This window comes from Nomascus leucogenys, chromosome 13, assembly GCF_006542625.1.
Source record: "Nomascus leucogenys isolate Asia chromosome 13, Asia_NLE_v1, whole genome shotgun sequence".
Lineage (NCBI taxonomy): Eukaryota > Metazoa > Chordata > Mammalia > Primates > Hylobatidae > Nomascus > Nomascus leucogenys.
The window spans coordinates 33,259,270-33,330,424 of record NC_044393.1 but is presented as its reverse complement, the minus strand read 5'-3'; the positions used below and the strand labels follow the sequence as shown (position 1 = coordinate 33,330,424).

The 71,155-nt window shown below is 49.4% G+C and overlaps 2 protein-coding genes across 2 annotated transcripts in view; both read left to right on the top strand.

Annotated features, from left to right (window-relative positions):
• SRXN1 (sulfiredoxin 1) overlaps positions 1 to 4,322 on the top strand; it is a 6,769-nt gene extending 2,447 nt beyond the window's left edge. The window contains exon 2 of the mRNA XM_003273458.4: positions 2,027 to 4,322. Within this exon, the coding sequence (XP_003273506.2) occupies positions 2,027 to 2,230 (204 nt within the window). The 3' untranslated portion in view covers positions 2,231 to 4,322. The remainder of the gene's footprint in view (positions 1 to 2,026) is intronic.
• A 40,066-nt stretch (positions 4,323 to 44,388) lies between these two features.
• Positions 44,389 to 50,708, top strand: TCF15 (transcription factor 15). Its single transcript, XM_003273459.4, has 2 exons — positions 44,389 to 44,950; positions 50,031 to 50,708. The coding sequence occupies exons 1-2, from the start codon at positions 44,432 to 44,434 to the stop codon at positions 50,103 to 50,105; spliced, it is 594 nt and encodes a 197-aa protein (XP_003273507.2). The 5' UTR covers positions 44,389 to 44,431; the 3' UTR covers positions 50,106 to 50,708.
• Positions 50,709 to 71,155: the final 20,447 nt, after the last annotated feature.

Sequence of the window (71,155 nt, the reverse complement as noted above, 5' to 3'; positions counted from 1 at the left end):
TCCCTTCTTCCATGTAAGGTAACACATTCAGAAGGATTCAGACGTGGACATCTTTGGGAGCCATCATTCTGGCCATCCACCATCGTGCCTCCAGTACCCAGCACAAGGCCTGCCTGGCACGGCTGCCCCTCCTTAGTGCTCCACTAATGCCCAGTAGGCATCAGCTCACTGACTCTTCATCAGCAGCCCTCTAGGATGTTTTATTCCCAGTTTACAGGTGAGGAATGGTGTTCAGAGGGCTGTGTGCCCCAGCTGCTGTGGAGAGGAGCCGAGATCCAAAGTCAGGTGTGCTGGGTTCCAGAGCTCAGGCTCGTGACTGCTGCACCTTACTGCTGAATAATCATTTGTGGAATCATGAGAGAGAACCTGTGGGCCAGCAGCAGGAGGCCTTCCGGGCTGCTCACACTTAATGGGGTCTCCCCAGAGTGCTCTACCCTGCACCCATCCTGCCCCAGACTTTCCCTATTTAGAGGATGACCCACTCTCCACCTGGCTGTGCGGGCCCCTAACAGGAAGTCAACTTAGATTCTCCCTTTTCTCTTGTCCTTGGATTCACCCCTTCTGCCAGACCCCTCGGACCTGCCCCCTAAATGTGTCCCAAACCTGTCTACCTCTCCCTGTCCCCACCACACCATCATCCAGACCAGCATCTTCTGCTGAATACCTGCAGAGGCCTCCCCACTGTCTTCCAGCCCTGTGCCTTGTCCACCCTGCCAAGTCTGTTCTCCTGTGACAACTTTCTAGAATGTGCATCAGATCACGTCACCCTCCCCTGTTGCAAACACTCCAGGGCCCACCTGCTGCTCTCAGAAACAGACCTGCACCATCTGGCTCCTGCTGGCCTTTCTGACCATTCCTCAAGCCCAGGAGTCCACTCTAGTGAACTCCTTGCTGTGCCTCCTACACGGTGAACGTGCTCTGGTTTCAGGTCCTTTGCGTTTGCTGTTCCCTTTGCATGCAACATTCTTCCCTCAGGTCATAGACAGCAAACATTACTGAGCACTTTCCTTGTGCCAAGCATGGTTTGAAGTGCTTTATATATATTAACTAATTTAACCCCAAAATTCCATGAGATGGATCTGTTATCTCCATTCAATTTGATAGATGGGGCAACTGAGGCACAAAAAGATGAATTGCCCAAGCTCACAGAGCTGTTACGCAGCAGAGCTGGATTTGAACCCAGGCAGTTGGGCTCTTAGTCGAAACTATTCCACTTCTCTCTTTTTTTTTTTTTTTTTTTTTGAGATGGAGTCTCACTCCATCGCCCAGGCTGGAGTGCAATGGTGCGATCTCAGCTCACTGCAACCTCTGCCTCCTGGGTTCAAACGATTCTCCTGCCTCAGCCTCCTGAGTAACTGTGATTACAGGCGTACACCACCATGCCCAGCTAATTTTTGTATTTTTAGTAGAGACAGGGTTGTGCCATTTTGGCCAGGCTGGTCTCAAACTCCTGACCTCAGGTGATCCACCCGCCTCGGCCTCCCAAAGTTCTGGGATTACAGGCATGAGCCACCATGCCCGGCCCCACTTCTCTATCTTTTCAAGTACTCTGCTTCATTCTCACCTCAGAGAGGCCTTGTGGACCCCATCTCTGTCCTGCCACCTGTGTTATTGTCATTATAGCATTTGTCACTCTAATATTTACTTCTTATTCCATCTGCCCCACTAGACTGGAGGCCCTTGAAGGCAGGGCCTGATTCAGTCATATTCCAGCTGTACCGTATTCCCAGGGTCTACAACAGGACCCGATGGGTAGTGTGCATGTGGTGTACTGATACATGTGTGGGAGAAATCCCTGATTTGTAGCATCTGTCCATTTCTCTGGTGTAAATACTCTCCCATGGCTGATTTTCAAGCTACAAGGTGATGTCGACCAGCTCACAAAATTCCTGATAATTAACAGTTGTCTCTCACAGTAGTCCAGTGTGATCACCTTATAAGGAGCTCAGCACAGATGGACAAAGTCTGCTTTACAAACTCTCAAGCCTTGTACCATGTCCATTGACTCTGTGCCTCTTCTCCCCAGGAGGACCCAGACAGCGTGCCCCCCATCGATGTCCTCTGGATCAAAGGGGCCCAGGGAGGTGACTACTTCTACTCCTTCGGGGGCTGCCACCGCTACGCGGCCTACCAGCAGCTGCAGCGAGAGACCATCCCCGCCAAGCTCGTCCAGTCCACTCTCTCAGACCTAAGGGTGTACCTGGGGGCATCCACACCAGACTTGCAGTAGCAGCCTCCTTGGCACCTGCTGCCACCTTCAAGAGCCCGGAAGACACACCTGGCCTCCAGCAGGTTGGGCCGTGCAGAAGGGATAGCAGGGGTGCATTCTCTTTGCACCTGGTGAGAGGGTCTGACTCTGGGCACCCCTCTCACCAGCTACAAGGCCTTGGACTCACTGTACAGTGTGGGAGCCCCAGTTCCCACCTCTGTGACAATAGGATCATGGCCTTACCCTTGAAGCATTACTGAGAAGGTGAAATGAGAACAGAGATGGGCTTGGAGAGCCACGTGCTGCCCGCTCCAAATTCCCAAGGACAAGGATCCCTCTGCATTTTTGTCTACGTAACCTCTTATATGGACTACATTCAGCTGCAAGGAAAGGAAAACCTTGATTGCAGTGGTTTAAACAAACAGAAGATTGTTTTTCCACATAGCATGGATTCTGGAGATGAGTGGCTAATGGTATTGGTTCAACAACTCCACGAAGGTAGGGGTCACATCTTGGATCCTTTTGCCTTAATCTCAGTGCTCGTTACTTCATGGTCCCAAGATGGCTGCTGTATCCCCAAGAATCATGTCTGCGTTCAAGGAAGGAGGGGTGGAGGAAGAGGAAGGGCCAAACTAGCTGGACCTGTCACCTTCTATCAGAAAGTAAAACCTCGTCAGAAGTCTGTGTCCTGCTCTCTCCCTCTGCATATTTTCACTTAGATGCCCTTGGCCTGAGCCAGCTACCATTGCACCTCTAGCTGCAAACAAAGCTAAGACAGCAGGGAACAGAATTGTCATGGCTGAATAGACCAGTCGTGTTCCATCTACTGAGACTGGCACACTGCCTCCTGCAATAAAACTGGGATCCCATTACCAAGAGAGATGCAGAATTGTGTACCAGTTAGCGTTTGCTGTGTAACAAACTATTCCCAAACTTGGCAGCTAGAAACAAACCCTTTATTTTCCCACAATCCTATGGGTTGGCAATTTGGGCTGGGCTCAACAGGGCGGCTCTGCTGTTCCCACCTAGGATCCCTCATGGAGCTAAGGTCAGCTGTTACCTCAGCTGGGCCTCGATGGTCTAGGATAGCCTTACTCACTTGCCTGGCAGGTGACAGGCTGTTGGCTGGAGTTGCTTGGTTCTCCTCCATGTGGCCTCTCCAGCAGGCTAGCTCAGGCTCATTCACGTGATGGCTTCAGGGTTCCAAAGAGAGTGAGAGTAGAAGCTGAAAGACTCCTTGAGTTCTTGGCCTGGAACTGGGACTAGGACAGTGTCACTTCTGCTAAGTTCTTTTGGTCAGAGCAAATCACAAGGCTTTGCCCAGACTCAAGGGATGAGAAACAGACTACATGTCTTGATGAGCGGAACCACAAAGAGCTTGGGGCCATTTTTCACCTATCACAAATAATTTTGGATGGGTATTTATTTGGATAAAGGTATTTCCCTCTTCCCCCTTTCTCTCTGTCTCATGGGGCCTCACTCTGCCAAGTCGGAAGGCACTAAGACATTGTCCTGGCCCTCAAGGTCTAGGGGAAGAGGTGTTGGGGCAGGAAGTGAGTCTCTCCATGGGCTGGACCCACTGTGGTAGGGGTACCTCCTTGTCTGCACTGGTGGTATGGGGTTAGGTCAGGTAGGACATTCCAGACGGGCTTCTGAAAACCAAGAGTCCCTGAGGAAGGGGAACAGAGTAAGGCGGGCCTTGTTCTCACTGCCCTCTAAGGGAACTTGGTCACTTGGCACTTTTAAGCCTCAGTTTCCCCAGTTCAATAATAAGGACAAGAGCTTTTCCCATGCATTCTCTTTCCCCGGGAAAGATGACTGAGGTGACCAGTAACAGAATTGAAAAGGGAGCGTGTCCTCAATGCAGTGTGGCATCCTGGATTGGGTCTTGGAACAAAAACAGGACATTAGTGGGAAAACTGGAAAGCTGAAAAAAATCTGAATTTTAGTTAATATACCAATTTCAGTCTCTTGGTTTTGACAAATGTACCATGGTGATGTAAGATGTTGACCTTGAGGTAGGCTGGGTGAAGGGTATACAGGAGCTCTTTGTACTATCTCTGCAACTTTTCTGTAAGTCTAGTATCATTCCAAAATAAAAGTTTATTTAATTAAAAATAAAGGGTGTACAATTCCTTTAGACCAATGGTTCAGGGTCTCAAGCTTGTTTGCTAAATCCCAGATTGCTGGGCCCACCCCCACTTTCTTTTCCTTTTTTTTTTTTTTTTGGAGACAGGGTCATGCCCTGTCACCCAGGCTGGAGTGCAGTGGCACGATCATGACTCACTGCAGCCTTGACCTCCCGGGCTTAAGTGATCCTCCCACCTCAGCCTCCTGAGTAGCTGGGACTACAGGTGTGCCCTTCTAATTTTTTTTGTAGAGACAGGGTTTTGCCATGTTGTCTGGGCTGGTCTTAAACTCCTGGGCATAAGCGATTCTCCCACCTCAGCCTCCCAAAATGCTGGGATTACAGACGTGGCCACCGCCCCCGGTCCCCCAGAGTTTCTCATTCAGGCGAATTTGGGCGGGGCCTGATAATCTGCTTTTCTAACAAGTTCCCAGATGATGCTGATGCTGCTGTTCAGGGACCACATGCTAAGAGCTACTCATTTAGACTGCGTCAGTTATTTTCAAATATGGTGACTTCCCCACTTCCATCCCCAGTGGAATGAGTCTACTCATTCCCCCCAGCTTGTCTACTCATTAACTGTGTGACCTTGGGCAGTTCTGTCCCTTCCCTGGGGACTTTTTCCAGGCTGTCAAATGGATTGTGTACCCCTAAGGTTTGTAGCGAGGGTGAGGTGCCCCTGTCTTCTGTGAGTAAACAACTCCTGTGCCCGCTGGGCTGGAATAAGAGTGAAGATGGTCGCCCCCTCCTGAAACAGCTTTTCCTTCTTGCAGAGAAGACCCAACCAGGCAGCGTTAAGGGCCCTGCCAGGCACTGGGAAGGAAGTGCAGAACAGATTCGGAGTAGGGGGTTACTTCTTGATCATGTAAGGAAGAGGAGCTGGGTTTTAAAGGGTGTGACCTGCTGGTAGCCGAGAGTTGCGTTTCCCTCTTGTAGCAGCAGGTGGCGCTGCTCTCCTGCCCCCGCGGCAAGGCTGGCTCTCTGGCTTGCAGAGCTACCGCTGTGGGAAGGGGCTGGATGCACGCGCTGGGCTGAGAGAGGCGGAATAGTTAACCCGGGTTCAGCCGGGATTTCAGCCTGGAGTCTGGAGTTCAAGTTCTACTTACCTGCTCTTGTTCTGTAACCTTGCGTACATGTTTACCCATTCCTGCCTATACTGGGGTCGCTGGGCCAGAGAATCTCAGGCTCAGCAAAGGTGGTACCTCCTCCAAGAAGCTTCTGGGCTCCTACTGGCTGGGCTACCATGACCCTACAGTGTCCCTCCCCAAAAAAACCTCTGCCCCCAGGAACTTGGCTCCAGTGAAAAGCAGTATGTGCCTTCACTGCCCTGGAACCCACCCACTTGACTGTGGTAGATTTAAAAGTTTTTTTTTTTTTTTTTCATTTCACAAGGCTTTTTGTTGTTGTTGTTTTAGTAGAGATGGGGTTTCACCACGTTGGCCAGGCTGGCCTTGAACTCTTGGCCTCAGGTGATCTGCCCGCCTTGGCCTCCTGAAGTGCTGGGATTACAGGTGTGAGCCACCATGGCCAGCCATTTCACACGTTTTATATATTTACTTTTTTAAATGTGTTTGTTTGTTTGTGATATGGTTTTGCTCTGTTACCAAAGCTGGCATGCAAAGTCCTGATTATAGCTCACTGCAACCTCAAACTCCTGGCCTCAAGCCATCCTCCTGCCTCAGCCTCCTGAGTAGCTAGGACTACAGGCACCACGACGCCTGGCTAATTTTTTTTTTTTAACGTTTTATAGAGATCAGGTCTTGGTCTGTTGCCTAGGGTGGTTGGTCTCCAACTCCTGGCCTCAAGTGATCCTCCCGCCTTGGCCTCCCAAAGTATTGGTATTACAGGCATGAGCCACTGCATTCAGCCATATTTACCTTTTAAACATTAAAATATTAAAATGTTAAATAATTGAATGTTAGAAATTTAAAATATTAGAGGCAAGTGGAAGCCCACCGCAAAACCTAGTCCTGATTATTCCTTTGCCCTCTTGGGACAGTTACCTTTATGAATTTGGCATCAACCCTTCCAGACTCTTATCTAATTTGATAGTAATGAATGTGTGTTTAAGAATGTTTTCTTTTTTGTGCTGTTTTGCACATTGCTTTTCTCCCTTGGCACTGTGCCCCAGCCTTCCATCCCATTCATGTGTGCCCTTCTCCCAGTCTCCCTCATTCTGGTCTGTGCCCAAATGTCACTTCTTCAGGGGCCTTCCCAACCATAGTGTCTAAAACAGCCCCCTCCCCCATCATTCCGTCCCTTTATCCAGTTTTATTTTCTTCATAGCATTTGTCACACTCTCCCAAATTTTCTTCTGTGTCTGCTTTTTTTTTTTTTTTAAGACAGAATCTTGCTCTATCACCCAGCCCAGAGTGTGCAGTGGCACCATCGTGGCTCACTGCAGCCTCCAACTTCTGGGCTCAAGCAATCCTCCCACTTAGCCTCCTGAGCAGCTGGGATTACAGGTGTGTGTCACCACACCCAGCTAGTTTTTTATTTTTCTTTTGTAGAGATGGGGTCTCACAATGTTGATCAGGCTGATTTTCAACTCCCGGCCTCAAGCAATCCTCCCGTATAGGCCTCCCAAAGTACTGGGATTACAGGTGTGAGCCACCGTGCCTGGCCAAATGTACGTTCTTAAGGCAGGACTTAATCTGTCTTGTTTATCACTGTAGGTTCAGTGCTAATAACGGTGCCTAAAAGATAGTAGTGTTAATCAAAATCTGTCAAATGAATAAATTCCAGGTGAGTCTATCTCATTCTTTTTCACTGCTGCATGGTGTTCCAGGGTGTGAATGTAGCTGTTTGTTAGTCGTGATTGTGTTCATGGAAGCATGGGGGCTTACAGTTATTTGCGGCTGTGAACGGCCCCCACCATCACCCTGCTCTTTCAATTGTATACCCAGGAGTGGAGCTGCCTGGCTGATGCATACGCCTATTTCCGTCTTCTAAGACCCTGGCAAATTGCTCTCCAAAGTGGTTGTTCCAAGTGCCACCCTCTCCGGTGGAGTTTGGGAGCCTATTTTCCTTCCCTGCACTCCAACCAGTACTTCTTAGCCTTGTTTGGGATCATGAACATGGTTGAGAACACAAGAAAGCCATGAGTCCTTTCCCCAAAAATACACACACACATTTTGGGCAGTTTCTGGGCCTCCCTGTATTTTATGATCTCCTTCCCTGGGGGACCCTGTATCAAATGTTTAGAAGCCTCATTATCTCATGGATGGGAACTGTGAGGCACAGGCAGGTGGCAGTGTGAATGAATGAATAAGTGAATTGATGAATGAAAGGGCTGTCGTTTTGTAGGAGGCAAAGGAGAGCCTTCAGACCCTGACCTACCCCCAGTCAGAAAAAAAACCCCATCTATCTGGGTCACTCCAGTTCCGCCCTACCCTGGACCAGAAGGCACCAAGGACAGGCTCCAGTGGGTTCCTGGGCTCAGGCTTGGGCAGCTGCACCTATCAGCCCTGGAGAAGGCAGACCAAGCCTGGCACCCAGGGTCAAGGCAGGCAGTTGGGGAGCCACTGACTTCCCTGGGTTGAAAGAGAGTGAAACATCCATTCCTGGGGTGAAACATCCATCCCGCCTCCCATACAGGCATGCACTATAGGCTACAAAGCACATTTGCCTCCAGCCCCTGCCTTAGCACTTCCATGGTACAGGAAATAGAGACTGCGATTAGGAGAAAGCTGTCATCCTCCGTCGTCATCATCATCATCATTATAGCTCCACTACTTTAATTCTCACAGTAGCCCCCAGAGGTGGACAGGACACAAATGATCTTTCCTGTTGGACAGACGGGTAAACTAAGGCCCGAAGCAGCGCAGCGACCTGCCGCAGAGCCCCCGGCGAGCGCGGGCGCGTTAACCGGCCCCCCACCCGCACCCCACTGGCCCATGCGCGCCGCCCTCCCTCGCGGCCCCTTCCCCGGGCCTGACCCCCGGCTCTGCCTGACAGATGACCTCAGCTGCCGCCAATCCATTGGTTCCAGCTCCCGGGGGGAGCGCAGAACAAAGCGCGCTTTGTGGCCGGGCGGTCCCCTCACCCGGCGCGTCCGCCGCCGGGACCCCCTCCGGAACTCCGAGCGACGCCCCCCGTCCGACAGCCGTGTAATGTCTTCCAGGCCGCGCGGCCCCTTCCAGAGCCCGAGGGCCGCCCTTGCCTCCCCCGGGGGGCTCCCCGGGGCCGTCCAGGGTGCTCCACCCGTGCTGGGCCCCCCAGGCAACCAGATTCGGAGGCATCCCCAGAGGGAGGCTCTGCTGGCTGCCCCCTGTCCCTGCCGAAGCAGCGGGAGGGCAGGGTCCAATGTCTGGGTTTGGATGCCAGGCAGGGGCTGTCACCTGATGATCTTATCCTTTTACCCTCAGCGCCACCGTCTGCAGTGGAAAATGCTGTTATTGCTTGGAGGTGTTGTTACTATTGTTGTCGCTGTTATTGTTATTATTTTGTGGTTGTGAACAGGAGTCATTTTCTTTATTTATTTAACTTTTTTTGAAACAAGGCCTTGCTCTGTGGCCCAGGCTGGAGTGCAGTGGTGTGATCACAGCTCATTGCAGTCTCCAACTCCGGGGCTCAAACCATCCTTCTGCCTCAGCCTCCCAAGGAACTGGGACCACAGGCACGTACCACCGTGCCTGGCTAATTTTGTAAGCTTTTTGCGGAGACAAACAACGTCTTGTTATGTTGCCCAGGCTAGTCTTGAACCCCTGGGCACAAGTGATCCTCCTGCCTCAGCCTCCCAAAGTGCTGGTGTGAGCCACTGCACCCCTCTGGGAATCACTTTAGATTCAGACAGATCTGGGTTTGAATTTGTTTGTGTTACTTACTAACTGTGAGACCTTGGGAAGTTAGTTCACCTGTCAGAACAACAAGAGTACCCAACATTTATTGAGCACCTACTATGTGCCAGACACCGCTCTGTGTTTAAAGGCTTTATTTAGCTCATTTAATCCTCAAGGTAACCTTAGGAGGGAGGAGTTATTCTCCTCATTTTACAGAGGAGGGGACAGAGGCTCCAGCTGTCCTAAAGACAAATTCACCCCTCTGAGCCTCAGTTTTCTCATCTGTAAAAGGCGATAAGCATAGTAACTCCCCGTGGGCCATTCACTCTCATGAGTCTTGCCTCTTTCCCGATGAGGTCACGGAGGCTGTGAGCAGATTCCTGGCTGCCCAGAGACATTCAGCATGGCTCTTCCCCTAAGGCCCTTCATCCTTGGAGTACCCTCCATGAGAGGGCAGCTCCAGTTGGGCTTACCTGGGATGGAGGTATAGGAGGAGGGTCTGCCCTGCAGCTGGAAACCTCTCTCCTAAGGGACAAGCTTGCTGCCCCGGCCTGCCCTTGAGGGTCAGTGGGTAGGGCAGGTAGAGAGAAAAGCTATATCCGGAGAGGGGACTGAGGGACCACAGTGAGGCTGGGCAGGGCTGGGAGTGACTGCCCTCCACCCTTCACACACACCCCTGGACATTCATTCTGCAGATCAGTACCATTCCAGGCACTGGAGCCAACAGAGTACAAAACAGATGCAAACTTCTGTCCTCTTGAAGTCCACTCTGGGAGACAGGCAGTGACACACACAAAATATGTATCAAAGGTAAAATGTGATGTCTGGTAGTGATATGCGTTCTGAGGGAAAAGCAGGGGAGGGAGGAAGAATGAGCTAGGAAATACTCATTCAGGTAAGGTGGATGGGCCTCTCTGAGAGGGGGCATTGACCTGGACAATGAGAGGAAAAATGCCCTGTGGGTGTCAGAGGGATGTGTTCCAGGCAGAGGGAACAGCATATGCATAAGTCCTGAGCTGGGAGCCTGCACAGAATGTTCAAGAAGCAGCAAGGAGGCCAGTGCGGTGGGGGCAGTGGGGGTGGGAGAAGGGCTGTGGCTGGGCAGGTGACGAGGCTGGAGAGGTGAGGGTCATCAGCTTGGGAGGGGCCTCATAGCCAGGTGAGGACTTCGGCTTTTTCTCCAAGTGAGCTGGGAGCCCTGTGAGGCTTTGAGCAGAGGAAGGACATGGTCTGGCTCTGGCTGCCGAGTGGAGCAGGAAGAGAAAGAAGGTGAAGGGGATGCTGCTGTCACCAGAGCCCCAGGTGATGCTTGGTGGGTTGCACATGGGTAGAAAGAAGTGATCCGGATCAGGACATAACTTGAAAAAGGAGCTCTTCCCTGTGCTGAGCTTAGAAACAGGTTTCTGGGCCGGACGCGGTGGCTTATGCCTGTAATCCCACCACTTTGGGAGGTCGAGGAGGGTGGATCACGAGGTCAGGATTTCAAGACCAGCCTGTCCAAGATGGTGAAACCCCGTCTCTACTAAAAATACAAAAATCAGCTGGGAGCAGTGGCAGGCTCCTGTAATCCCAGCTACTTGGGAGGCTGAGGCAGGAGAATTGCTTGAACCCAGGAGGCGAAGGTTGCAGTGAGCCAAGATTGCACCATTGCATTCCAGCTTGGGCAACACAGAGCGAGACTCCGTCTAAAAAATAAAAATAAAAATAAAACCATGCTTCCTAAAGTCCCCTCAATGGCTCAATGGCCACCTGCACAATTTTGGCCATTTCGGACAGGAGGGCTTGCCATTACCTCAGGGACCATGGCCCTTGAATTTCTAAATCTATTTGCTTTTGTTTTAGTTTAAAAAAAAATAAGGAGACTTGAAATAGCCAGGGTAAATGGAAAATTTGGGCCAGATGCAGTGGCTCATGCCTGTAATCCCAGCACTTTGGGAAGCTGAGACGGGTGGATCACCTGAGGTCAGGAGTTCAAGACCAGCCTGGCCAACATGGTGAAACTCTGTCTCTTCTAAAAATACAGAATAAGCCGGGCATGGTGATGAGCGCCTGTAATCCCAGCTGCTTGGGCAGCTGAGGCAGAACTGCTTGAACCCAGGAGGTGGAGGTTTCAGTGAGCTAAGATTGTGCCATTGCCCTCCAGCCTGGAGAGAGTAAGACTCCATCTCAAAAAAAAAAAAAATCCTATCATGTGGCACAAATAAAGGTAGCTGTAAATATAAAAACATAAATATAACCTTGTTACTAACTTCCTCCAGATTGGGCTGGTGTTAGAGATACACATCCCCACCAACCCTGACTCTCCTTGCAGGAATCAGGACTGGAAGAGATTGAAAAAGGATTAATCTTGCTTCTGCATGTCCTCACCCTTTTTCATTGTATTTAACAAATGGAAAATACTTTTGACATGCCAGGCCCTGTTCTCCAATATAAAGTCATTTAATCCTCACAACAAGCCAATGAGACGCGGACGATTATGACCCCCACTTTGCAGATGAGAAAACTGACGCTCAAAGAGGCAAGGTCCTTGGCCCAGAGTCATACGGCAGGGATGAGGCAGAGCCAGGATTCAGCCTAGGAAGGCCCTCTCTGGAGGCCACTCTGGCAACCATCACATGACTGTCTCTTTTCTTTTAAAATAATTTTTTTTTTAGGCAAGTTCTGGCTGTGTCACCTAGGCCGAGGTGGAGTAGTACGATCACAGCTCACTGCAGCCTTGACCTCCTGGGCTCATGTGATCCTCCTGCCTCAGCCCCCTGAGTAGCTAGGACCACAGGTACGTGCCATAATGTCTAGCTTTTTTTTTTTTTTTTTTTGGAGACAGAGTCTCACTCTGTCACCCAGGCTGGAGTGCAGTGGCATGATCTCGGCTCACTGCAACCTCCGCCTTTCAGGTTCAAGCGATTCTCCTGCCTCAGCCTCCTAAGTAGCTGGGATTACAGGCACGCGCCAACATGCCCAGCTTAATTTTTTTGTATTTTTAGTAGAGATGGGGTTTCACCATGTTGGCCAGGCTGGTCTCGAACTCCTGACCTCATGATCCACCCACCTCAGCCTTCCAAAGAGCTAGGATTACAGGCTTGAGCCACTGTACCCAGCCTTAATTTTTTTATTTTTATTTTTATTTCTGTAGAGATGGGGGCGTCTCACTATGTTCCCAGGCTGGTCTTGAACTCCCGGCCTTAAGCAATCCTCCTGCCTCAGCCTCCCAAAGCATTGGGATTACAGATGTGAGCTACCACACCCAGCCTGTTCTCTCTTGAAGTTGTTTCAGTATCACTTAGGGAAGCATGGAACTATTGGAACTAGAAGGGTCTTCAATTTTAACTTAGGAAATATTCATTGTCTACTAAAATATGTCATATCATATCACCTCTTGGTTAAAAGTGTTTGGAGATCAAATTTAGAAAACAATTCCAGACTCTTCACCATCAATACCCAAAATGTCCCCATCCAGTCAGGCTGGCCGCTTCCTAGTTTCCAATTGCTTTGTGACCTCAGGACTCCTGCACTTGCTCTTGCCTCTATCTGGAATGCCCTTTCTCTTGTTCTTCTGGCTTTGTTGCATTCTTCAGGTCCCAGCTCAAATATTACCTTCCTAGAGAGACTCCCCTTGCCTCTCCATACCCCACCATGCTCTTCCCAACAGTCTCACTCTGCGTTTCCTTCATAGCATGGAATCATTGTGTTTGTGTGCCTATGTGCTTGTTCTTTGTCCTGCCGCCCGCTAGGATATAAGCTCTGTGCAAGCAGAACCTGGTGGGCACAGCGGCCAAGCACCTGGGCAGAAGGGCCCAGAGAAGGGCAGCCTGGGGAGGGCAAGTGTTTGGGCTGTCCCCAGACAGGGAAGCGGATGTGTCTGTGGGGCCCCAGAGAGCACAGGGTCTCCAGAAAGATAAACTTAATATGAGAAAATGTCTTTGACACACTCCTAGTGGTTCAGATGTGGAAAGGGCTATGTCATAAGGTAGTGAGTTCCCCATTCTAGGAGCTATGCAAGTTGAGATAGGACAACCTCCCAATGTGCTGGGGCTGTGTAGAATGGATGAGATAGGTATTCATTTGCTTGCTCATTTACCCATTCCTGCATTCATCCATTCTATCTCCTATCTATCCATGTATTTACTGACTACAAAGTTTACTGTGTGGTGGGCAACCTTCATGACTTTGGCCACACCTACATGGTATCCGTATTATTATTTACTTAATAGCCTCAACATGTGGTGGTGGTGGTGGTGGTGGTGGTTCTGAGACAGAGTCTCGCTCTGGGGTGCAGTAGCACAATCTCAGCTCACTGCAACCTCTGTCGCCCAGGTTCAAGAATTCTCATGCCTCAGCCTCCTGAGTAGCTAGGGTTACAGGCATGCACCGCCCTGCCCGGCTAATTTTTTTGTGTTTTTAGTAAAGATAGGGCTTTGCTAAGTTGGCCAGGCTGTTCTTGAACTCCCGACATCAGGTGATCCACCCACCTTGGCCTCCCAAAGTGCTAGGATTGCAGGCGTAAGCCACCATGCCCAGCCTTCAATATGTGTTTTTAAATCAACTTTGAGGTATAATTTACATACAATAAAATGCACCTATTTTAAGTGTTATCGTGCAATGCATTTTGAAAAACGTACACAGCCATGTAACTACCACCATAAGCAAAACACAGAACGTTTCCATCACCCCACAAATGCTCTCGTGCCCCTTTTCAGTCAAGCCCTCTTCCCCGCCCTAGTCCTGATCACTTCATCAGAAAGTGCCAAACACTTCCAACTCCCACTGGCCATGTCCAAACAAAGGAAAAATCAGAATCCCTTGTCACAAATAAAAGGTAACTGACCAAAATGAATAAAATGGAAACTAAACAACATTCTCAAATTCTAGATGGATAGTGTTGCCCATAGAAGCTCTGAACCCAAGACCAGCCTTCTTGGGGTGGGCTTTGGGGGGAGTTGGGGGAGAAAGAGAGATCCACAGGTGCTAGAAACACGTTCCTGGCATCATCAGAGACTCTCTCCTTGGCGTGTGAGAATGACTGGGAGGTAGTGAAAAAGGAACAACTTTTTCACTGTTGATTTATTGTTGTTTAATAACTTGTTGCTGTTCACCCGTATCATCTTTTATCCACTCCCCACTCCCACCCCCATGATGCAAGTTCCACGTTTGGGAAACACGGCAGCTCCTCATGTTCCCTTTCAGTCACCCACTCATCATTCACGCACATGACACGTGTTTATTAGTAGCTACTCTGGGCCAGCACTGGAGCTACAGAGAAAAGCTATGAGTCAGCCTGGAGTGTGGCATCATGCCAGGCACATAGGTGACCCTGAGAAAGTATCTGTTGAATGGATTGTTGTGAAATGAAAAACACAAATACCTGTGTTCTCCCTGATACTCTAGGCTGTTGCTCTAACAAAAGTTGCCTGGAGCAATCAAGAAAGGCTTCCCAGAGGAGGTGGCCCTTGAACAGAAACTTGATAAAGTTCATTCTCCTTCCACTCATTTGACAGATGAGGAAATAGAGGCACAGAAAGGTAAAGTGACTTGCTCAAGGCCACACAGCAAGAAAAGAGAGAAATGAGGGATGGGCAGAACCCAAGACTCGGGACCCCAGCCCACCATTTCTCCCAGGGGCTGGGCCAGGTCTGAGGCCAGCAGACAGGAGGGCAGGCCTGGGGAAGGGGCTCCCAGGTCCTGAGTCTGGAATCCATTTGCTCCAGCCCAGAAATATTTTCCCAAAGAGAAGTGGGAGGCCCTGGCCCTACCCCTCCCAGCACCACCACTCCCCCCACAACCATCTGCTCCCTGTTTATTTATTTATACTTAAGTCTCACCTCCCAACCCTGCCAGGGGCACCAAACACACCGGCATCCCTGCAGAGAGTGGAATTAGGGGGAGAGAGGCACTGTTAGCCCCCATCAGAAGGGAAAACCCAGGTCTGAGAGCTCCTCAGCCCTATTGCCCAGCACAGATCAGTCAGGAGGACTGGGCTCAAATGCCAGCCCTGCTGGTCCCTGGCTGTGTGACCGCTCTGTGCCTCAGTTTCCTCATCTGTAAAATGGGATTGCTAATAACAGCCACCACATGGGGTTGGTAGTGAAGATTCAGTAAAGTGCTTTGGACAGCGTCTGACACAGGCACGCTTAACGAGCAATGCTGTCTTGGTATGAGTTTGAGCAGCACATTGCCCCTCTGGGGTCTATTCCCTCAACTCCGCAGTGGACAGCTTGCTGCACAGTCTAAGGGCCCTTGCAACCAAATGTCTGAGGGTTTGTGAGGGCCACAAGACCTGTTCCTTCCCCAGGACCCTTACCCCGGCCCTGGCTGAGGACAGGTGGATGATGCCAGTGCCCTGCCTCCAGGCACAATTGTCCCTCGGCCATCTCCTAATCTGCAGGAAAGGCAAAGCCACACCTTCTTCAGCCCCACATGAAGCCGGCGATCTTACCTCGGTTCCCTGAGTCACCCCCACCCCAGAAGGCTGGGGCTGGCTTCCATCCACAGTGGCGATGACTAGCACAGTGAATGCAAATCCCGGGAAACTGGGCCCAGCTGCTCATTAATGGTAATTAGCTCAGGGTCTGTCAGCTGCGAAGGAGCTGCAGGGCCCAGGCTGCTACCCCCGGGCTTTGTTCTGGTGCCATCCGCTCCCCACCCTCCACAGACCCAGCCTTCCTCCTCCTCAAGCTGCAGAGGACTGTGTGTGCTCAAAACTGACACTTCCCTCCCAAAATGGACACTCCCCTCCCTCCCAATTTTCCCATCTCTGCCTTCATCCCCTTGCCTGAGCCCCCACTCCCCTTTTGTCCCTATCCCTCTCTCTGAGTCTACAACCCCCATCTGAGTCTCATTCTCTCTGCACCACAGCTCCTCTCTGAGCCCAGTTGCTGCTGGGTCCCTGTCTATTTCACTCTCTGCGCTTACATCACCTCCTTTGAGCGCCCTCTTCCCGGACCAACCCCTCCTGCTCCATCTCCCTGAGCCCACTTCCACCCTGCTCCGGCCTGACTCATCTTCAGAGCCTATGCCTCCCCACAGCCCCTATTCCCCTTGCAGATCACACCATACTTGGGTGTGCACTTGAGATGCTGAGCCTCCTAAGGCCTTTCAGAGTTGTCACAGGCAATCTAGGCTGACCCCTCCATTCTGGAGGCCATATCGGCCTGGTCTGCACAGGCGAAGGGAAAACTTGCCGCAGGCACAGCCGAGGGGCCACCTTGGCTTGGGGGCTTCCATAATCTGACAGGAACAATGCAGTGGGAGCCTTAAGAGGCCAATGAAGGGACATGGAAACCTTTACTGGCCATGCCTCACTGTCTGCTGGATGCTGTGCGAAGTTTATTTCCTTCTTATTGCCCCAAGGAGATGGAGGCTCAAGAGATGTCATCTGCCTGAGTCTCACAAGAGGGCCTGAGCTGAGATCAAACCAAGCAAGGCTCACTCCGCATCCCGACTTCTCTCTGCTATACCCCCAGGCCTCCCCGGCCCTGCCCCAGCCCCTCTGGCCTGCCCATGCCTGGCAAGAGGAGGCGGGAGGAACAGAAGCCCCAAGAAGGGCAGGAATTGGTGGGGAAGAAAGAGGAGAGGCAGGTGTCTGTGGGATGCTCTATCCTGGCCTTCCTCAATCCGCAATCCCCCCACCCCAGCAGGCCCCTGACCCCCTCCACCCCATTCTCATCTGGCCTCCATGTGCTGGCGCCTGCACCTGAATACACACTCCCCACCAATCTGTCTTGGGCTGTCAGAGGATCAATGGGGCTCCCAAGGCCTGGCCCAGCAGGGAGCTGGAGGGGAGTCCCTAACGAGAGTTGAGAGGGGACCGGGGGTGGGGGCGAAGCAGGGAGAAGCCAGGCTGAGAACGGGAGCATGAGCCTGGGTCTGGCATTTTGTTGAAAAGGCCCTTGGAAGGACTGGTTCCCCAATAGTAAGACCTGTCAACTCTCTTATTCAGGGATTCCAGGCTGCTTTCCAAGTCTGTTTTGCCTCTGATGTTAGGACCTGTCCCTTCCCCACTCTGAGCCTCAGCTTCCTTATTTGTGAACCTGAAAGAGATTGACTACCCTGGGATTGCACCTCAGATGGACCTAAGTTTCTAAAATCAGCAAGAGATCTCTCTTTGTGTTCAAATATGAAATGGTCTCCAAAATGTTAAATGAAATAAAGCAAGACGCAGATCACGTGTCTATTTAGCTACCTTCTGCATGCACATAACTCGAGAAGAAGACGGATGAGTGGATTCGCTTGTCTATGCATAGAACATTTCTGGAAGGACACAAGAAACAGTGAGACTAGGGATGGCTTGTGGAGAGGATCGGGGTGGCTGGGGATGGAGTGGGTGGGAGACTTGCCTTACACTCTTTTATACTGTTGGAATATTGGTCCATGTTTATGTATTCCTTTATCAAATAACAATTGCATCTATTGCAAAATAGATCATCCTGCTAGGAAATATATGGGCAGGAAATTTAAAGAGAAATAGAATATTTACGTAGTATCAGTGTATCTTCCTATAAGGCATTTGTTAATTACAAAGAGAAAAATGGTAACTTTACAGTAGGGAAAACTGGCAGACACCACCTTCACCAAGTGATAACAGTGAACATTGCTAATAGTGGGACAAGTCGGCATCATGGGCCCCCTGATGGGATGCACTGTGAAGGACAAAGCATCACTGATGCGGTGTGCTTGCCACAAGTGCCTGATCTGAATCCAAGCATAAAGAAATAACACAAAAATCCAAACAGAGGGACAATCTGCAAAACAACTGGCCTAAACTTTTCAAATAATGTTGATCATAAAAGTCAAAGAAACTGTTCCAGGCCGGGCACGGTGGCTTACACCTGTAATCCCAGCACTTCGGGAGGCTGAGGCAGGTGGATCACCTGAGATCAGGAGTTCGAGACCAGCCTGGCCAACATGGTGAAACCCCGTCTCTACTAAAAATACAAAAAATTAGCCAGGCATGGTGGCGAGCACCTGTAATCGTAGCTACTCAGGAGGCTGAGGCAGGAGAATCGCGTGAACCCAGGAGGCGGAGGTTGCAGTGAGCCGAGATCGTGCCATTGCACTCCAGCCTGGGCAACAAAAGTGAAACTCCATCTCCAAAAACCAAAACAAAACAAAACCAAAACAAAAACAAAAAACTGGCCTAAACTCTTCGAATAATGTCAGTCATAAAAGCCAAAGAAACTGTTCCAGGCTGGGTACAGTGGCTCAAGCCTATAATCTCAGCATTTGGGGAGGCCGAGGCAGGTAATCACTTGAGGTCAGGAATTTGAGACCAACCTGGTCAACGTGGTAAAACTAAAAAAATACAAAAATTAGCTGAGCGTGGTGGCATGGGCCTGTAATCCCTGCTACTCAGGAGATTGAGGCAGGAGAATGGCTTCAACCTGGGAGACAGAGGTTGCAGTGAGCCGAGATGGCACCACTGCAGTCCAGCCTGGGCAACAGAGCAACACTCTGTCTCAAAAAAAAAGAAACTGCTCCAGATAAGACTAAAAAGAAGACTAAAGAGACATAAACATTAAATACAACGTGTGTCCTGGACTGGTTACTGAGTGGGTGGGGTGGGGGGGGTAGAATTCTTTTTGTTTATTTGCTACAAAGGACATTAGTAGAACTGACAAAATTTCAATAGCTCTATAACATAGACAATAGCATTGTATCAATGTCATGATTTTTCTCTGTCCTGCGATTTTGTAAGAGAATATTCTTGTTTTTAGAAATATACATGGGATAATTAACTTAGACGTAAAGAGTCAACATGTCTGCAACTTATTTCCAACAATTCAGACACTGGACAAAAATATATGCAGAGAGAGAACGAAAAAGCAAAGAAGGCAAAATGTTAACATTTAAGGAATCTGGGTGACGGGTATATAGGAATTCTTTGTATTATTATTGCAAACTTTCTGTAAGTCTGAAATTATTTCAAAGTAAAAAGTCAGGTATAAATAGAGTCATTGGCATAGCTGACATGCCAATGCCATTATGTTCAGGTGTTGTGTTAAGTGCTTGGCACATACGATCAGATTTCATCCTTGTAACTACCCCATGAGGAAAGTGTGGCTATTTCTCATCTTTGTGCAGATGAGAATCTTGGGGCACAAGGTGGTTAAACAACTTGCCCAAGGTCACACAGCTGGAACAGATGATGCCCAGGGACTCTTCTTCAGCATCATTGGATAGCTCTAGGAACAAAGGGGCCTAGGAATCAGAATTCCATGATAGGAATCCAGGGCTGTGAATTGTTTTCTCAGCACTGGGATCATGCTGTTATTGGAATGGAGCCTTGATGTCATTATTCACCCTTCCATCAAATATTCACTCATTGATCTGTCCAACCACATGTACTGAGCACCCACTGTCAGCCAGACACTGGAGCTGTAAAGGTGAGTGAATGGGCACGAGCTTATAGAGCACCCACCATTTACCAGGCTCTGGGTTCAGCATGGCAGTTAAAGAGATGAGCCAGACCCATCCCTGTCCTCCAGGAGCTCACTGGCCATCAGGGGAGAGTAGCAGGTGAGCCAACCAGAATAGAGACATGTAAAGGGCTGTGGGAACCCCAAGAAGTGGAAGGCTGGAAAAGGTTCCACTGAGGAGAGGGCCTTTAGGCCGGATTTTAATGGATGTGTAGGAGTTCCTAAAATGGTGAAAGGAGCACTCTTTTTTTTTTTTTTTTTTTTTTGAGACGGAGTCTAGTTCTGTTGCCCAGGCTGCAGTGCAGCGACGTGATCTCAGCTCATTGCAACCTCTGCCGCCCAGGTTCAAGCGATCCTCCCACCTCAGCCGCCCAAGTAGCTGGGATTACAAGCACCTGCCACCACGCCTGGCTAACTTTTGTGTTTTTAGTAGAGACGGGGTTTCAGCATGTTGGCCAGGCTGGTCTCGAACTCCTGACCTCAGGTGATCCTCCCACCTCGGCCTCCCAAAGCGCTGGGATTATAGACATGAGCCACTGCGCCTGGCAAAAAGGGCACCCTTAATGGAAGAAACAGCACAAGCAAAGGCTCAAAGTAGGAACAAGTAGGTTTCTGGGATGGGGTGTGGCCTGGAGTGACTGGAGCACTGTGAGAAAGGTAGGGAAATGAGATTGGAGAAGCAGCAAGCCAGCTAGGGAAGGACCTTAGGTGCCAGACAGTTGTTATAATTAAGCCCCGGAGAGTCCAGTTAAATATTTCCTTCTTCTTCTTTCCTCTCCTCCTTCTCCTTCTTTTTTGTATCAAGTACAGAGAGCTGAGTTAATCCCATTTCTCAAGTCATAGCTCATTGTCATCACACACTTCACTTTTATTTTTTCCTCAACCCCTACTCCTTTTCCCCTTACTCCCAACCATCGTGGGCATCCACTTGTGTGGAACTGACACGTGATGGTGAAGGCAGCATGTGGTGGTGTGAAGCACAAGGATTCTGGAGTTGGACTGCCTGGATTCAAAGCTGGGTCCACATCTTACCAGCTGTGTGACTCTGAGCAAGTTACTTGACTTTTCTGTGCTTCTGTTACTTAATCTCCATAAAATACTGATAAAACTGATACTATCTACATCACAGGACAGTTATGAAGATTAAATGAGTTGTCACTTGAAAAACACTTAGACTAGTATAGGTATCTATGTGATAAATAAATCTCAGCCAGGCACAGTGGCTCACACCTTAATCCCAGCGCTCTGAGAGGCCAAGACAAGAGGATTGCTTTAGGCCAGTAGTTCGAGACCAGCCTGGGCAACATAGTGAGACCCTGTGTCTATATAAACATTTAAAATTTAGCTGGGCATGGTGGTGCATGCCTGTAGTCGCAGCTACTAGGAAGGCCGATGGGGAGCATCACTTGAGCCCAGGAGTTCCAGGCTGCAGTGAGCTGTGATCATGCCGCTGCACTCCAGCCTCCTGGGCGACAGAGCAAGAGCTTGTCTGTAAAATAAACAAACAAACAAATAAAGCTCAAGCAAGTTGCCCACTACATACTTGGATATATTGTTATCCTTAGAAAATGCTTACATCACAGCCTCTTCCTTTCTATTTATTCCTTCCCTTTTAGCGCTCTCATCCAATCCCATGTCTTTAGTTTTATGTCAATGACGCTCAACGTGTATCTCCAGTTTTGGTCTCACCCTGAACTGCTGCCTTGACACTTCTGCTAGAACGCCTAACAGCTATCAGATCTAACCTGCCACCTGTCCAAAACCTGCTCCACGCCAGCCTTCCCTAATCAGGCTTCCTTCCCTTCAAACAGGCCTCATGCCTCGAGGTCATTCTGGGCTCATCTCCTCTCAAATCCAACATTAGATCTTTCAGCACATCATGCTGGATCTACCTACAAAACACATCCAGGACCCAGCCACTTCCACCGTCACTATCCAAGCCTCGCTCATCTCCCACCAGGCCTGCTGTGGCATCTGCTCTACTGGCCTCTGCTCTCAGCTCCCACTTCTGCCCCCTCAACATTCTCTTTACTCAGCAGCCAGAGTGATTGTCTCAAAAACTGAATCTGATTGTGTCACTCCTCTGCCTAAACTTCCAGCAAATAAGCGCCATTGGAAAACAGAACAAACCCCAGCTCCTTTCAATGACCCCCAGACCTCCGGGGTCTGCTCCTCCACTTTCTCCTCCTCACTTCCTGCATTCCCCTCATTTACTCCTCTGCAGCAACACCTGCCTCTTGGCTGTGCCTTCATCACACTAGGCACCTCTCACACCCCAGGGCCTTTGCACTTGCCATTCCCATTTCCTGGAATCCTCTTCCTGCGAGTCTGTTCTCAATTGTCAACTTTATGGCGAAGCTTCTCCTGGCCAACCTGCTCAAAAGGTGATATCTTCTTCTTTGCTTAATTTTCCTCTTGATTTGTTTTTCTTACTTGTGTGTCTCCACAAATAGAATGCACATCCCATAGATGTGCAAAAAAACTAGAATTTTTGTTAGTTTTACTCATTGCTGTGTCCCGAGTACCTAGAACAGTGCCTGGCACACAGTAAGGCCTCATAAGGATTTGTGGAATGAATGTAAGACAAGTTCAGTGCCTGGCACCAAGGAAGGTTTGGAAATGAATTAATTAATTAAAGGCAGGAAGAGATGGAAGACAGCTGGGACAATTGGCTCAGAAGTCATCCAAGAGAGTACCAGCGTCCCAAGATCCCAAGGACACCCCTCCCAGTCCCTGGAAATGCTGCCTGCCAGGGAGCAGGTGCCCTCCACACCCAGAGGCCTGCACATCCTGGACCTAAACCCCCAAGGCTAACAAGATATTATCACATACTCCAGCTTCCCCACCATCCCAGGACCCAGGAGCCCAGAGAGACAGATGTCCTCTTGAATTCATCGTATTCTCCTCCTCCACTGTTTCTGGGAAAATGCAAGGTGTGGTTTGGAAAGACCCTTCTGTCCCATCACTGCAGCTGGGCTGTGAGCCCTGACCTCAGCTTCTGGGCTTCAGTCTCTGGAAACCTGGAAGGAGATGCCTCCGTACAGAGAAAGGGCTATGGGCTGCTAGAACACAGCAGGACCCCACTGGGGTCTGGGGTTGGGGCAAGGGAGCCAAATGCGGGGAGGTGGGACATCTTAAACCCATCAGGGCTGGGAAACAGGGGGATGGGGAAGTGACGGAGGCCCCGTGACTAGGGACACCCAAATGCTGTGGCTGGCAAAGCCCTTCAGAAGAGTGGCTGTCAAACTTATCCAAACCTTTCTCTTCACCCTTGTCCTTCACTGTCCTCCTCCTCTGCCTCCCACCCCACTTCTTTAAAGCTGTGGTACCAATGGGGCAGGGCTGCACCAGGGTTGGTGAATGGGCTCTGATAGTCTCCTGTGCTACAAATCCCAGCTGCCTCCTTTGCTAGTCCTCTGACAAGTGACTTAACCTCTCTTTGCCTCAGTTTACCCCTCTTTATAAAGAGCATAGTAACAGTGCTACTTCCGAGGGTTAATGAGTGGCCAAAATGAGGAAATGCGTCTGCCAGCTGACAGCACGCCTATCACATAGTGAGCGCTCAGTAAATGGTGGCTATTCTTTTTAAACATAATCTGCCATAGAGACCAATCTAAGACACAAGGGAAAGACCACCAGCTCTGCTGAAAGTTGGGGTCTTCTGATATTTTGTGGCGGCCACTGAGGCACCTCTCAGAAGCTAAACCTAAAATCACCCCAAAATTATCTAAAGTTTTCACTGTGCAGATGGGAAAACTGAAGCCCAAAAAGAGGAAGCGAATTCTCAGCCATTCCTGATACAACAATTTTTTTTGTAAACCTACTTGGTGCCAGGCCCTGTGCAAAGCATCAGGGGTGGAGGGGACTGGGGAAAAAAACCCACTACTCTGCCTGCCCTCATGGGGCTTACCCTCTAGCTCCAGACAGGAAAAGATAACTGAATGTTGACCACACAGAGTAGATGCCAGAAGGAAAAACAGAAGAAGCACCGTCAAAGGCCAGCTTGGGAGGCACATGTGGGGACAGAGAACCCATTACCTGGAGCAGGGAGTTGGTGGGGTTACATCGTTAGAGCTGAGACCTCCAAGAACAAGAAGGTGCCATGTGAAAGAGGGAAGAGGGCAAGTGGATGTTACCAGCGCTGTTGTTTGTAATAGCAAAAAATAAAAACCACCCAAATGTTCATCAACATGGACTTCAGATACTATATCGTGATATTAATATATTCATATAAGGGAAGAACGCCCAGCAGTGCCAATGAATGGCAGCTGCCTGCCTCAAGGCAGATGGGTCGCCAATGCACACCATGGAAGGAAAAGAGCACGCGAGGTAGGATACACAGAATCCATACAATATATATGCACTTCTATACATTTTTAAGAATGACGCTTGAACTTGAGAGGTGGAGGTTGCAGTGAGCCAAGATCGCGCCATTGCACCCCAGCCTGAGCAATGAGAGCAAAACTCCATCTCAAAAAGAAAAAAATTTAAAAAAAAGAAGGAAATATAGTCCTATGTATTGGGTAAGGATTTATTATATGTAGTAAAAGGTAAAACATTCATGGAAATAATAAACATCAGGATTGTGGCTTCTAAGAGGGTGGATGGGGATGGTGGGAAGGGATACCAGGGACCCTCTGTATTAGCAATCGATCCTGCATTAGAAATCATCCCAAAACATAATGTTTTAAAAGTACTAACAGTCGTTTTTTATATCTCACAGTTTCTGAGGGTCAGGAATCTGGGCGTGGATTAGCTGGGTGGTTCTGGTCCTCAGGAAGCTAAATTCAGCTGTCAGCTGGGGCTGCAGTCATCTGAAGGCTTATTGGGTTGGGGAGTTGGAGGGTGAGCTGGAGAATTTGCTGCCAAGCCAAAGGGGGTTCATCTGGGTGGCTAGCAAATTTCTGATGATTGTTGATCAGGGACTGGGAAGAGGGGAGAGGGCCTCAGTTCCTCTCCATGTGGGCCCGCCCATGTGTCCTGGGTTCTGTCACAACATGGTGGCTGGGTTCCAAAAGTGAGCATGGAGAGATAGATGGACAGATGGACAATTAAGCAGAAGTTGTATCCCTTTTGTGACCCATCCTCATTCACCACATCCTCTTCATTAGACATGACTTGCTAAGCTCAGCCCATACTCAAAGGTAAGGAGAATGTAACTCTACTTTTTGAAGGGAGGAGTGTCCAAGAATTTGTGGACATGCTTAAAACCATTCACTCTCAATTCTGTTTGAAAAGTTTTAGGCCAGGTGCAGTGGCTCGTGCCTGTAATCCCAGCATTTTGGGAGGCCGGGGCAGACGGATCATGAGGTCAGGAGTTTGAGACCAGCCTGACCAACTTGGTGAAATCCCGTCTCTACTAAAAATACAAAAATTAGCCGGGCGTGGTGGCGTGCCCCTGTAATCCCAGCTGCTCAGGAGGCTGAGGCAGAAGAATCACTTGAATCCAGGAGGCAGAGGTTGCAGTGAGCCAAGATTGCGCTGCTGCACTCCAGCCTGGACGACAGAGCGAGACTTCGTCTCAAAAAAAAAAAAAAAAGAAAGAAAAGAAAAGTATTATTCCTTAAACTGAGCAGTGAGTACATGGGATTTTATTCTGTTTTCTCTGTACTTGTTTGTGTATTAAGTAACAGAGGGAGACGGGCAGTGGGGAGGAGTGTTTCAGGCAGAATGAAGGAGAGTCGTGATAGTGAGTGGCAATGAAGGTGAGGACAGTGGCCGACGAGGGCAGAGCAGTGGGCAGTGCCCAACCAACTTGTTGGCCGATGTTGCATCATGGACACAGTCAAGACCCTGGGCATCTTGGAAGCAGCAGAGGCTCTCTGCCCCCTCTGAGCCCCCGCACCTGGCGTGATCCTGGCCTGGAGGAGGTGGTCCCAGTGTTAGTGGTAATTCCTTCTCCGAACACAGCTCCTGGGTGCCTGCTCTTCTGAAGTGCCATCCACCCCTCTCCCCTGACATCTGGCTCTTTTCCCCAGGAGTATCCTTCCACAGATATACCATTTGTCTATAAACATATCCACAACCACATACACTGGTATCTCCCCCCAAATGGAAGCCTATTCTACATCCTCTTCAATACCCTTTTTATAGCCTTTTTGACATAATTTGGGACTCTTACATGTTAGTACATAGCAAGCTCCCCCACTCTTTTTTATGGCTTATAGTACTCCATCATGTGGATGTGCTACAGTTTAACCAACCCCCTATTCACACACATTTATTTTGTTGGCCTTTGTTATTACTTTTTAGATTTTAAATGTAGAGAGTTGAGTTTAATAAGACCTCAATTCATGGCAGATTATCATAACTGACCCCTGTGTGCCCTCCTTTGTTTTGTTTTGTTTATCTCTCTCTAGTTATTCCTTTTTATCCCATTTCCCCTTCATATTTTCTGCACCTCCATAGATTCTGATGGGTTCTTTGTGCATTCTGTGGTGTATAAGTCTTCATGTAGAACATAACAGACTTGTATGTGTGGCTTCACCTGTGACTTCTGATTGCTGCCTAGAGCTCTTTGCACCTACCATGTATTCCTTTCTACCACCCCAGTAACGGACACCTGGGTGGCTTCTAACTCTCTGTTGCCACAGCAATATGGCCATGTCCTCTATGGGCTGATAAGAGAATTTTGTCTGGACATATAGCCAGGAGTATAATTGCTGTGTCATAGGGTATATCTATTCTGGTTATCTTTTGCACTACAATAAACTACCCTCAACTTAGAGGCTTAAAGCAACCACATTTGTTTTGTTCATTACTTTGTGAGTGAGGAATTTAGGAAGGACTCAGCTGGGTGGCTCCTTTCTGAACCTTGTGGTATCAACTGAAACAGCTACGGCTGGAGGTTCCCTTTCAAGATGGCATCTTCACTCATGTCTACAGCCTTGATGTTCCTGGCCTCTCTCTCCATCACATGGTGTCTCATCCTAGAGAACTTTTTTCCATTGTTAGCAGGACTTCCTCACAGAATGGCAGTCTTGGGGTGGTTGGAGTTCTTTCATGGCAGCTGGCTTCCCCTCAAGTAATTGTTCCAAGAAAGAGGAAGTAGAAGCTGCCAATCTTTTAAAGCCTAGGCCTGGAAACTGACACATCATCACTTCCACCATAGTTGTTTGTCAAAGCAGTCACAGGCCAGCCCGGATTCAGAGAGCAGATACATAGACCTACATCTAGATGGGAGGAATGTCAAATAATTGGTGGCCATAATTTATGCACCCAATGTACAGATTTAACTGGACAGATTGCTCTCCAGATGGCAGCTCCAGTCCACACACCCCCAGTGCTGTCTCCACATCTTCACCCTTACTTGGCTCTGTCCAGCCTCTTCAGTTCCCCCTTCACACTGCAGTAAACATTCTTGTAGATGAGTCTTTTCACACACGTGCAAGTACAAATGTAGGACAAAGTCCCAAAAGCAGATATGCTAAATCGAAGGCAAGTGCATTTGCAATCTTGACAGATATTGCCAGCCCTTTGATAAACCCTGGGTTCCATCTCCTCACAACAGATCCAGAATCTGACCACTTCTCACCATCTCTATTGCTACCACCCTTCCCCAAGCCACCCACGTCCCTGGCTCCCAGCTTCTGCCCTGGCCCCATTGTCCATTCTCCACAGCATAGCCAGAGGGATCCTCTCAAATCCCAGGTCAGATTCTGCTCCTCCTCTACTCAGAAGCCTATGATGGTCTCCCACATTACTCAGAGTAAGACACCCTTACGATGGCTCTGAAGCCCCACCTGTGTGACCCCGTGACCTCTCTCACCTCTTTCCTTCTGCCCATCCCTTCACTGCCCCATCCTAGGCTCCACACATGCTCTCCACGTCTTCATACTTAAGGTTCCCTCTACCTGAAATGCTCTCATTTCTTTCCCCAGTGCATGCTATACTAAGTTGTATATTCATTCATTGTGTGTCTCCTCTCCAGAAAATAAGCACCAGGCAAAGGGACTTGGTTGGATTTATTTACTGCAAATCCTTAGCACCTGAACAGCACCTGGCATTTGGTAGGAGCTCTTACATTTATCTTAAATATTTGTGGAACTCAATCACCCTCCATAGAGATTGTAGCAATTTGCATCCCACCAGCAATGTCTAAGTCTCAGTAACTTGAATTGATCCAAACACATGGTTCATATGTTTTAAGTTCATGTTTCCCCTGCTCAAGAACCTTCAAGGACTTCCTGTTATCTTGCTTGGTGCAACTGGAACCCAAGACCTTTTAATACTAGGAGCAAGAGTTTCTCCATTTCTTATGGAAAGAAGCCCATGGATGTTTCAATGTTAAGTTTTTATCTTATCCATTTTTTATAAATGATTAGCATGGACTCCCATTTAACTAAAAAATCACTAAGAGATAGAGATACCTCACAAACAATGAGTTCACTGTTCGGGAGCTTCTAATGGTATAATGAAACTTGTCACAACTTAGGGCCAATAAACAACACAACTGATAGCTTGAACCAAGTTCTTTCTCCTAGCTGAGCCTCAGTTTACCCATTGGTAGAATGAAAATAGCATTATCTCATATGGTATGTTGGGTACTTTTTAACTCACTCAGTCCTCAATACAACTAGAAGAGATGGGTACTATTATTATTCTCTTTTTCAGTTGAGGGAACTGAGGCATAGGACAATTAAATAACATGTCTAAGTTTCCACATGTGAGGAGTGATGGGGCCTGGGTTTGAACTCCTACACACAAATAGTCCTCCTCCCACCCCACCCCCAAGCCTGGCTTCAAGGCTAGGTATTTATTCTTTGTTTGTTTGTTTGTTTGTTTTAAATTTTTTTAGAGACAAGATCTCGCCCTGTTGCCCAGGCTGAAGTGGAATGGTGCAATCATGGCTCACTGCAGCCTTGAATTTCTGGGCTCAAGCAATCCTTCCACCTTAGCCTCCCAAGTAACTGGGACTACAGGTGCACACTACCACACCCAGCTAATTTTTTTAAAATTATTTAGTAGAGATGGTTTCACCATCTTGCCCAGGCTGGTCTCGAACTCCTGGACTCAAGCCATCCTCCTACCTTGGCCTCCCAAATTGCTGGGATTACAGACACGAGCCACCGTGCCTGGCTAGATGTCGACTCTAGTGGCATATTTTAGGGAAGTGGTGTGCTCACAGGTATAGCCTTTCTGGGGGTAGGGGGAGGAGGTGGCCTGTGAGTGGGAGATAGTCTCTGACCAGATTGAAACATACACAAAAGGCACAGGGTTGAAATCGTGCTGTGCCAAGTTCATGGTCCCCTCTGGGGTATGAACTGAGACTCTCGGTCTCCCAAATGGCTTCTCAATAACATCTGATTCTTTATCATCATTGTAATAGTTACCATTAATAACAGCTAACATCTATTGCACGTTCATTGGGTACTAAGACTTTTCTCTGCGTTTTTGAATCCCTCAATAGCCCTAGGAAGTTAGTGATTCACATTAACCCCATTTTACAGATGAAGACACAGAGCTCAGCGGCAGAGTTGGGATTTGCTCCCTGTGCCTCCACCCACTAATGGGTCCTTGAAGCATCTCTGTTTACAGAGGACTTTCATGCATTATCTCACTCGATTTCACAGCCACTCCTTGAAGTCAATGCTCCTATCCTTCCTATTTTGCTAACAAGGAAATCAAGGTGCAGTGCACAGCTCTTTGCAACAAATCTGTCTGCCCTGCCTTCCCCATCAAATCCAGGATGTCACACAGCTGGAAGGTACCCGATTTATAGCTCAGGAAGGAGCACGTCAGGGCCTCTGGGGCGCTGGGCAGGGTTCTCAGGCAGTTGCCCAGAGATCCTGTTTACTGGCAGGGCTGGAGACACACAAGACCAGGAAGGAGGGAGGCCCCGGAGACGACCCATGTTTGCATCTTCAAAGGCTTGCCCTGCACTCTCCCATCCTCAGGACTCCCCAGCTGGGCAGCGAGTTGTCACTTCCAAGAAATGTCCTCCAGCCCTGGCCACATTGGCTCAACCCAGTCACTCCAATCCTGCCCTTTCCTCACCCACTCTGCTTCCCCACACATATAGTCCTAGGGAAGGCAACGAACCCCTTCTGGGCTCCTACAGCTCATTCATTCATTCATTCATTCAGCAAACCACTGTGAGTGTTAGGTACTCTTATAGGCACTGGGGCTACATTAAAGAATAACCAAGATTCCTGCCCTGTGGTGTTGACATTCTAGGGAGGAGGGGGTGGGCGGGGAAACACAATCAGTAAAGTGCATAGTGTGTTAGGTAGTTCTAAGGGCCATGGCAAGAGGAAAATAGAGCAAGTCAAGGGGTTCGGGAGTAGGAAGAGAGGGCCTCACTGAGAAGAGGACATCTGAGCAGGGACATGAACAAGATGAGGGACTGAACCAAGCAACACCTGGAGAAAGAATGTTCCAGGCAGTGGAACACTGTCCTCGGCAAGTGCAAAGGCCCTGAGACAGGGCGTGTGTGGTGTTCGAGGAGTAGCAAGGAGGGGGTGTGGCTGGAGAGGGGAGAGGGTGGGAGACAGGACAGAGAGGCCATGGGCTGGAGAGGGGTCCCATCATGTAGGGCCCGTGGGCCATGGTAAGAATCTGGCATTTCCTCTGAGTGAGCTGGGAGACAACAGACGGTTTTGAGCAAAGGAGGGACATGGTCTGTTTGAAGCATTTATGGGACATCTCTGGCTGCTGTGTCAACAGCACACCACAGAGGGAAGGGAGGAAGCAGAGAGCTTTGCGGCTGTCACACCTTCTGGCTGGCCAGAGAGGAAGGTAACATGCTCAGGGTGGTCGCACTGTTCCCGTTACCATCTCTGTGTAACAAACTACCCCAAAACTCAGTGGCTTTAAGCAGCCACCATTTTCTTATGCTTAGGAATTCGAGCCAGGAGTGGTGGGGAAGGCTTGTTTTTGCTCCATGGTGTCTTGATCGGCAGCTGGGAGGACTCAAAGGCTGGATATGAAACAATTAAGAACTGGAATCATCTGGAGTCCCCAGACCAGGATGACTTGAAGACTAGGAGTGCCTACATGTGACCCTGCCGTGTGGCCTGGGCTTCCTCACAGCATGGTAGTCCCAGAGTATTTGAACATCTTCCATGGCAGCTCAGGGCTCCAAAAACGGGGTGCCAGTGAACAGTCTCAGTAGTTGCAGAGTCACTTCTGACATACTCTATTGGTTAAAGCTGTCACAAGCCCACCCAGACTCAAGAGGAGGAGACATAAACCCAACTTTTTTTTTTTTTTTTTTTTTTTTGAGACGGTCTCGCTCTATCACCCAGGCTGGAGTGCAGTGGTGCAATCACAGCTCACAGCAGCCTTGACCTCCCCAGGTTCAGGTGATCCTCCTGCCACAGCCTCCCAAGGAGCTGAGACCACAGGCACGTGCCACCACATCTGGCTAATTTTTGTATTTTTTGTAGAGACGGGATTTTGCCATGTTGCCCAGGCTGGCCTCAGCTTCCTGGGCTCAAACAGTCCTCCTGCCTCAGCCTCCCAAAGTGCTGGGATTACAGGCATGAGCTACCAATGGACCCCACTTCTTAATGCAGCCAGGTTCTAAAACCATCACAAGCACTTAGAATCTTCAAGGAAAATTGAAAACTTTTTATGTTGGCTGATGCAGGAGGTACAGGGAGGAATCAGAAGTGGCTCTGCTCATCCAGGGCTCACAGCCCAGTGACCAAAAGAGACAGCTACTTCCCAGAGGCATGAGCAGACAGAGAGGAGCCCCAATCCAGCTTAGTTAGTCAGGACAGGCTTCTTGGGGGAGGTGATGCATGAGCCGAATCTTTAAAAATGAGGTCATCAAGCAAAGAGACAAAGGAGACGTCATCCCAGGGCAATGAGAATTAGAAACTCGTGTTGGGAAGCAGGACAGCGAATGCTTGAGAGATGAATTCTGGCACCAATTGTCTAGGTTTGCATCCTATCCCAGCCCTTCAAGGGCAAAACTGCTCAGGTCACCTTGCCTCAATGAGCCTTGGTTTATTTACCTTTAAAATAGGGGTTATAATAATTGCGCTGCCTTCATGGGAGGACATGCATGAAAGGTGCAAACTAGACAGAAAGAGCCTCAGACTGTCAGCTCTGATTAGGAAATTACACACGGTGGTCATCTAGCTCCAGCCCCCTGGTTGCAATGATGAGGAAACGGGCAGAGACTTGCCCAATGTCACACAGCATAGAAGGTGGAACCTGCATCACACTTCAGTGACCTGCCACAGCCTGACCCCTCCCTGTCTCCTCTCATTCCTCACGCTGCAAGTTCACTTTGGAAAGGGGGGAGGGGGTGTCACTTGTTCCTTGGACTTCCCCCACCCTGTCGATCCTGGTCCCTCCCCTTACCCGGGAATCCTGTGAGGCCTCCAGAGGGGATCACCCAACCTGGAGGTGGGGCCTTGAAGATGAGGGTGGTCTTTGCTCTGATAAGGATCCACACTGTGCCCCCTCCTAGCCTGCGTTCTCCATGTCCCTGTTCAGCAGGAATTCCTCAGTCCAGCATGGAGTTCCGGTGGATTTTATGGGCCAGCCACAAGCAGACTGGAGAAGAAAAACATCCCTCCAGAGCCCTGCTCAACTCTCAAAATCTGATTTCCGCTCAGCCGGAAGGAGGCTGGCCTGCTTTAACCCTCTGTGGCAGGGGACCACGGGGTCTGATTCAAGATCCTGTTTGCTCCATGCCCTATCTTCCCACCACACAGGCTCAGTTCCTTCCCCAGCAGCTCCTGTGCTGGACCCCACTTTGCCCCAGGGCTCAGCCTCCCCCAGGTCCCCTTGGTAGAATCACCTCAAGGACCCCAGATCCCAGTTTATGATCATCATCAAAGCAGCCACTACTGTGTGCCAGGCATCGTGCCACATGCCTTAGTAACATGGGCTCAGGGCGAGTCCGGAGAGGATGGTGGGAAAGCACACAGCGGGGGCTGAGAACAGAAATGGCTTCAGATCCAGCTCTGCCACTCCTAGAAGGTAAGACCTTGAGCACAGCCCCTTAACCTTGCTGGGTCTAAGCTTCCTCATCTGTAAAATGAACTTGGTAATAGGATCCATCTGCTAGGGATCATTATGAGTATTAAATTATCAAGTGTGTAAAGTGTGCAGCACATAGCCCCATACAATGCAGTTGTTGTTACTATCCCTTCTCTCCACAAACCCCACAGGATGGTACTCATCAGCCACAGTTTGCAAAGGAGAAAAGCAAGGCCTTTTGGGACACCCCTTGACTTGCTCCATGCCTCGCTTTCTCCAATTATGAATCATGACTGCAAGCCCTGAACTTATTAAATAATGCAGTCAATTCTTATTAATCACTGATTCTGGAGTCGTGGATTCATCTACTCACTAAATTTGTAACCTCAAAATCAACACTCGCTGGAGCTCCCATGGTCATCGATGGATACTCAAGGAGTCATGAAAAATTTGAGTCACCAGTCAGGCCCAGTGGCTCACACCTGTAATCCTAGCACTTTGGGAGGCCAACGTGGGCAGATAACAAGGTCGAGAGATTGAGACCATCCTGGCCAACATGGTGACACCCTGTCTCTATTAAAAATTCAAAAATCAGCTGGGCATGGTGGTGTGCACCTGTAGTCCCAGCTACTCGGGAGGCTGAGGCAGGAGAATCGCTTGAACCCGGGAAGCAGAGGTTGCAGTGAACAGAGATCCCACCACTGCACTCCAGCCTGGCAACAGAGTGAGACCCTGTCTCAAAAAAAAAAAATTTTTTTTGAGTCACCTGATACACGTTTCCAGGTGAGATCATACAAAGTGACACGCTGCCTTCTTGTTTCAGCTCTCACACTGTAAACAACTGTTCTTTTCAGTCTATTTAGTGCCACATTTTACAAATTTTTGTGTCTTCTGCTGGTGATTGTACTGTTGACAATGGCCCCGGGCATGGTGCTGAAGTACTGTCTAATGTTCCTAAGCACCAGAAGGCTTTAATGTGCCTTACAGAGAAGATCATGTGAGTTAGATATTCAGGCGTCAGTTACAGTGCTGTTGGCCATCAGTGCAATGTGAGTGAATCAACAATATGTATTAAACAGGGTGTCTTTCAACAGAAACATGCATAAAACAAGCTTCTGTACTGATCAGTTGATGAACATGTTGGGAACAGAATGGTTCACAGAAACCTAAGCCTGTATTTCTCCTAGGAGCAGTGGTTCAGTATTTGCTAATTTAGTGTTTGCAGTGACTTTCTAGAATATAATTATAGCAAATAATGAAATTCAACTGTACTTTCAGGTTTTTTGGTGCTTTTAGTTGTGAAGATAATATTTGGGAGGCATTTTAGTGAGGTACAGTCACAATTAGTGTTGCTGTGTGACAAATTACCCCACAAGTTGGTGTCTTAAGCATTTCCTTATGCTCATGGATTCTGTAGTTCAGGATTCAGAATGGGCAGAGCAGTGAACACTTGTCACCGTCCATGATGTCTGAGGCTTCAATGGCAAAGACTCGATAACTGGGCCTGGAATTGTATGAAAGCCTCTTCACTCACATGTCTGTTCCTGGAGCTGTGAGAACTGAAAGACTAGAACAACCAATCAAAAGCATGTGCCCTCTCCATGTGGCCTGGGCTTCCCCATAGCATGGCAGCCTCAGGCCATTCAAACTTGTTCTTGGCAACTCTGAGCTCCAAATTCCTTGAGTTTTCAAAGACTTAAATGGTAGTTTGATTTAGCATTATCTTGAGCTTCCACACCATTTTGGTGATCCTGCCACACCTGGCACTGGTGTCAGGGTCAACCTGAGTCAGGTGGGTACCTGACCAGGCTAAATTATTTAGCACTGCCTTGAACTTAAAAGTCTTTAAACATGAGCTCGTCCTTTCCTTAAAGCGATGGAGCTGAAGGAGGGCACCCATGGCAGCACCAACCTCCTCTCTATTATTGAACAATTCCACTCTGGCCCAAACTTGCATACTCTACTCAACAAAATCAGTGCTCTGCAACCAAGTAGGCTCACTCTCCCTGGAGCAGAGTTTTGTGAGCATCTGAGCTTAAACCACCCTGGGGGAGGGTCTTCCCTTGTTATCCTCACCACAAGCAACTTATCAAAGAATTCCTGTCCACTCTAGCTATGTGACCTTAAGCAAATTACTTAACCTTTCTGCTCTTTAGTCTACTCACCTATAGAATGGGAATATTAATAGTACTTAGCTCATGAGGCTGCTGTGAGGATTAAATAAGTTCCTAGAAAAGTGCCTGGCATATTGTTACCCCTCAATAATATTATTATTTCAATTTACATTGCATTTTTCCTGAAAGAAGCACCACGAAATACATTTTTCTCCACCTGTTATATTTTCAATGGTATTTTCACATCCCTTAGAAAGTGGGGCTCGGGCATATGCCTGTATGTTCTCTCTCTTACAGTATCTCTTCCTGGTAACCATCACCCACCTGCTCACTTCCACTTCACTCCTATCAAACATGCTCTCTAGAAAGAATGGATACCCACTCACACCGAGGTAGATGTCAGTGGTAACAGCCTGGAGAAATGTCTGCTAAACTATATTCTCTATTAGGTGTCTGGTGTTGGGGGCAGGAAGTGAGTCTTTAATCAAATAAGCCTAAAATAAGCTCAGAAAATGCAGATTGAGGCCAGGCACGGTAGCTCATGTCTGTAATCTCAGCACTTTGGGAGACCAAGGCAGGAGGATTGCTTGAGTCCAGGAGCTACAGACTAGCTTACGATGTTGCCTACAAAAAAAAAAAAATTAAATCTCTACGAGAAAAATTAAAAATTAACTGGGTGTGTCACATGCCTGTAGTCCTAGTTACTTGGGAGGCTGAGGTGGGAGGATTGCTTGAGCCTGGGAGGTCAAGACTGCAGTGAACCATGATTGCATCACTATACTCCAGCCTGGGTAACAGAGTAAGACCTCGTCTCAAAAAAATTAGAAAATAAAATGCAGATTGAAATGAAACCCAACAAGTTTTTTTGTTGCAGGATTTCTCAGAGTCTTTAACATGCTAATGTGTTGCAGGTCTCTAGGAGGGGGATATAAAATGCAGCTTCTCTGACTTTAAAAAAAAAAAAAAATCATGGAATCTTGAGCATCTGCAAGAACAAGTGTTCCCAGGAATTCACCCTTAAAAATGATGGCTTGGAGGGACCCTGGAGGGACTGAGTTCTAGCATGGTATCAAGGGCATCAGCCCCATACTAGAGGAACCAGATGGGGTCAATGGAGCATTCTCATTAACTGAACATAAAACAAAACCAAACAAAACCTAGCATCTCTATGTAAGGACAGTTTACGTGTTTATTTAACACACTCATTCAACAGATATTTCTGGATGCTTATTATGTGCTGCGTACTGATCTGGGTCTTGATCTTGCACTCTATGAATTTCTATGGGATGAGGCAAGTGGAAAAAAATGCTTTTGGGCCAAATTCTGCTTCCATCACTTGCTGGTTGTGGGAACTTAAGAAAACCCCTTGTGGCCAGGCGCGGTGGCTCATGCCTGTAATCCCAGCACTTTACGAGGCCGAAGCGGGTGGATCACTTGAGGTCAGGAGTTCAAGACCAGCCTGACCAACGTGGTGAAACCCAGTCTCTACTAAAAATACAAAATCAGCCAGGCATGCTGGTGCACACCTGTAATCCCAGCTATGTGGGAAGCTGAGGCGGGAGAATCCTCCTGGGAGGCAGAGGTTGCAGTGAGCTGCGATCGCACCATTGCACTCCAGCCTGGGTAATAATTGTGAAACTCCGTCAAAAAAAAAAAAAAAAAAACACCCTTGTAAGGATTATATAATGAAAACAGCTAAACACAGCACATACCATGTGCCAGGACTGTTATAAACGCTACATACATTGACTCATTTAATCCTCATAACAACTCTATGAGGCAGGCTTTACTGTGAGCCCTGTTTACAGATGAGGAAACTGAGGCCCAGAAAAGTTTGGTAAATTTCCCAAGATCACACATCTGGTAAGTGGCCTGAGATCTGAAACCAGGCAGTCAGGCTCCCAGATGTGCAAACTATGTGACATTATTATCTCCAGAGTTAACACCTATGGCATATAACACCTATGGTTAGTTGTTTCCAGTAGCCATTCTTCCCTTCTTCCTCACTAACTGAAACCCAGTGTTCAGCTGCATACATGGACACCTACCTGCAAAAGACTATATACTCAGCCTCCTTTTTAGTTAAGTATGGTCAAATGACAAGATCTGGCCAATGGGATGTGAACAGAAGTGAGGTTGGTGTTCTACAGATTAAAGCATGCTCTTCCTTCTGCCTCTTTCTCCTTTTTGCCAGTTGGAATGCAGATAGAATGGCTCCTGTGGCCATGTGGCTCTGTAAGAGAACTAGGAAGTGGAAGCTATGTATGGTGCAGTAAAAAGATAGACAGAGCCTGGGTCCCTGGCACCATCTGTTTTAGTTATCTAATGTTGCATAACAAAACACCCTAAACTTACGAGGTTAAAACATTGATAATTTTTCTGTTTTTAGAGACAAGGTCTTGCTCTGTTGCCCAGGCTAGAGTGCAGTTGTGTGATCATGGCTCACTGCAGCCTCAAACTCCTGGGCTCAAGCGACCCTCCTGCTTCAGCCTCCAGAGTAGCTGGCACCACAGGCATGCACCACAGCATCCAGCAAATTTCTTTTCTTTTTTTTCTTTTAGAGACAGGGTCTCCCTATGCTACCCAGGCTGGTCTCAAACTCCCGGCCTCAAACGATCCTTTGGCCTCAGCCTTGTGAAGTCCTGGGATTACAGGTGTGAGCCACTGCGCCCAGCCAATAATTATTTATTATCTTTTTTCTTTGTCTTTATGTACTATCTTTCTTCTTTTTCATAGGTCCTACAGGTCAGGAATTCAGGATCCACATCCAAGGAGGCTCACTCACTTGGCTGGCAAATTGGTGACGGCTGTAGGCTAGGGACCTTGGTCTCTCTCCACAGATGGCTTGAGTGTCCTCATGGCATGGTGGCTGCTGTTCGCAGAGTAAATGACTCAAGAGAACAAGGCAGGAGCTCAATGCCTTTATGGGCTAGATTCAGAAGTCACATACTGTCACTTCTGTCATATTCTTTTGGTCATATGAGTCAAATCTGATTCAATGGGGGAGGGGTCTACATACGCAGATGAATACTAGGAGGCAAGGATCATTGCTGGCAATCTTGGAGGCTGGCGACCACACCATGGAATGCCAGAGCAGCCCTACCTCCAAAGGCCTTGAATGTGAGAGAGAAATGCATTTTACCTTGTCTAACTGAAGTTAAGGTTGTGAATATACACCTATGAATTCTTGACACAAAGTAAGCCCTCAATAAATGCTAACTCTCATTAGTCTTTTTCTCTAAGCAGGTTGAGGCATAAGACTTTGTCTTATATTCCCCTCTCTACACACAAACATACACACATATACCGCCACCTTCTAGACTGAGGTTTGGTACAAGGTAGGTGTAGGAGGCTGTGTATTAGCCTTTTCATTCATTTGTTCAACAAGTATTCATTTTATATATATGTGTGTATGTGTGTATATGTGTGTATATATATGTGTGTGTATATATGTGTATATATACACACACATATATATACATATATATATATAGAGAGAGAGAGAGATTGAGAGAGAGAGAGAGAGATGGAGTCTTGCTCTGTCACCCAGGCTGGAGTGCAGTGGCGCATTCTCAGCTCACTGAAACCTCCGCCTCCCAGGTTCAAGCGATTCTCCTGACTCAGCCTCCTGAGTAGCTGGGATTATAGGTGCACCACCACGCCTGGCTAATTTTTGTATTTTCACTAGAGATGGGGTTTCTCCATGTTGGCCAGGATGGTCTCGAACTCCTGGCCTCAATGATCCACCCCCCTCGGCCACCCAAAGTGCAACAAGTATTCATTATTGCCCACACCATGAGGGAGGCAAGCACAATGAGATGGAAAACAACCCATATCTCCATCACTGGAAAGTCAGATAATTCCAAGTGCTAGGGTCCATGTGGGGAAAGTGGTCCCTCATGCCCTGCTGCTGGGCATGTAGACTGAGGCAGCTGTCATAGAGTACAGTAACTGTATGTATTCTCTCCACCCCAGGGATCTTGCTCCCAAGTGTATATCCCAGAGAAATACACACAGGAGTCCATGAGAGTCACACACTGCAAGTCCATGGCAGCTTTGCTTGGGGAGGTGGGAATTGGAGGTAGCCAGCATCCATCACTAAAGCAGTGGGAAAAGGAGGCATGGTGGCACACGCACACCACGCATGCTAAGCAGCAGTGGGAAGCAAGGGACTTGAGCTGGACTCAGCACACAGAGCAGTGTCGAGGAAATAAAGTAGCCTATGACACAGATCTATTGAAACTACTATTTATGCACATTAAAAACCTCCACACACAAATCAACACCGTGCATATTTTATAAAGACACATATATATCCAAAGGCATGCATCAAAGATATTAGAGTGGGTGCCCTGTGAGGGGAGGGAAATGGAAGTGAGAATCAGGGATGAAGGGAGAAAAGTCAAAATATGGTGTGATGAACACAAGACTTTGCAGCAACGTTGGCAAAAAGTGGCAAAGAGGCCTTCACCATCTGCTACTCTGAACACTGGCAGAGGACTAGGGATGTCTGGTCAGACCCAAAGGGACAGCTTGTTGCACCCAAGCAGGAAGGACAGCTGGAGCACAGAGTTGTGCCCAGTGGGTGCCTCTGAGAAACAAATGCTTTTTTTGGGAGTGAAGGGTGCCCATGGTCAGGGAGGCAGGGACCAGCCTCTACCCTCTCAGCCTGTGATACCTGTCTCCTCTTACCTGGCAGACTCCTACTCAGCCCTCACAGGCCTCTAGGCTGCCTCAGAAGCCATGTGGTTAGGGAAGGAGCAATGGCTCTGGAGTCAGACCAATCTCAGCTCCCACATTGGCCCACTGTGTGACCTCGGGCAAGTCACTTTCCCCTCTTTGAACCTCCATTTCTTCATCTGTAAAATGGGAATGATGACAATACCTACCTCAGAAGGTTGTGTTGGGAAGGAAGTGACATGAGCAAAATACAAAAAGTACCTGCCCCATGGAGCTTATACTCTAGTGGAGGGAGATAGGTGGTAGACAAATAAATATGTAACATCTCTACTGCTGTATCCACAGTACCCAGAACTGTGCCTAGCACATAGCAGGTGCTCAGTTAATATTTGTAGAATGAATAAGTGAATGAATGAAAGTCGGTGGTAAATGCTATAAAAAGAAATAAAGCAGGATAAGGGGAAAGGGAGAGCTGGGGGTGCTGGCAGGTGGGAGAAGCCATTACTGTTAGTGCTGGTGGTCAGGGAAGGCCTCCCTGAGATAAGATTTGAGTGAAGATTTGAAGGAAATGAGGGAACAAACTATGAGACTATTAGGGGCCAGAGAGGCCAGGAAGAAGTGGGCTCCAGGTTTAGCGGGGAGGCCAGTGTGGCTGGAGCAGAATGAGGGACAGAGAATGGGGGAAGCTGAGGTCCCCTGTGCAGGTGAGCTGAGAATGTGGTAGGAGTCCCCTCCGCACTCCCAGGGACAAGACCTAGAAACATGCTGCATCTGGGAGGTGAGGGCGCCTGCCGCCCCCGCTGGGAGTGGGCGCCTGCCGGCTACCACGTCGGGTGAGGAGCGCCTCTGCCGGCACCCCGTCGGAAGGAGGAGCGCCTGCGACCCTGGAAGAAGCTCTGCTGCCGTCTGGGAAGTGAGGAGCGCCTCTGCCCGGCCACCCACCGTCTGGGAAGTGAGGAGCGCCTCTGCCCGGCCACCCCGTCTGGGAAGTGAGGAGCGCCTCTACCCGACCACCGACCGTCTGGGAAGTGAGGAGAGCCTCTGCCCGGCCACCCATCGTCTGGGAAGTGAGGAGCGCCTCCGCCCGGCCGCCCCGTCTGGGAAGTGAGGAGCTCCTCTGCCCGGCCGCCCCGTCTGGGAAGTGAGGAGCGCCTCTGCCCGGCCACCCATCGTCTGGGAAGTGAGGAGCGCCTCTGCCCGGCCGCCCCGTCTGGGAAGTGAGGAGAGCCTCTGCCCAGCCACCCACCGTCTGGGAAGTGAGGAGCGCCTCTGCCCGGCCACCCACCGTCTGGGAAGTGAGGAGCGCCTCTGCCCGGCCACCCACCGTCTGGGAAGTGAGGAGCGCCTCTGCCCGGCCGCCCCGCCTGGGAAGTGAGGAGCGCCTCTGCCCGGCCACCCCGTCTGGGAAGTGAGGAGCGCCTCTGCCCGGCCGCCCCGTCTGGGAAGTGAGGAGCGCCTCTGCCCGGCCGCCCCGTCTGGGAAGTGAGGAGCACCTCTGTCCGGCCACCCACCGTCTGGGAAGTGAGGAGCGCCTCTGCCCGGCCACCCACCGTCTGGGAAGTGAGGAGCGCCTCTGCCCGGCCGCCCCGTCTGGGAAGTGAGGAGCGCCTCTGCCCGGCCGCCCCGTCTGGGAAGTGAGGAGCACCTCTGTCCGGCCACCCACCGTCTGGGAAGTGAGGAGCGCCTCTGCCCGGCCACCCACCGTCTGGGAAGTGAGGAGCGCCTCTGCCCGGCCACCCCGTCTGGGAAGTGAGGAGCGCCTCTGCCTGGCCACCCATCATCTGGGAAGTGAGGAGCGCCTCTGCCCGGCCACCCATCGTCTAGGAAGTGAGGAGCGCCTCTGCCCGGCCGCCCTGTCTGGGAGGTGAGGAGCGCCTCTGCCCGGCCGCCCCGTCCGGGAGGAACTGAGGAGCGCCTCTGCCCGGGTGCCCCGTCCGGGAAGAAGTGAGGAGCGCCTCTGCCCGGCCGCCCCGTCCGGGAAGAAGTGAGGAGCGCCTCTGCCCGGGCGCCCCGTCCGGGAAGAAGTGAGGAGCGCCTCTGCCCGGCCGCCCCGTCCGGGAAGAAGTGAGGAGCGCCTCTGCCCGGCTGCCCCGTCCGGGAAGAAGTGAGGAGCGCCTCTGCCCGGCTGCCCCATCTGGGAAATGAGGAGAGCCTCTGCCCGGCCACCCATCCTCTGGGAAGTGAGGTGCGCCTCTGCCCGGCCGCCCCGTCTGGGAAGTGAGGAACGCCTCGGCCCGGCCTCCCCGTCTGGGAAGTGAGGAGCGCCTCTGCCCGGCCGCCCCGTGTCTGGGAAGAAGTGAGGAGCGCCTCTGCCCGGCCGCCCTGTCTGGGAGGTCTACCACGGAGGCCAGAAGCAATGTGGGGGCTGGACGTGGTGGCTCACGCCTGTGGTCCCGGCACTCTGGGGGGCGAGGCGGGTTGATCACTTCGGGCTAGGAGTTCGAGACCAGTCTGGCCAACTTGGCGAAACATGAAAAATACAACAGACAAACCAACCAACCAACTCAGTGACAACAAAACAGGTCTACCCTGGAGTCATACTCTATTTTTTCTATTTTTCTCCCTTTCTGATCCTTTATCCCACTTTCTTTTTCTTCCTCTTCCTTTTCCCTCTTCTTTGTCAAATAGAGGATTGAGTTATTATCACTGATCCATATAAAGTCCCTCTCTCATTTATTTTAACTCCCACCCCCCATTTCTGTTCCCCGACTTCCCATGTGTAACCTTCCTAATATGTTTGATACGCACCTTTTTGTTTGTATGCATTTTTAGAAAATGTTTATTGTTTTTGTGTGCAAAAAAAATTAATAATAAAAAAAAATCTCACACTTAAAAAAAATAAAAAATAAAAAAATAAAAAAATAAAAAAAGAAAAGTCAATGCTGCTCAGCCCTTTCCCAGGCAGTTGGCTGGGGCCAGCCCCTAAAAACAGTAGCACAAACTCCTCTCAGGTACTGAGCACTCCTGTGTGCCAGGCCCCAGCTCTACTGGCACAAACTCATGGAACCATCACCAGCCCTGGGAATGGGTACTATTATTATCTCATTTTCAGAGGAGGCAACTGAGACTCTGGGAAGCAGCTAACCTTGGAACGGGAACTGGGTCTCTGTGATACCAGACCCTGGCTTGCTCCTACCACATTGTCTTTAAATCCTTTGTTTACAGCTCGCCTTCCCCTCTCGGCTGCAGAAGGCCTGTCTCAGTCTCATTCATGGTTTTCTTTTACTCCCAGGGTCCCAAGTGTCAAAATCTGCCTAAGGAGCAAATAAATGAATGAGCCTACAAGGCAAGCCCCTTTTCGCCTTCCGGGCCCAGTTCCTGCCTTGTTTGGCATCTCCAGCTAGAGGTGGAATTGGGAGGGGGCTGGACAGAGGAATTTCAAGCTGCCTGAGGGTCAGGAGCAGAGAGGAGGGGGAGAAGGGGGAGAAAGCGAAAGTGAAGTGAGCTGGGAGCCCCTGTGAGGAGGCGCAGACAGGGAAGGAAATCTCCCGGTAATAATTCATCGGCTCAGGAAGCAGCAGCCTGGCCTGGGGCTGTGTGTGGGACCAGCCCTGCGGGGAGGGGGCCCATGCTGGCTGCCTTCCTCCTCCCCAAAGCCCAGCCTGGCTGGGGTCACGGTCAAATGGTGGCGGTGGGGGGATCCAGGTGTGGGAACAGACTCTCCCGCAGACCCTGGGTCCTAAGGGGCTCCTCCCCTGGCAGCCATGGGAAACCCCTCGATGCCTCTTCTTCCCCCAATTCTGGCCTGGATCAGGGAAGCCGGGAAAGCACAGCATGGCAGAGCTGCAGGCATCGTCAGGAAAACAGACGCGCAGAGGAGCCAAAATGCACCTAGAAGCCTTTCAACTCCACTCCCTGCGCTCTCTCTGCTACACCGGCTGCCATTCGGGCTTATTTTCAAGGCCAAGTGGATGCTGGTTTAGCTAGTGCCTGGAGAGAGCTGAGCAGCAGGCACGAGTGAGATCGAGACCCCGGCTACCACCGTTGGCTCAGCAATTCTCTGAGGAGGACACATCAGGCTGAACAATCTAAGGTTTCTAGAAGGCAAACAGGCATTGAGGAAAGATAGCCCGTGTGTGTGTGATGGGATGGTGGTTGTAGGATTCCAAGAGGTAGTGAAACCGGACAGGCTGGAGCTAGCGCCCCCACTCCCACCTGTATGACTGAAGGCCAGAGCTCTCTTACCTGTAACTCAGGGCTGCCATCCTGCAGCCTCAGCTGGGCGCAATAGAGTATATAGCACCGAGTGAGAGAGAGTAATAGAGTATATAGCACCGAGTCTGGCACACAGTAGTTCCTCAACCAAAACGTCAGTTAGGTGAGGGTGAAGAATTTATTTTGTTAATGGCTGTATCCTCAGACCTAAAACCATGCCTGGTGCATAGTAGGGACCCAACGAATATTTGTTGAATAAATGAAAGAACTACTGGTGTTTGTGTGTTGTGGTTTTGTTTTGCTTTTTTTTTTTTCTATTTAAGTTTGTCTTCAGGGACAAGACACTATCGAATCCTCATTTGGAAAGATTATAGCTTTTCTCCAAGTGTTCTCCACGGACACCACCACTACCACCAACGGCTTGTTACAAAATGCAGGTTCCTGGGCCCATTCCAGAACTGCTCAATCAGAATGGGAGCAATTTGGGACTCTGTAATAGCAAAAGCCCCTTCCCCAGTTCTTACGCACATGAAAGTTGCAGAACTACAGGATTAGAATTTGAGGGCAGGAAGACACTATTTCTCTGCAATCTGAACGTTCCGAACGAGGAAACTGAGGCCCAGAGAGGAGAAAGGGACCTGCCCGCGACTCCCTGGTGGTCCAGGCTGAGGACAAAAAGTTCGGATCTGGGCCCGCCCCGGCCGACTCGCCCAGACCTCCAGCATCTGCCGGGCTAGCTAGCCGGGAATGGGAGCCTTCGGGGTGGGCCACCAGCTCCCGGGCCGCTTTCAACCTGGGGAACGGAGGCGGTGGATGCGTCGCCATTGGCCAGGGCGCGGCGGGCGCCTCCCCATTGGCCGGGCGGAGCCCTCCGCCCCCGGCCGGGGCGGCCTTGCCATTGGCCCCTCCCTCGCCTATAAGGCGGGGGCCGGCGGGGCCGTGGGAGCGCGCGGGAGCGCACTGCGGGGCGCGGCCAACGCTGGGACGCGGCGCACGGAGGGACGCGGCCGGCGCCCATGGCGTTCGCGCTGCTGCGGCCCGTCGGCGCGCACGTGCTGTACCCGGACGTGCGGCTGCTAAGCGAGGACGAGGAGAACCGCAGCGAGAGCGACGCGTCGGACCAGTCGTTCGGCTGCTGCGAGGGCCTGGAGGCGGCGCGGCGAGGCCCGGGCCCCGGGGGCGGGCGGCGGGCGGGCGGCGGCGCGGGCCCCGTGGTGGTGGTGCGACAGCGGCAGGCGGCCAACGCGCGGGAGCGGGACCGCACTCAGAGCGTGAACACGGCCTTTACGGCGCTGCGCACGCTCATCCCTACCGAGCCGGTGGACCGCAAGCTGTCCAAGATCGAGACGCTGCGCCTGGCGTCCAGCTACATCGCGCACCTGGCCAACGTGCTGCTGCTGGGCGACTCGGCCGACGACGGGCAGCCGTGCTTCCGCGCCGCCGGCAGTGCCAAGAGCGCCGTCCCCGCCGCCGCCGACGGCGGCCGCCAGCCGCGCTCCATCTGCACCTTCTGCCTCAGCAACCAGCGCAAGGGGGTGAGTGTGCTGCGTCCCTCTCTGAGGCCGCCGGGTCGGAGTAGGCGGGGGACGGTGCCTCTCCGGGAACTGGAGAGGTGCAGGGGCCCCAACGAGGCCAGGGGGAAGGACGTGGAATTCGTGCTGGGTGCGGCACCCCAAGCCCAGGATCTGGTGTGGAACAGAACCACTGACTTAATGCCCTGTCCCCCAAACAGAAAGGATGCAGGAAAACCAGAGTTTGGGTCTGATTTAACTGCTCAGTGTGGAATATCCCCTCCAACGAAAGGTGTGCTGGTACTTCCTTCCTGCTGGGAAGACGGCATGAGGACTGAATAACAAAGACCATCTTTTATTGAGTCTTCCTGTGTGCTGGTGCGCTCTACATCCACTTTTTTGCCTTCACAAGAATCCCTTCAAGCAGGTAGTCTTTCTGCCCATTTTATCCTGATGAGGATCTGAGCATCAGAGATGGAATCACCTGCCCACATTTACTCAGTTGGGAAGCCAGGGTGCTGGCCCTGGGTTTGCCCGGTGTGTGTTGCCCCCACCTTGAAATAATTGTCCCCTGTCCTAAGATCTAGCCCAAGAGCAGGACACTGAGAAGAAAGGAAGCCACAAGCCCCAAACCGAGAGCCTGAGGTACCTAGCGGATGAGCAGTAGGAGTGAAGAAGGGGCCCCCTGAGAGTCCCCAGCCCCCAAAAGGACGTGGTGTTGGGAGAGGGCACTCTTGGGTCAGCTGGAGGGAGCTGGTGTGCAGCTCCTGCAGTGTGTCCTGAGCAAGGAAGTGGATCAGGCTGGTAGGGGTGAGCGGGGGCTGTGTGGCAGCAGAGGTGGCCTCTTGGCTGAAACCTTGCCCAGGCTCCAAAGAACCTGCTTCATCCCCAGACCGTGTGCCTTTCTGGCCTGGGCTTTTCCTACAGTAAAGAAGCCTGTCGAACAATTTGTATTCCAGCAGCTACCATTTACATCCGGAGAAACTGAGGCTGAGAGAGTACTGACTTTTGGTGGCCAAGTGGAAGGGCATGGGGAATTGGAGTTAGGCCCCTGACTCCCTGCTGTTTGATTCTCACAGCTGCCCTTGGTTCCTTGCTTCACCCTGTTCTGCGGAGGCCTCTGCATCTTGGCCTGAGACCACCCTCTGTCTGGCTCATGAGACATCCAGCCTGGTTTCTCAACACTTGGCTGCCTTAGTTGCCCTGAGTCGGTCTTCTTAGCCTCAGGCTTGTGCCCTCTCCAGGGTCCCTGCTGCTCCCAGCTGTGGGCCCCTGTCAGTACCCCAGGCCGGACTTAGAAGCCAGGAGTCGGCCTTTAAGCCTTCCTGGGATGGGAAGGCCTGAAGGGGCTCTCAAGGATACTCCCTGACTGTCTTTCACCCATTCATTCCAGTTAGCAACCCTTAGCTACCCAACAGCTGCCTTCTGTTGGCTCCGAGAACCCCAGAGAAGCAGGGTGTAGGTCCCCACCCATCCACCAGTCAGGACCTGACAGTGCAGCCCCAGGGTCAGGGCAGGGAGATGAAGATGAGGATGCTGAGGTCTGATGGTGGGGGGAGGGAAGCACAAAGGGATTCTCAGAGCCCAGAGAAAGCCCCCAACCCAGGGTGAGTGCTGACAGGGTTTCTGTGTCACATTTCTGAAGGATGCTTTAGAACAGGGGCAGGCCGATGAAGGGGTAGGAAAGGGTGTTCTAGGATTGGGGCATACAGCAAGAGTTGAGGCCTAGAGAAGGAAGAGGGAAGAGGTTAAAAGTGGCAGGAGTGCAGAGGAGGAGCACAATAGCCAATAACAGCAGTGACAGCAGCCTTCATGAGCACTGATCTGTGCTAAGTGCTCCTTATGAGTTATCATTAAAATCCTGCAACGGCCAGGAATGAGGCGCTGCGGTTATCCCCACTTGCTTAGAGGTGCTGCCAGTGGCGCAGAGACACACAGTCAGTGATGGAACCAGGATTCAAACTCAGGCCTGCCTTGTTGGGACATGGGATAGGTTACAGGGGGAAGTCCCTGTAACTGTCATGTGTCCACCCCCACAGCAGGCAGGCTGGGGGACTTCTCTGCAGGTCTCAGGCCTGTCCCACAGCTCACAGGGGCCTCCCCTGGGCCTGGCTGCTTCCCTGGGATCTGTCTATGGGACCAAGAACTCAGCCAAATTTGGCTGTGGAAACCATGCTCTCAACCCCACGGTCTCCTCTGGGAATAGGCGAGAGGGGCGATCCTGGCCAGCTATGGCCCCTTGAAGACTCTGCTGGAAGAAAACTGGCTGTCTTGGGGAGCTCTTGCTCCCTTCTGAGCTTTGGGGGCCAGAGAGCTTTAAGACCCAAGACCCTGTTCCTTTACCCTGAGCCACCACCTCCCTCCCATCCTGGCCAGTCTGGAATTGGGGTTGCCATGGAAACAGTTCCCTGTAGCATCTTTCTGTTGAAGGAGGGGTTAGGTGTGGCCCTCTGGGGTAGAATTAGCAAGTGGGAGGTGGAAAGGGGGTTCTTGTCTCTGCCCTGTCTTCCCTTTGTCACCTGGGGGTGAGGATTGGACAGGACCATCTTGTGAGGCTCTCCCTTTTTGGTATACCCAGAAGGTAGCTGGGACCAGGAGGCACTGTCAATAGACGATGCTGATAATAATACTTATGAACATTTATTGAACATTTACTGTGTTCCCAACACTGTGCCAAGGCTTTACCTCGATTTAGCCTGTGTAATCCTGTGTTAGCTTGTGTGATCCTGTAAAGTAACTCCCCTTTACGGGGGGGAACCTGAGGCTCAGTGAGATGAAATCACTTGCCTGAGGTCCAGTAGTTGGCCCTTGGCAAAGTAGGGATCGAAGCCTAGGTCTGCCTCAGTTGAGCCTAACTCCTAACCATGGTGCTTCCCGAAGACCCTTGGTGCTAAGTTCCTGAGGGACAAACAAACTGGGGTCTTGTCAGGACCTTTTTTTTTTTTTTGCAATGGAGTCTCGCTCTGTCGCCCAGGCTGGAGTACAATGGCACGATCTCAACTCACTGCAGCCTCCGCCTCCCGGGTTCAAGCAGTTCTCCTGCCCCAGCCTCCCAAGTAGCTGGGACTACAGGTGCCAGCCACCACACCTGGCTAATTTTTTGTATTTTTAGTAGAGACGGGGTTTCGCCATGTTGGCCAGGCTGGTCTCGAACTCCTGGCCTCAGGCGATCCTGCCTCGGCCTCCCAAAAGTGCTGGGATTACAGGCATGAGCCCCCATACCCGGCCATCAAGACCCCTTCTAAGCACACTTAGCAGCTTACACAGCTGCATTCACATTCGACTGCACCTTGAGATGGCAAGTAAAATCATTTTGTCCCCATTTCGTAGATGAAGAAACTGAGGTTCAGGGAGGTGAACAGTCCCAGCATTCTTCTGGGACCCCAGGTCTCCAGATGACCTCCAGACTTGGGGTGGGAGGGGGCGGCTCTCCCTGTCCCTGAGGACTTAAAGAGTAAAAGAGGGGAAGGCCAGTTTTCTAATTCAACCTTAATATTGCACCCCCTCCCCTATCTGCCCTTCTCAGCCACTCCTGCCAGAGTTTGTCTGAGAAGCCCAAGCCCCAGGCTCTGCTGGGACTGTGGCCTCAGCCCTCAAAATAGCCCTGCCTGTGAGTGAACATGCTGTCCCTGGGCTGCAAGAGCCTCGAGGGAGGCTGGGCTTGCATCTGGATGGATCTGCCCCAACCTGGACCTGGGGGTGGAGGGGGCAGGGGGCAGGGGGCAGAGCTCCCAGATGGTCAGCTGTTTCTCTAAGTGGGCTGAGAAAGCTGCCTGTTCCTCCATCATCTAGCCAGGCTCAGGGTGATGAGCATTTACAGTGGGATTTCAGACACTATCGTGTCCTGAAAACAGGACAGATTGTTGGACAACATAGATTTCTAGCCCAGCTCTTTTACAACTGGCTGGGTGCCTCTGAGCCAGTCATTCAGTGGCTGGAGGCCTCAAAAGAGGGGGTGCTTTAACATCTGTGACCTCTCTGGCTTACGGTGAGGATGAAACCCATGTGTCCAGTCTGAAAATATCAATGAAAAGAGCTGGTAGAGACAGCCGCTGTAGGAACTGATGGTTTCAGGGACTGCCGCCATTAGCCTGTATTCCAATGGCTGCCACTTAATTCAGGTGGCATTGATTGGTGCCTGCTCCAAGTCAGGTCCTGGGCCAAGAGAGCCCAGGCTGGAAATGGGACCACAGAGTGAAGAACTCCTTTTCCCTACCACTCCCTGAGATCCCAGTCCAGATCGAGGGACAAAGGAGAGACCCTGCCTTGTCCTTCTGAGATTCATCCCCATGGAATGTCCCCAGAAAGGCAGGAAGTGTTAGGCAATTTCAGGAACGGAGAAACCTTTCCAGGGAGACAAGACCTGCGAACACATTCCTGGCAAAGGGGACGCCTTGAGGGAAGTCAAGGAGGCCAGAAATCCAGTCCCCTTTTGAAGGTGGACAAGTGAGCCGCTAGGCATGCAGTCAGGCAGGGGGAGGACCACTGCGGGGCGTGCTTGTTTTGCCCATGTAAAATATTATGCTTTAAAATGTATTGAATCTTTTTTCAAGCAACAGATCATATGGGAAAGAAGTGGAAAAGGTAAAAAAGTATAGCGTGAATACAAAAATTAGCCGGGCGTGGTGATGGGCGCCCGTAGTCTCAGCTACTCGGGAGGATGAGGCAGAAGAATCACTTGAACCCAGGAGGCGGAGGTTGCACTGAGCCAAGATTGTGCCACTGCACTCCAGCCTGGCGACAGAGCAAGACTCCATCTCAAAAAACAGTATAGCGGGAGAGAGCCTCCCTCCCATCCTCTCTCCATCATTAAATTCCTCTCTGAAGAAACCCACTCACAATTTCCCATGTGCATTTCTCTCCAGCAATCACAGCACACAGGCGCATTCAGCCTGCCCCTTGCTTTTGTCCTTAAACATTGTCATTTGGCAGCAGTCCGTATCAGTCCAGAAAGGGTTTCTTCTACTTTCTGCTGCAGAGAACTTTATTGTGTGGCTGAACTGTGATTTATCTATCAAGATCCTTCTTGGTGGATACAGAAGTTAGTTCCAGTGTTCACATTGGCCTAATCGAACCTCCTTATACTCTTTCTCCCCCTCTGCAGAGTGGCCGTCATGACCTGGGGGGCAGCTGCTTGAAGGTGAGGGGGGTGGCCCCCCTTCGAGGGCCACGGAGATGAGCCTGGACCCTGGAGAAGGAGGCCAGGAGCCAGCCACTGGCTGGACAGGGAAGAAGACCCCAGGAGCCGAGCCCACCCCTTCTTTGTGTAGGGACCAGGGGACCACGGCCTGGGTCCAGGACACTCTGGGCAGGGCCCTGGGGACATCTCCACCCGATCCTGGAGAGCTGTGAGGATCCATTCAGCCTGCCCAGCTCTGACTGGTCAGAGACAAGGCAGAACTTTTGGAAAAACAAAGACTGTTGGTGACAGAGGGTGTGTGTGTGTCTGTGCGTGAGTGTGAGTGTGTGTCTGAGAGAGAATTGGTGAGTTTAAAATAAAAGCTATTTTTAAATAAAAGACGTCGTTCTGAGCTGTGGAGGGTCCTGTGGACATCGGAGGTCAGAGGTGGGCCCTCCCCTGGACCGAGAGAGAGGCACAGATGTTCCAGGGGCTGCCCTGAGCCCTGGAGGGGTGAGGGTGGGACTGGGAAAGGCAGGCAGAGACCCCTCTCCGGGAGCCACAACCAAACTTTCCTCAGTCTGCTATTTATCAGATGTTCTTAACAACTGTTAGGTGTCTGGTATGGTTGGTAAAGAAATCTTAATTTTATTTATTTTTGAATAAGGACTGTGTTCATTTCATTCACACGGTTCAAAACTCAGAAGGTACCAGAGGATATGTGTTGAAAAGTCTCCCTGACCCTGTCCTCCAGCCACCAGCTCTCCTCTCTGCAAGCAGCCTAGGGCACCGGTTTCCTGTGATGTCCCATTCGCTATGAATGATCAGGCAAATACACAAATGACAGCACACCATACACACTTTTGGCTCCTTCTTTTTTTCCTTAATCTAGCTTGGTATCATCCCAAGTCAGTACCTAAAGGGCATTTCATTTCTTCCTGAGCTACTTCTTATTCCATTTTGTGAACATGCCATCCTTTAACCCATCCCTCTTTGATGCTATCACCAACGAGGCATGTGGTTTTCCACAAGTGCAAATGAGTGCATGCTAAAGGGGAATCTTCTTACCCCGTGTTAGCTGAAATGCTGTAGAAGACCGATGACACCCAGAGGCACGTGACAGGGTGACACCCTGAGGTCCGTCCACCTTTGAAGCCCAGAGCAGCTCCTTCCTTGCCCTGGAGATGCCCCAGGTGGAAAGCCAGCACCTGTTACCCAATTACACTCCCAGGAGCCCTGGGAGGTGGAGCTGGTGTCTCCCCCGTTGCAGACCCAGCAGAGACAGCGATGGGTCAGCTGATCAGTGCAGCTAGGAGTTCTTGGCTGTCGGGCTGGGGCTGTGTCCCTGTGAGGTCAGGATCAGAGAAGCTCGAGAGGCCCAAGGGTGGGAGAGCCAGGGAAAGGCCAGGGCAGCCAGGCAGCCACCCTCTCCTCGGCAAGGTACATTCATATGCCTATTTCAACAGTTTATTTATTCAACAGACACTTTTTATTTTTTTAGAGACAAGGTCTCACTATGTTGCCCAGGCTGGTCTCAAACTCCTGAGCTCAAGTGATCTATTTCATGTTCACTGACTGCAGTCTGGCCCCAGAGTCCACATTCCTATCCCCTCTGTTCTGCCTCTACCCCACTCCCCTGCATTTGACCCTCTGAGCCTGAATTGTGGCTCCCATTTTGCAAATTGACAGATTGCCAATACCCTCCATGTGGCAGGCACTGTGCCAGATGCCACAGGAATGAGCCCGACCAACCTGGTCTTCCTCACAGATGAAAACCGAGGCCCAGGGAGATCAAGGGAGTTGTGGAATTGCCAGTCCCTAGGCTGGAGCAGGCCATGAAATTACCATGCTTAATTCCTTTGGTGTCAGAAGTAGAGGAAGGAGGGCCCCAGGGGGCCAGGGTCCTCCACCCAGGAGAGCTTTCCAAGCACCCTCTACCTCACTTCCCCGCTGTTCCAGGGACACTGGTCGTGCTTATCCTATGTCCCAGCGTGGCTGTGCTTCCCCCTTTGGGAGCTGATTAGGAAAGCACATTGCTCCCCCTGCGCCTACCCTGGCCAGGTACAGCCAGCCTCTGGCAAAGCCACAGGAAAAGGACTGTGGCCTTGTCAATGGCAGGAAACCTGGGAGCGGGGGCAGAGCAGACACTTGGGTGCTCTGGCTGGAGGCCCACTCCACCACCAGATTTGCTGGGTGGCCCCAGAGATGTTGCTTGACCCCTCTGGGCCTCCCTGGCTCAATCTCTAACTAGTAAGAGCAGCTAGAACAGAAAGATAAGTATTTGTTTTGCTTTGTGAGATAGTTTTTAATAGACCCTGTATGCATTGGTAAGTAATCCAAGTTGTATCAAATGGTATACAGTGAAAAGTACAGACCTCCCTCAGGCCCCTCCCCAGAGGCAGCTTCCTGAGTGTCCTTCCAGAAAGCTTCTATACTGATAACTGTTTCTGAAAAAATATTTATAGGTTTCTCTGACTGTGTTTTCATTGTAAAATAAATTCAAAATGCTACAAGACTCTAGAAATATCACTTATCCCAAAGACAACCACAGTGAAGACAATAATCCCACTGAGTTTTTGGTTGTTGTTTTGTTTGAGACAGGGTCTCACTCTGTCACCCAGGCTGGAGTACAGTGGCACAGTCATAGCTCGCTGCAGGCTTAACCTCCTGTCCTCAAGTGATCCTCCCACCTCAGCCTGCGGAGTAGCTGGAAATACAGGCATACACCACCAGGCCTGGCTAATTTTATGTATTTGTTTATTTTGTAGAGACAGGTTCTTACTATGTTGCACAGGCTGGTCTCCAGCTCCTGGGCTCAAGTGATCCACCTCAGCCTCCCAAGGTGCTGGGATTATAGGCGTGAGCCACTGCGCCCAGCTCTGCAGCGTTTTCGTTAAACTAGCACACGTATACTTAACAAATCATTTAAACCATGCTAAGTTTACACTTTTTTTTTTTAAAACGGATCTCACTCTGTCATCCAGGTTGGAGTGCAGTGGCGTGATCTCGGCTCACTGCAACCTCTGCCTCCCAGGTTCAAGCGATTCTCCCCCCTCAGCCTCCTGAGTAGCTGGGAGTACAGACGTGCACCACCACGCCTGGCTAATTTTTGTATTTTTAGTAAAGACGGGGTTTCACCATGTTGGCAAGGCTGGTCTCGAACTCCTGACCTCAGGTGATCCACCCACGTTGGCCTCCCAAAGTGCTGGGATTACAGGCATGAGTTACTGCGCCCAGCCAAGTTTACACTTTTTATGGAAGTATAAGACACATTCAGAAAAGTGCACAGGGTGTAAGGGTACAGCTCAATGGATTTTCACAAGCTGAGCACACCTGTACACCCAGCATGGAGATCAAGAAATGCAATTAGCAGCTTCCCAGGAGCCAGCCCCTCTTGCACATCTACTCATACTGGTTCTTTCCTTTGAATGAGACACAAAAAAGAATAAACTGACAATAAGTCTCCTTCTCTCCTAGCCACCAGCTCCAGTCCCCAGAGGCAATTGCTATGTTAAGGTAACCAGGATCCTATGGATTCTGGCAGAGATGGTCTGCATATATAGGCAAATTACATAGATGTTTTTCCACACAAGTGGTAGCATTTTACACACTCCTCTCTGCACTCAGATTTTTTTTTTTCTTAACCATACTTCTTGGAGACCCTTGGTTGCTTACAGAGCTGTTTCATACCTTTTCGTATCGGCATAGTGCTCCATTATGCATATTTTGCAGCTTGCTATCTTCCTGGTAATGGACAGTTAATGCCCATGAGCCTTTGTGAGCTGCAAGATCAGCCCACACACGTGACTGAGGAGAAGCACAGGTGTGGTCTGCGTATATAGGCAGCTCCTCTGGGGAACATTCTGTAACATTGTCCGCTCCCCCAGCATGCCTATCACCTCCGGGATGGTCCAGCCCAGCCAAGCTTCTCTAGGCCAACTTGGGGCCAAAGGAGTAAAGCTGCTCAGGGAGAAGAAATCCAGGACTGAAGGGGTTGGAATGACCAACTCAGCCAGGCCACCTTGGACCCCAAAGGGATACACTCTCCCTGCAAGTCTTGACACATGAAGCATCAGCACAAGAATAATCTGAGTTCATCATTTCACAATGAAGACAGTGAGATAAGACGGGAGGCAACCTGCCTGTGGTTCCCCAGCAGGTCCTTGGCCCTGTTGGGACACCAAGAACACAAATCTCCCTCCTTGCCATGCAGGGCTGTTTTCTCTGACTCCACAATTATGAGCAGGAAGGCCTCAGAGGTCACCCATGGCAACCCGAAACTCAGAGAGGAGCGGTGATGGGCCACGGCTGCACAGCATCTGGAGCTGAGCAGGGCTGAGAACACAGGACCTCTTGCACCCACAGCAATTCAGGTTCCCCTCATTGTCCCAGGCCACTCCCATTTTATGAGGCTTTTAATAGGTTAAAAAATAAAGCACTACAAAACAGAGTGCTGAAGATTATGGCATATTTGGTAAGTTAACTTTTTTTTTTTTTTTGAGACATGGTCACACCCTGTCACCCAGGCTGGAGTGCAGGTGGCACGATCATGGCTCACTGCAGCCTCCACCTCCTGGGGTCAGATAATCCTAGCACCTCAGCCTCCTGAATAGCTGGGACTACAGGTGTGCACCACGATGCCCAGCTAATTTTTTATTTTGAGGGGATTTCACCATGTTGCCCAGGCTAGTCTCAAATTCCTGGGCTCAAGCAATCCTCCAGCCTCAGCCTCCCAAAGTGCTGGGATTACAGGTGTGAGCCACTGTGCCTGGCCTGGCAAGTTAACTCTTAACTACCTCCACACAGTCAGGAGCATGATGCATTTTTGTAGAACATCATATAATTAGAGGATTCATAGAAACATTGGATTGGCTCATGGGATGTACATATGAAGTTGGATGTCTTTGTTCAACCCCATCTGTGTCTCTTATGACAGTATATTTTACCTCGTGTAGTTGTGATATCAAGTCTAGACCTGAACAGGTAAATGCAATACATGACTTTGAACTGGATCCTGTACTGCAGAGGGGAAAATGTGACAGGGGACCTTCTTGGTAGAGTTGACAATTTTTTTTTTTGGGGACATGGTCACACAAAATTGGGATATGAACAATAGATTAAGGTATTGCATCAAAGTTAAATTTTCTGTATTTGCTAACAGCACCCTGATTGTGTCAGAGGATATCCTTGTGCTTAAGAAATACATCCTAGGCTGGGCGTGGTGGCTCAGCTTGTAATCCCAGCACTTTGGGAGGCTGAGGTGGGCGGATCACCTGAGGTCAGGAGTTCGAGACCAGCCTGGCCAACATGGTGAAACCCTGTGGTGGCAGGCGCCTGTAATCCCAGCTACTCGGGAGGCTGAGGCAGGAGAACTGCTCGAACCCAGGAGGCAGAAGTTGCAGTGAGCCAAGATCGCACCATTGCACTCCAGCCTGGGTGACAGAGCGAGACTCCGTCTCAAAAAAATAAATAAATAAATGAATAAATAAATACATCCTGAAGTACTATCAAGGAGTAGAGAAGTACGATATAGGTAACGTGCTCTCTCAAATGGTTCAGAAGAGAAATAATATATGTGTGAGAGAAAAGGATCGAGTAAATACGGCAAACTTAAAATGCGGTGAATCTGAGTACAGGGTATATGGGAGTGCCCCCCACCACTTTTGTCACTTTTCTGCATGTTGTAAATGATTGCAAAATGAAAAGCTAAAAAGAAGTTGGGATCTTGGCCTACTGTGATGCAAGGCCTGCCAAATGGTGTCCTGGCCCCCTCTGATGCACCCTGGCTTTAGCTTGTCCAACAGAGGATGGAAAATATCCCCAGTGGACCCAGGTGTCTCTGCTCATGACTCTCAGGCCCCTGTGCCTCTTAGGAGGCTAAGGTGGTCCCATCCCCCGAGTCTCCTGCCACCATGATTTATGTCCCTATGAGCCTCAGCAGCTGTGAGCACAGGTCCCACTGGGCAGCCGGCTGGGGGGGCTGACGTTTGCTTCTCAGCGTGTCTAATCCAGACCAGATTTGCAGACCCCACGGGCCTGGGATAGAGCTCCCAGGGGGCTAGGGTCAGAGGGCAGGCCAGCAGGGCCTGGAAACCAGGGAGGCACTCAGGATGAACAGGCTACAAGACAGAAGACCTAGCCTATTCTAGGTTGGCCACTGCTCCTGTGTGACCCAGGGTGGGCGTCTGGCCCTCTCTGGCCCTTGCTTTTCCTCACGTCAGCACAGCCAGCATTTTGCCAGCTGGGACAGACTGGCCTTGTGGGAGGGAAGGCTCGTAAAATCTAGGAATTGTTTTTTTCTGAATGGCTTGGAAAAATGCCTGACTCTTTTGAGGACCTACTACGTGTCAGGCCTAGGCTATGCACTTTACATAAAATAAATACAGCTTCGCGGTGGAGGAGGGCAGATCACTTGAGGCCAGGAGTTCGAGACCAGCCTGGCCAACATGGCGAAACCCCATCTCTGCTAAAAATACAAAAATTAGCTGAGCATGGTGGTGCGTGCCTGTAATCCCAGCTACTCAGGAGGCCAAGGCAGGAAAATCCCTTCAACCCGGGAGTTGGAGGTTGCAGTGAGCCGAGATTGCACCACTGCACTCCAGCCTGGGCAACAGAGTAAGACCCTGTCTCTAAATACATACATACATACATACATAGAGCTTGCTCAAAAGCTGGTTAGATATGTATTATTGCTCCATTTTATAGATGAGGAAACGGAGGCACAAGGAGGTTAAAGAACTTGGCCAAGGTGACACAGTGGCTGGTGAGCTAGTGGATTTGAATCAGATGTTCTAGCTGCAGAGCCCCACTGGGCTCTCAACCACCACCCCCACATGGCCTCACCAGGTGCGTGCCTAGTCCTGATGTTGACGGAACTGACTAGTCGAAGGCGCTTCTCTGAGTGACATACAGAGATGGCCTCACTTGCAACAAGCCACATAGGTAGGTACTGTTGCCATCCCATTTCACAGGCTAGAAAACCAAGCCCAAGGTCACCCAGCTAGGCAATGGCACAGACAGGATTCCAACTGAGGGGGTCTAGCTCCAGATCCCACGGCCTGCATCACAGCAGGAGAGTAAAACTCAGCAGGAGGCATGGGATAGAGTGTAACATTGTAGACCAACATAAGGCTGGCAGACTTAGTCTGTCAGTGAGTAAGTCAGTCAACAAACATGTTTTGAACTTCTCCATGAACCACACAAGGCTCTAGGGATGATCAGAGAATAAGCCAGATGTAGTACCTGACCTCATGGAGGTTACGGCCTACTGAAAAAGTAGGCTCTGAGCAAATAATAAAAATGGGATGGGTGCTTCTAAGACATGTGGGAACGCATGGCTGGGAGACCTGTGTCATCATTAGGAATGATGCTTCCAAGGTGAGAAAAGGCTTTGCCGAGTGTGAATGGTTCTGTAGCTTCCAGGCCACCCCTGCATCAGTATGAATGATGAGGCACCTGCAGGACCTGGGTCTCCCCTAAACACAACCCCTGAATCCCCAACATATCTCCTTTAAGTGCCCAGAGCAGCCCCGTGAAGCTGTCAAAGCAACACAAGGCTGGTTGGACAGAAGCTGAAAATAAAAGCAAACACTTACCTAGCACTGCCTCAGTGCCAGGCACTGTTTCAAGGCCTGTAACTCATTTACTCCTCTACGACCCAGTGAGACAGGGGCTGTCACTATCCTCACATGGCCATCAAAGGACAGAACCAGGATGTGGACTGAGGCTGGGTCCAGAGCCCACTCTCTTCACCTCCCTGCTCTGCTGCCTCTGTGCCAAATGCCGAGCATCCCGAGCGCCTGGCGGCACCGGCACATTGTGGATGCTTAGCAGATACTCAGGAAGGACCAAGAAGCATTGTTCTGTCTCACTCACTCTGCATAACCACCCTGTAAGGCCAACCTAATCCATTTCAGAGGTGGCACTCAAAGGAAAGCAGTGACCAGCCTGAGGTCACACGGCTAGGAGTGCTGAGTTGGACCTCAAACCCAGCTCTGTGGATTGTCCCATCTGCAGAAAACCCAGTTTGGAAGATATTGGCAGAGTCTTGGGTTTTTTATTTTGTTTTGTTTTCGTTTTTGTTTTTGTTTTCAGACAGAGTCTCGCTCCATCACCCAGGCTGGAGTGCAGTGGCATGATCTCGGCTCACTGCAACCTCCGTCTCCCAGGTTCAAGCGATTCTCCTGCCTCGGCCTCCAGAGTAGCTGGGATTCAGGAGTGCGCCACCACACCTGGTTAATTTTTGTATTTTTAGTAGAGAAAGGGTTTCACCATATTGGCCAGGCTGGCCTCGAACTTCTGACCTCAGGTGATCCGCCTGCTGCAGCCTTCCAAAGTGCTGGCATTACAGGCATGAGCCACCGCGCTTGGCCTGGAAGATACTGGCAAAGAGCCTTTAACCATAGAGAAGAAAGGGTGGGCCCAGGGCTCAGGGAGGGAGAAAAGACACTGATCAACTGGGAACTCTGTGGGAACCTCTCTCACCCCCCAACCTCACCCCACCCAGGGGCCTCCCCGGGAAGCGGCCAGGGCTGAGAAGCAGTGGGGCCAGGGAGGCGGGCCTTGGATTCCCAAGAAGCAGACCCCGTCGCGCCCCTGGGTGGGAGGGCTAAAGAGCCACCCAGGAGCCAGGCTTGTCTTCTGCTCTCTCCACCCTCACTTTCCTCCCAGAGGCAGCCCCCACTCCTCCCCACCCCCACCCTCCTTCCCTGCCTCTCTCTGCCCTTGCAGCCCAGGCCCACCGCCTCCCCTGCCCCTGGCTTTCAGAAAGCCCTGGAAAGGCTTCCTTCTTTGAGACAGGAAGGTGTCCTCAAGTCTCAGGAAGGAAAAACAGTCAAGCTGAACCCACCAAGACCGTCTCCAAGGGGCCAGGACTGGCGCCGGGCCAGGACTGACATCACCTGGGAACCGCCACAGCCGCAGCTGCAGCGCGCCTCCTGGGGGGACTCGCTTTTGCTATTTAAAAAATAATAATAATAATAATAAAACTTTTCCAGTCTGGTGTTTTTAAATGTGCTTTTTATAGTGGGCCCTGGGGCGTGGGTGTTTTGGTGTCTCCCGCCCGCCTTTTCCTCACGTCCTGATTTCTCACACTACACAATGTAGCCTTTGACCAATTACAGCGAATTCCTGGGGATTCTGGGTGGGATCTCCTTCCAGGCCCTGACCCCCTCAGATGATCTCTTAGCTATCTAGATACATTGAATTTCTTTCTTTCTCTCTTTTTTTTTTTTTTTTTTCTTTTTTGAGACAGGGTCTCACTGTCGTCCAGGCTGGAGTGCAGTGGTGCGAGCTCGGCTCACTACAACCTCTGCCTCCTGGGCTCAAGCAATCCTCCCACCTCAGCCCCCCCAAGTAGCTGGGACTACAGGTGTACGCCACTACACCCAGCTAATTTTTGTATTTTTTGTAGAGATGGGATCTCACTATGTTGCCCAGGCTGCTCTCGAACTCCTGAGCTCAAGCAATCCACCTGCCTCAGCTTCCCAAAGTGTTAGGATTACAGCATGAGCCACCACACCTGGCCAAGCTACATTGAATTTCAACTTCAAAAAAATAGGCCAGGCGTGGTGGCTTACACCTGTAATCGTAGCACTTTGGAAGGCTGAGGCAGGCAGATCACCTGATGTCAGGAGTTCGAGACTGGGCTGGCCAACATGGCGAAAATCTGACTCTACTAAAAATACAAAAATTAGCCAGGTGTGGTGGCACACAACTGTAATCCCAGTTACTAGGGAGGCTGAGGCAGGAGAATCGCTTGAACCCGAGAGGTGGAGGTTGCAGTGAGCCAAGATCGTGCCACTGCACTCCAGCCTGGGTGACAGAGCGAGACTCTGTCTCAAAAATAAATAAATAAATAAAAATAAAAAAATATTTACCCATGGTACCAAATTCAAAAGGCGTCTAAGGGCATCACATGAAAAATAAGTCTCACTCCCTGCCCCTTAGTCACCTGGTCTCCACCCCTTAAGGGACCTTCTTTTTTTTTTTTTTTGAGACAGAGTCTCACACTGTCACCCAGGCTGGAATGCAGTGGCGTGATCTCGGCTCACTGCAAGCTCTGCCTCCCGGGTTCATGCCATTCTCCTGCCTCAGCCTCCCAAGTAGCCGGGACTACAGGCGCCCGCCACTCTTTTTTATTTTATTCAATAAAATCTTCTGTAATGCTTAATGTGTGCCGGGTACTCTTCTAACTCATGTAACCCTCATAAAAACTCTGTGAGGTAGGGTTTCCACTAACTATTTAACAGTGAATATTGCCAAAGATTTTCTATGCATATAGAAGCACATCTAGATCTATAATCTTAATCCCTCCCTTCCTAAAAAACACACATAGAAGCTAATTATACATGCTGGCCTGCAGCTTGCTGTATTTACTTAAACTATGTCTTGGAAGGCCAGGCATGGTAGCTCATGCCTGTAACCCCCGCACTTTGGAAGGCTGAGATGCGAGAATCTCTTTGACCCAGAAGTTTGAGACCAGCCTGGGCAATATAGTAAGACCTAGTCTCTCCAAAAAAAAATTATTTTAATTAGCCAAGCGTGGTGGTGCAAGCCTATAGTCCTAGCTACTGAGGAGGCTGAGGTGAAAGGATCTCTTGAGCCCCCAGAGATGGAGGCTGTAGTGAACCGAGATCACACTACTGCACTCCAGTCTGGGAGACAGAGTGAGACCCAGACCCTGTCTCTCTCTCTCTGACATATGTATCTTGGGAATCATTTCACACTGGTACATAAAGAGACTCTTCATTCATCTTTATGGCTGCATAATATTCCCTTCTGTGGAAGAAGGTACCATGATATGATTAACGCATCCACTCCTGGTGAACCTTAGGGATATTTCCAATCTCTTCGCCCTGCATTACACTGCAATGGATAGCCAACATGATCTCTCTAAAGCATAGGGTGAACCCCAGCAGTCCAATACTCGAAAACTCTCCATCTTTCTCCCTTATGTGCAGAGGAACATCTTAAGTGTAGGAATTATCAAGGGCCCCTCTAAGACTCTGATAAAAGTAATGGACCAGCCGGGTGCAGTGGCTCACACCTGTAATCTCAGCACTTTGGGAGGCCGAGGTGGGTGGATCACTTGAGGTCAAGAGTTCAAGACCAGCCTAGTCAACATGGTGAAACCCCGTCTCTACTAAAAATACAAAAATTAGTCAAGCGTGATGGCACACACCTGTAATCCCAGCTACTCAGGAGGCTGAGGCAGGAGAATCGTTTGAACCCGGGAGGCAGAAGTTGCAGTGAGCCAAGATCTCTCCACTGCACTCCAGCCTGGGTGATAGAGCATGACTCTGTCACACACACAAAAAAAGTAATGGATCACGGCTCCTTGGGAGGCCAAGGCAGGAGGATCACTTGAGCACAGGAGTTCGAGACCAGCCTGCACAACACAGGGAGACACCATCTCTAAAAAAAAAAAAATAAATTATGCAGGCATGGTGATGCATGCCTGTGGCCCCAGCTACTTGGGAGGCTGAGGCAAGAGGATCTCTTGAAGCCAAGAGATGGAGGCTGCAGTGAGCTAGGACCATACCACTGCACTCCAGCCTGGGTAACAAAGCAAGACCCTGTCACAAAAAAAAATAAGTAATGGACCTGCCCCCACACCCAAAAAGTTCATGGACAACCAATCTTCATATGGGACTCCAGGACTCCTGGAAACCCCATCCATGGATGCAGTAATGCCAAGACACCTCCTCCAGCTGCATGCAGTGCCCACGGCTTTGGGCTGCACACATTGGACTGTCGGCTCTCCTGCTTCTGAGTTATGTAGCCTTGGGAAAATTGATTAATTTCACCATGGCTCAGTTTTCTCATCTCTAAAGTGGGGCTAATACAGTGATTTCCTCCTAATATTGTGAAATAGAAATCAGATCCAGATTCGAAAGAGTTTAGCACAGTGCCCGATACATAGCAAGTCCTCAACTTGGGTTGGATATTATTTTTGTTGGTGGAGGTGGTGGTAGTGGTGGTGGGAGTATTGTTTCTGCAATATAAATTCCAAACTCATTCATTTATTCAATAAACATTTATTGAGAACATACTATGAGCAGGGAACTGGGGGTTCAGGGAGCTGAGGAAAGGGAAAGGCTTGTACAAAACCAAACCAAACCAATGTGCTTTGCATGCCAACGTGCTCGGGGCTCTGAAAGTGGAAGATGTGAGTGGTTTAGGGAGCACTGCAGAGGCGCTAGCTAAGCCAGCCTGGGGCGAGGACAGCCAAGGAAGTCTTTGCAGAGGAGTGATGCTGGGAGGTTCTTGAAGGATGGGAGGAGGCTGTCTAGCTGTAAAGGAATCTGAGTAGAGCAGAGAGCCATACACCAGCCTTGAGGAGGGCGAGCCTACGGCAGCAGGGGAACCCCATGGAGGCTCCAAGTGACTAAGTGTGGGCTTTGTGGTGAGGAGAAAAGAAGCTAGATGGGGCTAGACTGGAAAGCTGGGGGGCTGTGGCTCTCACCAAGGCAAGGGCTGGTCAGAGCTACAGGCAGAAAGAGACCCTGATGACTGGTGGAGGCTCAGTCGGCAGGAGGCAGGGAGGCCAGTAGGAGGCCATTTGGGTCAGCCGTATAAAAACAATGACCTCTCTGGGCGCGGTGGTTCATGCCTGTAATCCCAGCACTTTGGGAGGCCAAGGTGGGTGGATCATTTGAGGCCAGGTGTTCAAGACCAGCGTGGCCAACATGGCAAAACCCCATCGCTACTACAAATACAAAAATTAACTGGGTATGGTGGTGCACGCCTGAATCCCAGCTACTCGGGAGGCTGAGGCATGAGAATGGCTTGAACCCAGGAGGCAGAGGCTATAGTGAGCCGAGATTGTGCCACTGCACTCCAGCTGGGTGACAGAGTGAGACTCTGTCTCAAAAAATAAATAAATAAATAAAAAAGATGACCTCAGCAAGTTAGTGGTCACGAAGATGTGCAGAAGAGGGTAGCAGCCAGGAGAGAGAGATAGTCAGAAGCAGAGGCAAGATCACCATCCTGATTAAGAGTGGGACTAAGTGTGGGCAGAGGGAGAATTGAACAGAAAGTCTCATTCATATCCCTTCCCTGCTCAGCCCTCCGATGGCTTCCCATCATTCATACAACCAAATCCAAAGTTCTCTCCTGGCATACAAGCTCCTACTGATCCCTGTACTCATCTTCCTCCCCCTCTTCCTTTGCTCTCTGGGCTCCAGCCACAAGGGCCCACTTGCTGTCCTTAGAACACACCAGGCCGACTCTGGCCCCACAGGATCTGTCCTGGCAATTCTCTCCACCCAGAATACCTTCCACCCAATCTCTTCGAGGCTTGCTAATTCCCCTCCATTCTGTTCAAATGACACCTCCTTAGAGAGACATGCCCTGACCACCCTAGTAAAACAGCACCCCTCTGCCAATCCTGTTTTTTATTGTGGTAAAATGTACATAATATAAAGAACAGAAAAATACCTAATGTAAAATTTATCATTTTAACCATTTTACCAATTCAGTGGCATTGAGCGCACTCACAATATCGATCAACCATCAGTGTTATCCATTTTCACCCCAAACACCTCTCCACTAGTCTGTATTCCTTTTACTCGTCTTAATTTTTCAGATAACAGTTACTGCTCCCTGACACTATGATACTTGTTTATTTCTTTCTCATGTTTACCACCTGTGTCCTTCACCTACAAAAGAAGCTACAAGAGGGCAGGGACTTGGTGGTGTGGCCCACAGCTCTCTCGCCAGCCCTTCAACAGTGCCTAGCACATGCTGGTGTTCAGTAAATGGTTGTGGATGAATTAACTGATGAAGGGCACGCCTGCAGAGGAGGAGGATGCAGGTGAAGGAACAGACTGGATCTCTGCACGTTAGGGCACATCCCTTCTTGCCAGCTCCTCTCCCACCACCTCTCTATCCCCATCCACTCTCCAATCACACTGGACAGTGCCACTTCCCTGCCCTGTTCCACCACCAAGCCTTTGCCCAGGATGTTCCCCTCACTGGAAATACTGTTTCTTCACCTTCTTTATATATCAAAATCCTCTCCATTTCTCAAAACCCTGCTCAAAATCTGCCTCCACCAGGAAGGACTCCCAGATAAATCTTTACACATACTCCAACCCCTCTCCCATGCCAACATTCCCATGATATTGTTTCTGCCTGGAATTAGCCAGGTCTCTTTTTGGTTTTAAGAGACAGAAATCCATCTCAAAGTAGCTAATGCAAATATGTATGTGTGTGTGTGTGTGTTATTGGCTTCTAGAACTGAGTTCAAGCCTGGGCAACATAGTGAGACCCCATCTCCATAAAAATAAAAATGAGCCAGGCACAGTGGCTCACACCTGTAATCCCAGACCTTTGGGTGGTGAAGGTAGGAGGATCACTTGAGGCCAGGAGTTGGAGACCAGCCTGGGTAACGTAGTGAGACCACATGTCTACAAAAAATAAAAATTAAAAATTAAATAATAAAAATTAAAAATTAGCCAGACGTGGTGGCACACAACTGTAGTCCCAACTACATGGGAGGCTGAGGCAGGAGGATCACTTGAGCGTAGGAGGTTGAGTCTGCAGTGAGCTGTGATTGCACCACTGCACTCCAGTCTAGGTGATAAAGCAAGACCCTGTCTCTAAAAATTAAAATTTAATTTAATTTAATTTAAAAAATAAAAAATAAATAGAACTGAGTTCAGGGTCATCAATTTCATGGCTGGATCCAGGAGGTGACCATACAGTAGCATTAGGACTCTAGCTGTCTCTCCATCTGTCATCCCCGCTTTCCTGTCAGCTTCATTTTCAGAGAACCTCTCCTCTTTTGGTGGCAAAGATAGCTGCCAGCAAGTCTGGATTACAATGTATCTATTTAGAAAACCCTATGAAGTGGGATTTTTCTCTAGTAGTTCCAGCAAATTCCTGGGGAAGGCCCCCTCTGGCCTGCCTTGGGTCATGTGCCCAACCGTGTGCCAGTCTCTGTGGGAAGAGGGATAAAGTGTTCTAATTGGCCAGGTCTGGTCATGTGCCCACCTTTGAAGTGGGTGTGGGGTTTGCCTGGTCTGAGCTACAAGAATCAAGAGTGGTGAAGAGGCGGTTTCCCAAAAGAATATGGGGAAATGACCAGTGAGCAGACAAAAACCTAGATGTCACTAGAGAGGCCTCTGTTGGAGCACTTCCCACACGCCAGAAACTGGAGTTATTTTTGTAGGACACGTCTGCCCCCAAATTTGTGAATTCCCTAGGGGTGACGTCCGGCACCCGAACATCTAGCATAGTCAGTGCGCGATAAACACCAGCATTCTTCTCTCCTCCCCTCCAGGTCCCCCGGTCCTTTTTGCCTTCAGTCCATGACTTGATCAACCTTGGAGGACTCTGTCTGACTAGCGGATCAGTGCACTGGACTGACCAATGGGGCTGCACACAGTCCCTGACCTCTGCCCTCCCCATCTGGCACAAGATATCCCCCACCACAGGGCTACCAAGAGGCTGTCAGTTCTTAGTCCACATCATCAGTGTGACCTTGACAAAGTGCCTTCTCCTCTCTGTGCCTTCTGTTAAGTGGTCCCTTCTGTTAAGTAGGGGCTGGGAGAGGCATTAGCCTGAGAAGCATGTCCTCCTTTTCAGCACATTACATACCTCTTTATAATTTTTTCCTTGTCTCGGTACCACCTGTGCTGTAAATATTATGTAATTAATATTACATAATATTTTTTCTTTAAATGGTCCTTCTTTTAAAAACATAAATATATTATTTTAAAAGGAAAGTTTAGGGCCCTCCAAAAATGGAAAACCAGTATCTCATGCCATAAATAGAAGGTAGCCATAAAAATAAGTACAATGAAAACAAAACAATGTCATCACATTCTAGCCAGATCCGGTTGCCTGCCAAAGGCGCTGGAGGCCTATTCTCTGTTAAAAAGGGAAGTAAGTGTTAAGAGAGGTGTTAAAAACACACCAGCATTGAACAGAGACTTTCTCCTTAATAACAAGTTGAAGGAAAATGGGAAAGGGAGGAAAGTTCTCGTTCTGGGCTTTGATGTTCTTTAGTTGGTGTGGCTCCACTGAGCAGCAGCTCAGGTACAACCTGTTGTACCCAGCCCACTCTTAGAAAGCAGTGGATCTGGCCATCCCTTCCCAGGGAGGGGCTGCTGCTCCTGATTCACACAGGACAGGTGGGAGGTCAGAGCCCCAGCTAGGACAGAGCCTGGGTTTAGGGATCTGATTTATGTTTTACAGTCAAATAAATGTATAATCTTGTGCCCTCCCAGAATAATGGCTGTGTTGAGAAGGCCAGTGAGGATGAATACATCAAGTTCTCTGACTCTGTGCCCACCTCAGCGGTCCCTCCTTCTCAGTCCCAACTACCCCCACCAAGCAAGGCACGGGGGAATAGCAATATATTTCATTTGCATAAATTTGCATGAAGAACCTCTGGAAAGCTAAGAAATGAATAGAAGTGGTGGGAACCAAATAGATGGAAAATGGAGTGGGAATGAGCCTCTTCCCAGTATATGTTTTAATATGTTTGAATCATATGAATATATTATTCATATTTTAAATAATAGAAACAAATATTTTCTAGCAACTGTTATGTAAGCAGGCTTGGTGTTAAGTGCTATGAGTTCATTCATTCATTCATACATTCATTTATTCTTTCATTCATTTATCCTTGTATAAACAAATTGATTCAATGAGCATTATTCACACAAACTATGGACGAAGCCCTATACTAGGCACTGAGAGCTTGTTTGTTCATTCAGTCAGTCAATTAACATCTATCAGTACTCTGTGAGTTTGTTTGCTCATGTGAGGCTGGATCAGCAATAACCCCTGTCCTCATGGTCTAGAAGGGGAGGCAGGTGCCCTAACAAAGTTAGCTGCCAGGAGTCCAGACAGTAAGCACAATTTCCACAAGGCTGGGAGATGGGAGGTTGCCCACACTGTAGAACCTTGCAAGTTGTCCTGGGAGGAGGGGGGCCAGATCCAGACATCACAAAGGCCTGGTCACAATGGGGAGGAGCTGGGCCATTATACAGCAGCGGAGGGGGCAGTCTTTGATGCTGAGATTAATCCCATGCAAACCCTGCCCACTCCTCCTGGACTTCTGCCTTCAACCCTTCCCCAAAGCTCCCAAAGTCACATAAGGTTTCCAAGTGCCAAATCCAAAGATTACATCTCCATGTGCATCCACTCCACTGCTCAGCAACATTTGATAGAACTGAACATTCCATCTGGAAGAGAATCTGGTGGTTGCTGTGACAGAAACTTCTGGTTGTCCTCAAACTTTTACTCTTTCCTTCTTCTATAGACAGTTGAAGAACCTATTCTTCTGGCCAATAGGATGTAAATAAAGTTGTGACTTCCAGGAAGTGTCCTTAAATGTAGGGAGCTTTCCTCCTTCATTTCTTCCTTCTTCTGGCTTATTGGAAAGCAGATGTGATGTCTGGAGCTCAAGTAGCTATTTTGTAACATGAGACAAAGTTGGGAATGAAAGCCACACATGACGAAGTGACAAGATTGAAAAAGCCTGGGTCGCTGAATCCACACGGTGCCTGACCAGTCATGAACTGCCTACCTCAAGACTTAGTGAATATGAGTTGAAAATAAACCACTTTCTTGTTTAAGCCAATTTGTAAGCATTTTTATGTACTTTGCAGTTGAATTTAAAGCTAAGTGCTGCCTGCAGCTGTCATCCAATGAACATTTTCCTTTTTTCTTATGCTAAAAAGATCTTCACTTTGCTCTACCGTCCACCCCTCTTTTCCTTACTTTTTTGGGGGAAAATTCCGATTGGTCCAAGTAAATCATGATGGTCTCCTTCCCCTTGCTATAATTAGTTTAGGGATGAGCATGTGGCCTATTTCTGGCCAATGAGTCATAAAAGGAAGTCTGCTCAGGGAAGGACTTCTAGGAAGGTTTCTTCAAACAAAAGAAAAAGAGCACTTTGGGAGGCTGAGGTGGAAGAATCACTTGAGTCCAGAAGTTTGAGACCAGCCTGGGCAACATAGTGAAATCTTGTCTCTACAAAAAGTTAAAAGTTAAAAAAAAAGAAAAGAAAAAGGCATACATGGAAGAAATGGCTCTTTTCTGCCTCTGTACCTTGCTGAGTGAGGATGTGATGGCTGGATCTGTGGCAATCATCTTGCAACTATGAAGGGAACTAGTTGAAGGAAGAGTAAGAAGATGGGAAAAAAAAAATCTGAGTTCTTGGCCGGATGCAGTGGCTCACGCCTGTAATCCCAGCACTTTGGGAGACTGAGGCAGGTGGATCACGAGGTCAGGAGATCAAGACCATCTTGGCTAACATGGTGAAACCCCATCTCTACTAAAAATACAAAAAATTAACCAGGCGTGGTGGCGGGCACCTGTAGTCCCAGCTACTCAGGAGGCTGAGGCAGGAGAATGGCATGAACCTGGGAGGTGGAGCTTGCAGTGAGCCAAGATCACGCCACTGCACTCCAGTCTGGGTGACAGAGCAAGACTCTGTCTCAAAAAAAAAAAAAAAAAAATCTGAGTTCTTGATGCTCAGTTAATCAATGCTCAAGTCACCCTACATCTGGGCTTCTTATTGTACAATAATAAATTCTCTTCTTGTTTACACTAGTCTGGTTTGTATTGTTGCTTGCAGGTGAAGGTATCTTAACTGTTATATTTTCCTTCTTAAAACACTCTCTTGTTATTCCACACACAGCACATACTCAAACCTTTTAGAACTAATAAACAAATTCAACAAAGTCGTGGGATACGAAATAGATTTCACACAAATCAGTTGCATTTCTACACACCAACAATGAGCAATCCAAAAGGAAATTAAGAAAGCAATTTCATTTACAATAGCATCAAAAAAAATAAAATACTTAGAAATAAACTTAACCTGGGAGGTGAAAGACTTGTACACTGAAAACTACAAAATGTTGCTGAAGGAAATTTAAAAAGACACAAATATATGGAAAGATATCCCATGTTCATGAATCAGAAGATTTAATACTTTTGGCTGGGCACAGTGGCTTATGCCTGTAATCTCAGCATTTTGGGAGGCCAAGGCGGGCAGATCACTCGAGGTCAGGCATTCAAGATCAGCCTGGCCAACATGGTGAAACCCCGCCACTGCGAAAAATACAAAAATTAGCCAGGTGTTGTGGCACGCACCTATAATCCCAGCTACGCAGGAGCCTGAGGCACAAGAATCATTTGAACCTGGCAGGCAGAGGTTGCAGTGAGCTGAGATCATGCTGCTGCACTCCAGCCTAGGCAACAGAGCAAGACTCCATCTCAAAAAAAAAAAAAAAAAAAAGAAGACTTAATACTTTAAAGATGTCAGTACCACACAAAGCAATCTATAGAATTAATGCAATTCCTATCAAAATCTGAAGGATTTCTTTTTGCAGAAATAGAAAAATTCATCCTAAAATTCATATGGAGTTTCAAGAGATCCCAAATATCCAAAACAATCTTGACAAAGAACAAAGTTGGAGGTCTCACGCTTCCTGATTTCAAAACTTACTACAAAACTACAGTAAGCAAAGCAGTGTCATACTGGCATAAGAACAGAAATACACACCAGTGGAGCCCAGAAATAAAACCTCATATATATGGTCAAATGATTTTTGACAAGACTGCCAAGACCATTCAATGAGGGAAAGTACGGTCTTTTCAACAAATGATGTTGGGAAAACTGGATATTCACATGGAAAAGAATGAATTTGAACCACTACCTTACATCGTATGCAAGAATTAACTCAAAATAGATCAAAGACCTAAACGTAAGAAATAAAACTATACAACTCTTAGAAGAAAACACAGGGAGAAAGCTTCTTGAAATTGAATTTGACAATGATTTCTTGAATATGATACCAAAAGCACAGGTAACTAAAGAAAAAAGACAAATCAGACCTCAGGAAAATTCAGAAACTTTGCACAACAAAAGACAGTGTTAATAGAGTAAAAAGAAACCCACAGAATGAGAGAAAATATTTGGAAAGCATATATCTTATATGCCTTCTGATATGTAAAAGCATATATAATATGTGATAAAGGATACATCTGGGTTGATATCCAGAATAAATAAAGAATTCCTAAAACTCTACAGCAAAAAACACCCCATCAACCCAATTCAAAAATTACTTGAGCAGATATTTCTCCAAAAACAAGATATACAAATGGCCAATAAGTATACAAAAAGATGTTCAACATCACTAATCATTAGGGAAATGCAGTCAAAACTATAATGAGATACTACCTCAAACCCATTAGGATGGCTACTATTAAAAAACAAAAGAAAATAATAAGTGTTTGCAAGGATGTGGAGAAATTGGAGCCCTGTCCACTGTTGGTGGAAATGTAAAATGATACAGCCTCTTGGAAAACAGTGTGGTGGTTCCTAAAAATAATTAAACATAAAACTACCCTATGAACCAGCATTTTTACTTCTGGGTATGTATCCAAAAGAAATGGAAACATTGTCTCCAAAAGATATTTGTATACCCATGTTCATATCACCATTATTCACAGTAGCTAAAATGTGGAAGCAAGGCCAGCTGGCTGCGATGGCTCACCCCTGTAATTCCAGCACTTTGGGAGGCTGAAGCGGGCAGATCCCTTGAGGTCAGAAGTTCAAGACCAGCCTGGCCAACACACTGAAACCCCGTCTGTACTAAAAATACAAAAATTAGTGGGGCGTGGTGGCACACACCTGTAATCCCAGTTACTTGGGAGGCTGAGGCATGAGAATAGCTTGAACCCGGGAGGGGGAGGTTGCAGTGAGCTGAGATCATGCCGTTGCACTCCAGCCTGGGCAACAGAGCGAGACTCCATTTCAAAACGAAAACAAAAACCAAAAGACAGGGTGGAAGCAACCCAACTGTCCATCAATAGATGAATGGAAAAGCAAAATGTGTATACATACAATGTAATATTATTCAGCCTTTAAAAAGAAATTCTAACACATGCTACAACATGGATGAACCATGAGAACGTTATGTTAAGTGAAATAAGCCAGTAACAAAAGGACAAATATTGTCTGATGTCACTTATATGAGGTACCTAGAATAGTCAAAGTTGTAGAGATAGAAAACAGAATGGTGGTTGCCAGGCACTGGGAGGAGAGAGGAGTGGGGAGTTATTGACGAATGGGTATAGAGTTT

What these genes read in the sequence shown, in the direction of transcription:
- TCF15 (XM_003273459.4), top strand. Translation starts at nt 44,432, where the DNA reads ATGGCGTTCGCGCTGCTGCGGCCCGTCGGCGCGCACGTGCTGTACCCG. An exon ending in TCAGCAACCAGCGCAAGGGG is followed by an intron (nt 44,951 to 50,030) that starts GTGAGTGTGCTG and finishes CCCCCTCTGCAG; the next exon opens with AGTGGCCGTCATGACCTGGG.